Source organism: Malus domestica, chromosome 08 (assembly GCF_042453785.1).
Source record: "Malus domestica chromosome 08, GDT2T_hap1".
Classification (NCBI taxonomy): Eukaryota; Viridiplantae; Streptophyta; class Magnoliopsida; order Rosales; family Rosaceae; genus Malus; species Malus domestica.
In genome coordinates this window covers 19,530,858-19,602,946 of record NC_091668.1, presented here as the reverse complement: position 1 = coordinate 19,602,946, position 72,089 = coordinate 19,530,858, and the positions used below count along the sequence as shown (strand labels likewise).

At 37.6% G+C, this 72,089-nt stretch overlaps 5 protein-coding genes across 6 annotated transcripts in view; 3 read left to right on the top strand and 2 right to left on the bottom strand.

Moving 5' to 3' along the window:
• Window positions 1-13,241: 13,241 nt before the first annotated feature.
• Window positions 13,242-15,508, top strand: LOC103450656 (uncharacterized). Its single transcript, XM_008390022.4, has 3 exons — window positions 13,242-14,444; window positions 14,819-15,047; window positions 15,160-15,508. Exons 1-3 carry the CDS (start codon window positions 13,519-13,521, stop codon window positions 15,322-15,324), a joined length of 1,320 nt encoding a protein of 439 aa, XP_008388244.3. The 5' UTR covers window positions 13,242-13,518; the 3' UTR covers window positions 15,325-15,508.
• An 11,270-nt stretch (window positions 15,509-26,778) lies between these two features.
• LOC103451187 (probable E3 ubiquitin-protein ligase RHC1A) lies at window positions 26,779-29,304 on the top strand. The gene is made up of 2 exons (XM_008390625.3): window positions 26,779-27,186; window positions 28,517-29,304. The coding sequence occupies exons 1-2, from the start codon at window positions 26,811-26,813 to the stop codon at window positions 29,146-29,148; spliced, it is 1,008 nt and encodes a 335-aa protein (XP_008388847.3). The 5' UTR covers window positions 26,779-26,810; the 3' UTR covers window positions 29,149-29,304.
• Window positions 29,305-32,666: 3,362 nt separating this feature from the next.
• On the bottom strand, window positions 32,667-37,783 carry LOC103451186 (uncharacterized). Its single transcript, XM_070827160.1, is given in 12 exon segments — window positions 32,667-33,114; window positions 33,190-33,208; window positions 33,210-33,258; window positions 34,700-34,782; window positions 35,206-35,255; window positions 35,487-35,566; window positions 35,715-35,775; window positions 35,900-35,977; window positions 36,050-36,109; window positions 36,523-37,266; window positions 37,482-37,570; window positions 37,679-37,783. Coding segments are annotated over 10 exon segments (690 nt in total). The 5' UTR covers window positions 36,562-37,266; window positions 37,482-37,570; window positions 37,679-37,783; the 3' UTR covers window positions 32,667-32,943.
• A 12,372-nt stretch (window positions 37,784-50,155) lies between these two features.
• LOC114826574 (ethylene-responsive transcription factor ERF014-like) lies at window positions 50,156-51,320 on the bottom strand. The gene has a single exon (XM_070827243.1). It carries the CDS (start codon window positions 51,169-51,171, stop codon window positions 50,452-50,454), a length of 720 nt encoding a protein of 239 aa, XP_070683344.1. The 5' UTR covers window positions 51,172-51,320; the 3' UTR covers window positions 50,156-50,451.
• A 20,603-nt stretch (window positions 51,321-71,923) lies between these two features.
• The window catches only part of LOC103450654 (uncharacterized), a 3,033-nt gene continuing 2,867 nt past the window's right edge, over window positions 71,924-72,089 (top strand). Inside the window, exon 1 of one of the 2 annotated variants that reach the window (XM_008390020.4) lies at window positions 71,924-72,089. This exon is cut by the window's right edge and continues 229 nt beyond it. In XM_008390020.4, the coding sequence (XP_008388242.1) occupies window positions 72,055-72,089 (35 nt within the window). In that variant the 5' untranslated portion in view covers window positions 71,924-72,054. The other variant, XM_070827157.1, reaches the window with a different exon arrangement.

Here is a 72,089-nt window from a genome sequence, read left to right as displayed (position 1 = left end):
AGAAAATGTTGAAAATGCTGGTGGGTAGTGAATGCCCACAGTGCCTTTGGTAAAGCCTTTCAATGCCCTCACAGGTTAGTTGTCAACTTTGGCATTGTTATACACACACATTTTCAATGCCCATGAAAATTGGAATATACTTTGGAAACAAAAAGGAACGTATTTTCAAAGTTGAGGGTTTGTAAATTTCAAAATGTAGTAATACGAGTTGCTCTATAAATAGAGCACTCGACTGCAATCAAAACATACAGAAAGAAAGAAAGATCAATAACATCATCTCTTCCTCCATCTTTTATTTGTTATCCTCTTGTGCTATCGTTTCAGTGTGACATTTTACACCTGTTTCGCTCCATTCACTAAAAAGTGTGACATTTTACACCTACTTCGCTCCATTCACAAAAAAGGTTATCCCTCTAACTTTTACATATTTTTAATACGTTATCAGCACGAGTCTCTAAATATAACTATTCTCTCATTTCTCTTCGCCAAACGAAAAAAAATGTTTCCTCTAAGGTTTTTACTGTTCATCTTCTTCTTCTGCCTCAACTGCGCGATATACCCTCACGATGAACTGTTTGCTCCATGTCTGCTTCTAGTTCTCAACCTAACAGTTACATACCTCTTTGATTTCTTGTTTGGTGTAGATATTGTAACCCAGTATTTATTTATGTTAATTTTACTGCAATCCAAGATGGTGCGGTACAATCGCCCATCTTGAACTGCAAATTTAATTTTACTGCGATCCAAGATGGTGCGATATCATCGCCTATCTTGGACTGCATATCTAATTTTACTGCAATTTTAGATGGAGTGGTATTATCGCTCATCCTAACCTGCATATTTAAATTTGTCTGCTGTTTAATTTCATTGCAATTTTAGGTGGAGCGGTATAATCGCCTGCCCTGCTCTGCGTATTTAAATTTTTCCTGCTACTGGAGTGGTGCGGAATAATCGACCATCCTATGTTATATTATTTCAATGAGAATGGTGCAGTACAATCGTCCTCCTCATTCACCCTAAAAATCTCGAGCAAAAAGTTTCTAGTGCTTATCATTTTGGCTTGAAGATCAAAATGAAAAATTTGTAAGAATCAGAAGTTATAACACTATATTCCTCCAGGAATACATATTGTTGCAAGTTCTTACACATCTCATTTTTCTTTTAGAAAAGAAAATGGCGAACTTGGCGAAGCTTGAATATGCTGCCCTGGACATTATTGGGAAAAATTACCTTACCTAGGTACTAGATACCAAGATCCATCTTGAAGCAGGAAATCTTGGAGATACCATCAGGGAAGAAAACAGCTCATCCTCTCAAGATCGGGCAAAGGCCATGATCTTTATTCATCGTCATCTTGATGAGGGACTAAAGAGCGAGTACTTAACGGTTGAAGATCCGTTAGCTCTCTGGCAGGCCTTGAGAAGTAGATACAATCACCAGACAATGGTGATTCTTCCAAGAGCTCGCTATGAGTGGACTCACTTAAGGATCTAGGATTTCAAGTCAGTGGTAGAGTACAATTCTGCGTTGTTCAGAATTACCTCTCAGATGAAGCTCTGTGGGGATACTATTACTAAGGAAAATTTGCTGGAAAAGACTTTCAGCACATTTCATGCCTCTAACGTGCTCCTACAGCAGCAGTATAGAGCACAAGGCTTTACTGAATACAACCAGCTGATATCTGTGCTCCTGGTAGCTGAACAGAACAATGAGCTCCTGATGAAAAACCATCATTCCCGACCTACTAGATCTGCACCATTCCTAGAAGTGAATGATGCTTCCCTCGAAGTGAACGCCATATCCTCTGGTGGCGATAATCATAAACGAGGACGTGGCCACAAGCGAGTTCGGTGGAACAGGAAATGTAAGAACCATGGTGGTCAGTTTCACAACCAGGTTCCAAGGCATAATTCAGACCCGAGCTTTAAAAATGTGAATCGCCACAAAGGCAAAGTTCACATGAACAATGCTCCTAAAAACTCTGAAGGATCTGTATCAAGCCTCCCTCAAGGAGAAGGGTGTCGAGACCAATTTTCTCGACCAGGCTAAACCAATAAATATACTTGAACCATGTGTGACTTATCAGGACAGTTGAACACAACCCACCTAGATGTTTCAGACTTCATTGTGGAAAGGGGGAATGAAGTATACCGGTCCGACTAAATCGTTTATGTTTGATGTACTTTTATTATGCTGAACTTGTAGTTTAAAACTAGCATTTCAGATTCAATAAAAGTGGCATGTAAATTTCTTGTTATAACATGCCTTTAACTTTGATTCCCTTACTCAGAAAACATGGATAAAAACTATGGTCATTCTCAAAGCATGAGAAATGGCGAAGACATTTATCTTGCAGACTGCGCAACTACGCATATAATACTTCGAGATCGAAAGTATTTCTCAAGATTGATGCTTATAAAAGTAAAGGTAACAACAATATCAGGACCTTCAGATGTAATTAAGGCTCAGGGAAGGCCCAGATTATGTTACCAAATGGAACAATATTGTCCATACAGAAAGCATTGTACGCTACTCGATCTACTCGAAATTTGTTAAGTTTCAAAGACATACATTTAAATGGATACCACATTGAAACGAAAAATGCAGAAAATGTGGAGTATCTATGCATTACCTCCAATGATACCCAAAAACGTATATTGGAGAAGTTGCGTAGTTTGTCGAGTGGATTGTATTATACATATATAAAAACAGTTGAATCACATACTGTCATGAACCAGAAGTTCATTGATTCAAAAGTTTACATGCTTTGGCATGACCGTCTGGGTCACCCAGGATCTACCATGATGCATAAGATCATTACCAACTCTAATGGACATCCATTATTGAGCAGACACATTGCTATCTCAAATGATAACCCTTGCAAGGCTTGTTCTCAAGGGAAGTTGGTAATTAGACCATCACAACTAAAGGTTGATGCTGAATCCCCATCATTTCTACAAAGAATTCAATGGGATATTTGTGGACCTATTCAACCATCATGTGGACCATTTCGATATTTTATGGTTTTGGTTGATGCATCTACCCGATGGTCACATGTTTGTCTCTTGTCTACTCAAAATGTAGTTTTTGCGAGACTTCTTGCTCAAATAACTAAGTTATGAGCACAGTTCCCAGATTATCCCATTAAGTCAATCCGACTTGATAACGCTAGTGAATTTACGTCTCAAACCTTTGATGATTACTGCATGACATTGGGCATTGATGTTAAACACCTCGTTCCTTTTGTCCATACTCAGAATGGTTTAGCAGAAGCATTGATCGAGCGGCTTCAGTTAATAGCCCGCACTCTGCTTATGAAAACAAAATTGTCAGTTTCTGCATGGGGACATGCTGTCTTACATGTTGGATCATTGGTTCGATTGAGACCTATAACAAACCACCAATACTCTTCAGTACAACTCGTGTTTGGGCATCAGCCAAACATTTCACATTTACGAGTTTTTGGTTGTGCTGTTTATGTGCCTATTGCACCCCCGCAACGCATTAAAATGAGACCTCAGCGTAGACTGGGAATTTATGTGGGTTTTGATTCACCATCTATCATTAGATATTTGGAACCATTGACAGGTGATATGTTTACAACTCGTTTTGCTGATTATCACTTTGATGAGATAGTCTTCCCGTCATTAGGGGGAGAAAATACCATTCCAGAAGAAGGGAAGAAGCTGACATGGATTGTTCCCACATTGTCTTATTTTGATCCACGTAGCACTCAATGTGAAAATGAAATGAAAAGAATCGTTTATCTTCAAAGCATTGCCAATCAAATGCCAGATGCATTTAATGATGCTATGAAAGTGACAAAATCATATATACCAGCTGCAAATGCACCTGCAAGGATTGATGTCCTTGTTGGACAAAATAAAGTGTCTACGAATGATTCATCTAGTGCACGCTTGAAACGTGGTAGACCCTAGGTTCAAAATATTTAGCCCCTCGAAAAAGAAAGACAAGGGTACAGCTAAATCCAAATGAAATCATTCAAGAAGAGAGAATGAATGACAAATTTACAATTCATGATTCTGGACTTCCAGAAGAAGAAAATGTCCTTGATGAGACACATGTCCCTGAAGAGACAGCAGTACATGAGAGCAAAGAAATCTCCATAAATTATGCATGTACTAATGAATTGTGAGATCGGAATGAAATAATCATCGACGATATGTTCACATTCGCAATGGCCACTGAAATCATATTAAGTGATGATATTGAGCCCCGCTCTGTTGATGAATGTAAACAGAGACAAGATTGGCCTAAGTGGAAAAATGCAATCCAGGCATAATTAAATTCCTTAGAAAGGTGAAATGTTTGTGGACCAGTAGTCCAAACCCCGCCTGGTGTAAACCTCGTGGGTTACAAATGGGTATTCACACAATGAGAAAAATGAGATTGCAAGATATAAAGCACGACTCGTTGCACAAGGTTTTTCACAAAGACCTGGAATTGATTATGATGAGACATAATCTCCTATAATAGACGCAATTACGTTTTGTTACTTAATAAGTTTAGTGGTTTCAAAAAAACTTGACATGCAACTTATGGATGTCATCATCGCATATCTATATGGAGAATTAGATACTGACATATATATGAAAGTCCCAGAAAGACTCAAGTTGCCTGAAACAAGTAACAAACCACGAGGTATGCTCTCGATCAAATTAAGGCGATCATTGTATGGGCTAAAACAATCTGGACGAATGTGGTATAATCATCTCAATGAGTATTTAATCAAAGAAGGATACATCAACAATGTCATTTGCTCTTGTGTGTTTATTAAGAAATCCAACTCTGGATTTGTTATAGTGGCAGTATATGTCGATGATATGAACCTAGTTGGAACTCCTGAAGAGTTAAATAAAACTGTTGAATATCTGAAAAGTGAATTTGAAATGAAAGACCTTGGAAAAATGAAATTTTGTCTCGGCTTGCAGATCAAGCATTGTGCTAGTGGAATTTTGGTCCACCAATAAGCTTATATTGAAAAAATCCTGAAGCGATTTGGCATGGACAAAGCTTATCCACTCAGCACGCCAATGGTCGTTCGTTCTTTGGACATTAAGAAAGATCCATTACGTCCAAAAGAAGATGATGAAATGGTCTTTGGTCCAGAAGTACCATATCTGAGTGCAATAGGTGCTTTGTTGTATTTAGCACAATGTACTACACCAGATATAGCTTTTTCAGTCAACTTGTTAGCCAGATATAGCTCTGCTCCAACAATCCGTCATTGGAAGGGTGTCAAAAATGTATTGCGATATCTTCGTGGGACAACAGACATGGGTATCTTCTACTCAAAGAACTCCACAAATGACCAGGTCCTTATTGGATATGCAAATGTTAGTTTCCTCTCTAATCCGCATAAAGCCCGCTCACAAACTGGATATGTGTTTAAGAATGGAGATACAGTAATCTCATGGCACTCAACAAAGCAAACATTAGTTGCTACATTTTCAAATCATTCAGAAATACTTGCTTTACATGAAGCAAGTCGTGAATGTTCTTGGTTAAGATCAATGATCCATCATATCTGGAATTCATGTGGTCTAACTTCAAAGACAGACACTCCAACTTTCATTCATGAAGATAATGCAGCATGTGTTACCCAAATGAAGGAATGATTCATCAAGGGCGATAAGACTAAACACATATCTCCCAAGTTTTTCAGTGCACATGAGCTTCAGAAGGCTAAAGTTATTGAAGTCAAACAAATCTATTCTAATGAAAATCTGGCAGATTTGTTCACCAAATCTCTGCCAAAATGCATGTTTTAGAAGTTAGTGCAAAGTATCAGATTACGTCGACTTACCAAACAGCTAAATTTGGAGAATGTGAAATCAGGGGGAGATGTATATCAGGGGGAGCATCCATGATACATGCATGTTGTACTCTTTTTCCTTCGATTAGGATTTTTCCTGCTGGGTTTTTCCTATCAAGGTTTTAACGAGGCAACATAAGCATACTTAACATTATATCAACAATCCAGGTAAAGTTGTACTATTTTTCCTTCGCTATGGTTTTTTCCCACTAGGTTTTTCCAAGCAAGGTTTTAATGAGGCAACTGATGTTGATATGTGGGCATCCAAGGGGGAGTGTTCAAAAATACTGGGGTAGTGAATGCCCACGGTGCCTTTGGTAAAGTTTTTCAATGCCCCTCACAGATTAGTTGTCAACATTGGCATTGTTATACACACACACACACTTTCAATGCCCATGAAAATTGGAATAGACTTTGGAAACAAAAAGGAACATATTTTCAAAGCTGAGGGTTGTAAATTTCAAAATGTAGTAATACGAGTTACTCTGCAATCAAAACATATAGAAATAAAGAATGATCAATAACATCATCTCTTCCTCCATCTTTTATTTGTTATCCTCTTGTGCTATCGTTTCAGTGTGACATTTTACACTTGCTTCGCTTCATTCACTAAAAAGTGTGACATTTTACACCTGCTTCGCTTCATTCACTAAAAAGGCTATCCATCTAACTTTTACATATTTATAATAGAAAATAATATTTCACATTTCTTTTTTTAGCATTATATATATATATATATATATATATGTATATGGTTGCGAACTTAGAGAGTTAGAGAGCTTCAGAACATGCACATGTAATAGTACTGTATATAGGAAACCAATCTTGATTATGTTGTGTGTGTGTGTGTGTGTGTGTATTTTGGAATACAATATATGGTAGTTTGGACCATCCTCTACAAAGTAATGCTAGCTAGAAAATAATGATAATAGCCAACTAATGAGCTTCAGCCTCAGGTATGTGTTCAGAAGAATGTAAAGAATTATCACATGGAGGTGTATAATTGCTAAATGTGTGTCAAATTGGATGCAGAGGTGAATTCCTTTTTGAGATGGTGATATATATAAGAGCCGAGGCCAGCCCAAACCCATTTATCAGTCATCCCAATCACTAATTTTTTTTTATATACTTCAATGATCCAAATTATGTACTTTTACATTCATTATTCAAAGATGTTTACTGGGCACGTTCAGAATCACTTCTCTTATAAAGCACATGAGAAAGTGTTTTTCATAAAATTACTTAAAAAATCTATAAAGAAGCACATGAGAAGTATTTGTCTATAAAATTACTTTAAAAATTCATAGAGAAGTGTTGGAGCTTAATTCGTGTGCCACCATGAATTGAAGAGGCACGAACTCAAGTAACCTACAAGAAACAACTGTGAGCAAGCTGATTGTGTCCATATCCCAATCAGATCACATGCCTTGCTAAACAAGTATGGTCATTATGGCAGAGTTGGTCAAACTTCTCTTATTGCCTCGGACCAGGGTGACGGTGGAACCACTGCTCCGTTTGATACAACTCTGCTCGGAGTTGCCGAGTCCATGACTGGACTTCTGAGGTAACGTTATTCCAATCAGCCTTTCCCCAGCCCTAGAAATTCATGGTCCCACAATTGCCCCTAATTATGCATAAACCCTTTCAAAGCAAGCTGAAATATGTATTGATTGGTTTTTTATTGTTTTGCAGTAGTCCGACTACTGGAAGAGTTGGAGGCGTTTCAGCCCTCAAACGTGTAGCTTCGAGTTTCGTGTCATAAAATGAGCAATGATGGAATTCCATATCTTGTTTTGGGAAATGAGAAATCACTTTCGACATACCTTTTTATCTCTAATCAAATATAATCCCAAAAACGGGTAATTCCGTATTCAACGACTAGATTATTTGAAATGCTCCATTTTAAATCCTGATCGTACCTTAATCTTTATTTCCACACAAAGTTATCCATCACCCTATGTCCCCAATCTACATCAACTTCTCCAGAATTCTGCACCTCATGGCTAATCTTCCATCAACGCACTCAACCTCTCTTGGCAGTAATGATTCTTCTCCAGATCTTCCAATGGTAAGGGTCCGTAATAGAGAAGAAGAAGCAGTTTTTTTGGCTGGTCGCCCCCATATTATTAATGTATTGCAAAGTTTGCTGGGAAGATAATTATGAGGTTACTGAAAAACTTCCACCTCCCTCAGACCTTAAACATCCTTGTACCAGGATTCATCCCTAGTACCTTAATTTAGGTTTGAGGTTTCCCCTATCACCCATTCTAAAGGCAATTCTCGTCTTCTTTCAAATAAGCATTTGTAACCTCACCCCTTCTTCCTTTCAGATAATCACCTACTTTGAATGTTTGAATGAATGGTACGGGTTGAGTTGGGACTCCTTGATTCCTTGTCCTTTATGCACTACGGAGGAACACGAACACTCGATACTACCTTCAAACTCGAGTTAGTCTTAGATGAAAGCCTTACAACACTGGTTTCCCTGGTCAAGACAATGATTGGTACATTGACATCCTTCTCGTTGATAGGAGCTAGGAATGAGACATAAATCAAGCTAGGGTTCCCAACAAACCGGTTAAGCAAGTTCGGAAAATCAAGGTCAAGTCTTTGGGCCTTTATCACCTAAACTTATTGATAGGGCTTTCAAAATCATTCATTCCGCCCACCAGAGTTGGAAATGGCTCATAGCTCATGAACAGGAGAGAGCACATGGGAGGAATGTCATTACAGACATTTGCTCAAATCATCCCATCTTTAACCCAGAATGGGTTGGTGCGAAAATGGCTAGACTGCCCCCAGATCCTAAAGATGCCAAAAACGCTTCTAAACCCGAGAAAGAGAAGAGGAAGAAGTCTGAAGAAACAATTCCCAATGAGGTTCGTCTGAATATTTCGAAAAAGAAGTCTAAGCTGCTTGGTAGCCATAGTGGCAATCGGGACAAGGCTCCAGTCACCATCGATCTCACTTTTTCAATAGAGGAAGGTGTCCATCATCCATCGTCAGCAGGTGGTGAAGAAGGGGAGACACCACTTTTGGGAGGCTAAAAAGTCTTGTTGAAGATTTGACGAGCCAAGTTCTTCTAATAGTTGTAACAGACCAAGATGAACGATCCCAGCGTCCAGATTCCTAGACCTTGGCTATCGATTCATGGATCAGAAGTCATTCATTCGAATTCTTTTGCGCTTCATCTCCACTTGAAAGAAATGTTGAAGGCCTTTCTACTCCGCCAGCCATTTCTGAAGGGTTTTTAATAAAGCTTTGAGCCTAACAATCACGCCTCTCTTCAACTTAAGCCACTTCCCTAAGACGCGAGCAGCTTGCACAATGCCCAACATACTCAAGCCTTGGTCCTCTCATCTATCTCCCCTACTGATCTCAGAGAGGTCGCAATTTATGAGGCCATTAAGGAGAAGCGTTATCAAAGCCAATATTTGGTTTTCTTTCCTCTAACTTTTGGTATTGCTTTCTTCTTTTCTTTTCTTCTGTCTTTTAACCTTTGCTTTTTCCAAGCCAATACTTAGACAAAGGCCTTGATCTGTGCTCAGGAAAATGACATATCGAGACTTGAGGCAGCTTATGAAGCTATGCTTGGGAGCCAAATCAAACTTGAGAAGGAACTGCAAGAGAAAAGCAAGAACACTTAACATTATCCTTTTTTTTTGTTCTCCAAAAAATAAAAGACACATTATCGTTTTTAAGTTACAAAGTATTTATTAAATTCAGTAATTGTCCAAAACTATATACAAGTGAAGTGATAGGTACGCATGACTTCTTAAGTATCCACTTGTTGTTCTACTATTACTACACCTTACTAAAAGTAATTTGACAATATGTCTCACATAATTATATTATTTATGCGAGATTACATCAAAACCATACATGTAATTAGCATGACACCAGTTACAGTAACATTTATAGTTGATTACATGAGATTTTTTTTTTTTTTTGACAAACAATAGCATTAGTGATTTAAATAATTAGTTGTACGAGAGAAAAAGAATCAATGAAAATTGAATTTGCACTGTTATAGATAGACATAATTATTTTTTGCTATCCCGGTAAAGCGCTATCAACTTAGATGATATTTTTCGATGTTAACTTTCGGGTGTTGTTTGTGGTGCAGGTAGCCTACAAATTTTGAAAACGAAGATCTGCTTAAATGATTATACATGGACTAAGGAAAAGCAAATATACCAAGGGATGACGTTTGGTTTCGTAAAATAACGATATTTTCTATTTCATTTGGTCAACAAAGCTATAATTTATGGATAATACTTGGGTCCTCACCGGGGAGAACCCAATTTCACTAACTTCTTGTATCGACCAACCATTTTAAAACACTTGTCCTTTCAAGTTTCACCCCGCACTCTGCTATTCTTATAACCAAACACGCCACTGTTCTTTTAAACACGTGACCAAACACACCCGGTCTTCATTATTCTCCAACTCCAACAAGTCTCTCTTCTCTGGGAGACCTGACCCTGAATCCCTCTCTTCTCCGGAGACCCGCTTCCAGTCCTCTCTTCTCTGGAGACGCACCTTCAGTCCCTCTCTTTCCTCTGTATTTATTCAAAATCATTCTGTAAATATTATTAATCAAAAAGGCCAAAGATCGATTTTTGAGATCAAAAAATTTAATATTCATAATCTCTGTATTCATTGTCTTGGAGAGCTGCTACAGTGGATGGAGCAACGGGTTGGAGGAGGGGATTGGGATGAGGTTGATGGAGAAAAGAGGGATTCGGGGTGAGGTCACCCTAAGAAGATAGGGATTAGGATGAGGTAGACGGAGGAGAGAGATTGATGAAAAAATTTGTTGGAAAACTAATGAAAATGGCTTGAAAACTTTGAGTTTTAATGATAAGGACAAAATAAAGGGTAAAGTGAATAGTACCATGATTGACTTTTTAGTGTAAAAATGTGGTTTTTCGTTAAAGTGAACAGTACCGGGTGCTTTTCGTTAAAGTTCCCAAAATTTGGTTGGAGATTGACAGAGCAAAGTTCGACGGAAGTGAGAGGGACGGGATGAGATCTGGGACTGGGTAGACCTGTAAACAGGTCGGGTGTATTGGGTTTGTGTCGGTTGAACCTGACCCGTTAAGTTAACGGGTCATCCGAATCCGATTTGTTACGCTAACGAGTTATCCGTTTCACCCGTTAACAATTTTTATTATTTTTTTTGCATAAAGTTTATTTTTTGTTATTAAGATTTTACTAAAATTACTAAAATATCATCTATTAACGGGTCTAACAGGTTGATCTAAAGTGACCCGTTATTTAACAGGTTGTTAACGAATTCATCCGTTAACGACCCGACTCGTTAAGCATCCATTCAAATACAAATATTAATAGGTCGGGTCGGGTTAATGGGTTGGGTTCAAAATGCCAGACCTAAGACTTGTTTTGGGGGGGGGGGGTGCATGGGCTTGAAGGAGAAACTGGCTGTGTTGGTTATAGATGCAAGGTTATTGTTGGTTGTTTGGTTATAGTTTTGGGGGGGGGTGCATGGGCTTGAAGGAGAAACTGGCTGTGTTGCTTTTATAAATTACACGTGGCTATATTTAACTGGATCAGTATGTTAGGTCCTCCCCGGTGAGGACCCAAGTATTAAACATAATTTATTACTTTGTCACTTGGTAAAGAACACGAAAAGGTTCGGCTGTGCATGCAACTATAAAATTTGAAATTGTGCTTGAACATAGAATTTAGGTCAAATTTTTAACGCCATGTTTTTATTTTTTTATATATCTATGCAATATGTGACAACTCATTTTTGTGTTTGTCTAGTTCGTTACGTCGGTTATGTATATAATCAAAATTTATCGTACAGTAAGTTTAACGTAAGGCGCGAGAATACAACATAGTAAACATGACAATTTTTGCGGGAAGATTTATGTCTCTCTTTTTTTTTCAATTGGATCATTTGGACTTTATTTTTATTTTATTTCCTTACTGGATTGGTTCCTATCCTTAACCCTTATGCCTTATTGTGATTTATGGTTTATTTGTTGATTGATGCGAGGTACTTATCTGCCATTTCCATAAGGGACACTCCGGAAATTGGTAGGGCAGATAAGTGCCTTGCCTCACACTTATCTGCCATAAGGGACACTCCGCGGCTTAGCCACGGATTTGAAATGTAAACATTTCTGTGAAATCTCTAATTAACTTTGATTTGTAATCTCTTGGTTGTTTTACAGGTTGTAGGTCTTAATTAGTATCCCATTGTTATTTCTCTCTATATAAAGAATGGTAGGAGAACAGGTACGAAATCAAAGAAAAGTTGTTGTTTTTATACATTTTCAAGAAAGAAAGTCTTCAAGCACCACGCTTCATCGAGAACACGTCTTAAAATGATCGTTGAATACATACAATTCATCTGGAATCACCCATGTCAGGTAAATTTAATTGCTCGCATACGTAAACATTCGAATTCCAAATATTCAAATTTATGACTCACTAATTGTACGTGTGTCTGTTCTTTGTCAACATTTATTTGTCGATACTACGTACCATCTTAAAAAAAAAAAAAAAAGTGAAAACGAATGTTTGAAAAGTAGCTAGCAAATTTCACATTAATGTGTAATATTATTGGTGTTGTTTTTGGCATATGGTAGGTGCAAAATGGTGCTCAATTCTCACATGCAGAAGCCTGTTCAGTATACAAATTACAACACGAAGCATCATAATGCATGAGAAATTGACAAATTATTAGACATGGTTTTGGGAAATTTTCCAAAAAATATGGGAGGGTGGCCCCCACTTGCACTGCATATTTGCATGCTTAAATATAAATAAATATAAATATTTTACTATTTTTCCCGGTGAGTTGTGGCAGATCTCACCATTAATTTACTTTATTTTCTATGCAAAGTGATACCCCAAGAAACTCTCACTTGGCACACTTGAACCAGTACTTTGCATCTCCAAGAATTAATATCAATCAATCAATTAAGTTAATTAAAAATATCGAAAGGTCACTTTATAGTTTAATTTTAATTTTTTTTTACTTGTCAATAAGATATTTTAGATTTAATTCTAGATAATTCAGTATCAATTTATCATTGCTGACTTATTGTTTGATTTAACTTAAAGTTTCTAACACTATATTTTGATGAGAAATTGCGTAACAGGTGAACCCAGCTCCGAAGGATGGTGACGTGGAGGTGGCACGTGCCGGCCTGCACAGTGTAATGAAAAGGAGCGGAAGCCGAATCTAAGATCCGACGACCACATCTGTCCCGTCAAGATCGGGACTATCCCAAAACCAGTCTAATCCAACGGCCCATACCTCATCATCGACCTCGACCGTCTGATGAGAATCTGACGGCTCATATTAAATATCATTCCCTCTCTCTCCAAAATGCAGCATCAATAAAATCAAAAGGCTCGAAGCCGGTCCGGTTCTGCAGGCAAAACTCCAGACTCACCCTCTCTCTCTCCTCCTTCTCTCTCTCTCTCTCTTTCTCTCTCTCTCTCGTCTCGGTTTTGAATCTTCAGAACAGTTGGTTGTTTTTCAGTTGGTGCTAAATTGCGCCGGCGGTGGATCCAGTGGTAAGTTAATGTGCGCCGTGAGTGTTTTGCGCGCGAGATGCCGCCGGTGTGCTCGATAATACCAGCCACGTTAGTTATAAGAATCTGACGTTGGTGTCGAACCAGTCTATCAGTCGGTTTTCTAAATGGACGGTCAGAAAAGCCAGGCGAACCTCACGAGGACCCAGTCGTCGCTGCTGCGGTCGTCGCCGACGATTCGATCCTCCATTCACAGCCTCAACTCCGTCACGGAGGAGGACGTCGCCGCCGCCAACGAAAACCACCACCACCTCGACGATGAAGAAGAGCTGAGGCCCAAGAATTACAATCCCGCGCTGACCCACCATAAATCCGGGTCTACCCGGATCAGCCACCAGCACCTACCGATGGCCGCCATCACACTCTTCATCCTCTTCAGCTTCTCCGGCTTCTTCTTCTTCTTCTACCTCCGCCGCGAAGAAATACCCACCTCCGAAAACCTCCTTCTGGCGCTGGCCTTCTTCGCGGTCACGCTTTTCTTGGCGAACAAGAACAAGGGTCTGATCAACCACAGCGTCTCCGTCCTCAAGCACTCCTGGGACGAGAATGCGAAGTGGTGCCGCTTCCACCGGTTCTATAAGACCAACAGCAGCACGAAGCCGGTCCAGTGGTTCATCGGGTCGGACTCGAACCCGAACAAGACCCGGATGGAGAAGGAGATCTTAAGGGAAGGGGTCGAATTCTACAGCAATGGGGATTTCTACGAGGGTGAATTTCACAATGGGCAGTGCAATGGCAGTGGGGTCTATAATTACTTCGTCAACGGCAGATACGAGGGGGATTGGATCGACGGCCGATACGACGGCTACGGGATTGAGGGCTGGGCGAGAGGGAGCAGATACAAGGGGCAATACAGGCAAGGATTGAGGCATGGTTATGGGGTTTATAGATTCTCGGCGGGGGATTCGTATGCAGGGGAGTGGTGCAATGGGCAGAGCCACGGCGTCGGAGTGCAGACTTGCTCCGATGGCAGCTGCTATGTTGGTGAATTCAAGTATGGCGCCAAGCACGGCCTCGGTTGCTACCATTTCAGGTCAGTTCTTCGGTTCCGGATTTCGAAGATTTTCGGGGTTTGGCCATTGATTTTGATTTGCGTTGGGTTTTGGGTTACCAATTTTGGGTTGTTTTCTTTTTTACTTTACTTGAACTGTTCATGGTGGATGAAACAGGGAAATCTGGTTGTTGTTGTGTGGTTGGTTGTTTGTGGGTATCATTTAATACATCTGAGCAAGTCTCTGTTTTGCTCTTACATTTTATGGTCAAGAATTTGATTTTGTTAACCAACTTTTTGAGATTTGTTTTCTTAATTGTGCATTTATGAGTAAATTCGTATTTGAACTCACTTGAGCAAAATTGAAGTTTCTTGCTGCAATGCAATTTAATTGATGAATTCGGTTCTGTTTGCAGAAATGGAGATAGATACGCCGGAGAATACTTCGGAGACAAAATGCATGGATTCGGCATCTACCACTTTGCCAACGGTCATTGTTACGAGGGGTCATGGCACGAAGGTCGTAATCTAGGCTATGGCGTTTACACTTTCCGAAATGGCAATGCAAGATGCGGTATATGGGACGGTGGCACCCTTAAGCACCCTCTTCTGCCGCTAACCGATGCAGTTGTTCGAGCTGTTCAGGTATTTTTATTGTCTCATTCAAACTGGTACTTAAAACACATCACAGTTCCATGGTTAACACTTACTTAATTCATTCATTGCTCATTCTTTATCTTTTATTGGAATTTTGCAGGCTGCTGGGAAAGCTGCAGAGAATGCTGTCAACCTCCCGCGGGTGGATGAACAAGTGAACAAGGCAGTCATGGCCGCGAACAGAGCTGCCACTGCCGCCAGAGTTGCTGCTGTTAAAGCCGTTCAAAACGGAATGGACGGAAAATTTTGTGATACGAATGTCTAGAAGACATTTTTCTTTCAGTAGTGTAAATTTTTCACTAATTTGAAGTGTGCTTTCGAGAATGTCAACCCGGCGAGCAAACGCTCATCGGAGGTTGAGAGAGAGCCTGTGTTAGAGGGCTTGGATCATCACACCGTAACTTGTACATACACCATGTATATCAAATGGAAGAAGAGATTTCAGACAAGTATTTGCACCTTTCCCCTTTGTGATGCATTTTTCTTCCGCATCAAGTTACATTATTGTGTTGTTGCAATCATGAGACCAAGTGTTCGATCCCAGTTTGTCTCTTATTCTATAGCATCATCATCCTCATCAGCTTATCGTCAATGCCAGGGCCTTTTAAAAGCGTACCAATTGGTACCACAAAACCATATCTTCAATTTGGGGGGTACTTTACAAGAATGGGAATGTCAAGTGTACTAGCTCACTGCCCTACCCCTCGACGATGTATTTTGGGGCTCGAGAAATTATTCGTCTTTGGAATTTTTATCGAGTGAACATAAATTGGCAAAGACAATTAGCTCTTGATCTAGCAATACTTTTTCTCCTCGGTTAGTAAAAGAAAACATGAATTGGAAGGTCAATACCGAAGCTAAGGTTCGTTATTGGACCTCTTTCACTTCTCATCAAACTATTTAAAAACCTAGTTCAACATACCAATTATTGTGCCGAATCATTTGGCTTATTTGTCGTAATTTTTAACGATTCAGATTGACAATCTAATCTCGAAATAAGGAATTCACAAAGCAATCTACTTCTTCAATGATCTAGATTGACAGTCCAATTGCCGAAGACAATTGGGTAAGAAACTTCCCCATATGCTATATTCACATTGTTTTTTCAAATTATAGACAAGTTTTGTCCTTGCTCAACCTTTTCCGTACAAGGACCTTCCGACCAATTCATGGCCATGCCCATGACAGAAACTGTCAAAGATGAGTAGTAACGTGAGAAGTAGGGGAGTATTCCACTATGCATAATGCCACTATTCCACCACAACACTCCCGTCCACATGTGCCCAAAAGTGATATTACTCAACACACCCATATGAAAGTTATCGTTACCTTTAAAACGAAATTACTTTGTTCATTACTTCAAACAAGTCATTTTTAATAGCAGGTAAATTAAAGTTTTACACTCTGTATTTTAATTTTGTTTGTGTTAATTACAATGATTAGAAACCCCTTGTTACATCTAACGAGCCAAACAATATTCCATATACAAAATTAGGAGAGTGTTTCCGTACTCCCCTTTTCATATTCAGCACTCTCGTCTTTAATTACGTTCGTTAATTTTCTTTATTTATTCAATTTAATGAAAATTGGAGACAAAGCAATAGCTCTCAAACAATATGTAACAAGTAAGTGAGGTTTTGAATTTTGCGTGTAGAGCAAAAACATAATTTAGCAGAACACCGATAGGTTCAACTCCAAAAGCCATGTGCAGTCCTCGTCCGGTAGGATAATGTTTAGGGGGGACTGGCTATCATTTATACAAAATTAGGGCATCATGTGAGGGTGGTGGGTGGGGGAGGAGGCTTCTTGTCTTTGCGCTAATATCTTTCAACTTTCATGCTTGCGGGATCCACAATCTCTGTTGCATCCCAATTTAAAATACTAGATGTACCCAACTTTCTTTTTCTTATTATTCATTTCATCTTTTCTTCTTTTAGAATGTATGAGCTAAGAAAATTGTAATTACCTGTCGTTTAATATTAATTAAATGGTAGATGGAAATGTAAAATAACAAAAGATGAAAGAACACTTGCTTTTCTCCTTTGTTAGATTAAGATGAAGTAGTAAAGGGTTTAAAATATGGGCATCCGTAGAAATATTGGTATACAAATTTGTATAAATATTGATGTCGATATCGGTTAGAATGATGAAAATTTAAAATGAAACTTTAGAGAATGTCAAACATTGGTTTGGACGAAATATAAAAGTTTTCTTGATATTTAACTAATATGTTGGAAATATCAACAAAATCTATTAATTTTAGCTTAAACTTAACAGTTTCTCCGATATAAGATAAAGTTTAAACTTCACCCTCATTTTCATATCTTTTTCATATCTTTTTCTAATTTTTCAAGTATATCTACAAAAATATCAAAACTATCGAAAAAATTTCGAACACTAGTAAGTGATTACCCTTTTTTTGAATCATAAGGATCAGGTGAACGGGACTGTTTAAAATGTATAGTATGTGAGATTCCTTTTTTCTTTACTTTCGTTATCTTAGGTCACAAGGGTAATAATACCCCTCCCCAGATTCAAATATCTTTCTAGGTTAATTTTGCTAACAACTCCCACATGCACGTCGAGAAAGAGAGTCCAACAAGCAAAAAAGCACTGGTTGTGTTTGGTAACATTTTTAGGTCGCCATTTGGTGGGCTAGATAGGATAGATTATGATCAACTAAAATGAATTTGAGTCCAGTCTGTTGTTTGTTATGTCAAAATATAAAATAGACATGATTGGACATGATGAGTCATGAATCCACAATAGAGTGGATTATCTAACATATATTCGTATATGAGTTACCAGTCATTGCCAATTCAATCATCTCATCCAGTCTACCAAACGGGCCCTTAGGGTTTTAAAATTTTATAATCTTTGACCGATCTTTTTAGGTTGTTTTGGTTGAATCCGAATCCTCACCGGATCCTCTTTGTGAGGATCCTTGGAATAATCGTGTCCGTTCATCATATATTGTGCTGTCATAAATCATTTTAAATATTTTTATTTAAAATTAAATGCAAGCAATACTTGACAAATACTAATCGTACGATGTACGATGAACAAACACGATTCACAGATTTCCAAAATCCTCATCAAAAGATCCGGAGAGATCATGTTGGGTTTTGGTTAAGAAAATGAAAGGAGATCCCAGAGGATAGGGATAGGGATGGATGTAGTCAACCCTGACCAAACAATATTAATATTAGCAATTTGGTCCACATATGGATATTAATTATAATTAATTTGTTGTTTATATATGTCTTGGAGTGTGTTATGTCCCTACCATTACAACTTTAATATTAGCAATTTGGTCCACATATGGATATTAAATTTGCTAATTTCTCGTTTCCTTGGGTTGGAAGAGATTGAAATATTATATGCGTGTCTCTCTAGGTTTTCGTTCTTCCTTCATTTTGAACCACTAAAATCTAGACTAGTAGTTTCCAGTCAAATTTTCTATGGATGAATCCCAATAAAAATGTTTTTGTTCAAGACAAAGTAGTAATTAAAACTGAGTAACAATGGGCAAATTTGGATGTAAATAAGTTTGGTTAAAGTTGATACTTAACAATGCACTGTTTTTTTTTTTTTTGCCTTCAAGTTCGATTCAAATCTCACTTTTTGTTGTTTAGAATAGATTAGAATATCCTTTTGTCAAAAAAAAAAAATAAGCATTTTAATTTAGTGAAGTTATCAAAATTAATCTTGAATTTTTTCCGTAATCTTTTCTCTAGCTCACTTATTGATCTTAAAAGTTTTAGTAAAGATGCATGTGGATCCATTGTTAATCTCTATTATATTAACTGTTAATCTATATTACCATAAAATCTAATATTTTAAATCTAATAAGACACAGGTCAATAATCTTAAATTGTGTTTTAACAAAGCTTTATATATGCTCAGATCTACAGTATAACATCATATTTGATATGTCCTTGTACAATAATTGGCTTTGAAATGCTAGATTAATTGAAAAGGTTATAAAGGAAGGGAGAAAGAATTGGAGAAAAGTATAAGAAATTAGCTAGAAAGGAGAGGGACCCTCTAAGGATGGAGTAGTACTAATGTTCATGCCATTGGCGGATAAGGATCCTTTTCGGATCTTCCTTGTGAGAATTTTATGAATCAATTCATCTTAGACGTTTATTGTACATCGTACATAATATGGTCAGCTTTCGTTATATACTGTTTGTGTTCAATTATAAATACAAAATTCAAAATAATTTATAACCGTATAATGAACTGATGAATGGATATAATGAACATATCCCTAAGATCCTCATAAAGAGGATCAGGATAGGATCGTATTCCGGCATTGGCAACACTACCTCTACAAATATGTGTGTATATAAAATTTGAAGCGTTCAGTGATTTTCCAGAAGATTTTGTGTTTAAAAAAATGGATAGGATATGAGAGGCATGTCTGGTTCATGCATCGATTATCCATTATCACACCGAGCATTCCTCAATGTCCATGTTCCCCTCAAGGATATGATTTCTTTATTTGATCATGTTCTTTTTAAATGTTAGAATAATGTTCATGAAAATAAAAAAAAAAACATCTCATAAATATGATTACCTTTCTTTGGGAAATTGTATCAATCATCTTTTATTGGATCAATCAGTTATATTTTAGGTTATTCACAGTAGGTCGGCAAAAATGAATGTGATACAAATATATTGATTTCATTTTAGATCATTCAAACCGACCCTCTAACTCGAATCACACTTTTGAACCCGAGCTTTTTTCCATGAGCTGATTGTGGCGGGTTATAGAGCTACCTACATACCTGCCATATGGACCATGACCGTTGTATATCATATGATTTAAGATAGTATTTATGATATAAAATTCGAAATATAAATAAGATTTGTAAACATAAATTGTACAGCGAGCACTATTCTTATACGATCAACATGGATAGCAATTTATCTTAGGAAACCCAAAGAACCCTAGCTCTCAAGTCCTCAACAGCACTTTCCAAAACACACGCGCACACACATATATGAGATTCTCCATTGTTGTTTGGCTCCAAATCCATCAAACCATGATGCAACTTCGGATCTTCTTTTTGTAAAAGTGCTTTTTGGTTACACTATTGGCTTAAGTTGCTCTCAGTCTCAACTCCCAAATTTTCACAAAAATGAATGCAAATGCTTTCTTGAAATACAAAAGTATACAATGTCTACAAGGAATTGAATTTTGGATTTGCACAAAAGATGGAAGTGATCACTTTATGAATCTGCGTCGTAATGGCTCATGAGCTTTGTTCCATTAAGCACTTCGATTTTAAGCACCGCTGAAACCATCTCCAACTCTTAGATTAAAACCTAAAATTTTTAGCCCAGAAAATATAGGTTTTAACCTACAAACAATTTTTTTCCTCCAACCCTTCTAGGTTAAATATTTAGCCTGAGATTATTAAAGAATGAATTTAAGATAACTTCTTTCTTAAAGTAACTTTAAAAAAAAAAATTATATAGATTATCCTAATTTAATTTTATGAACGTTTTAACTTAAAAATATTTAGATTCCGATAAATATTGAAAAATCACTAAACTGATACCATGAAACTCATGGAACACTACGAAAGAATATGAAACACATAAAATATATTTTTTAATTACTTTAGCCGTTAGATTTAAATTTGGATCGTTATATATATTTTTTTACCGTTGGATTTAATCAAATTAGATATTAATTGTTGGATTCAATTAATTTATAAATATAAAATTAAAAAAAAAATACATATATGGTAGGCCAGCCCCACAGGGGAGAACCCTGGGCTAAATTTGCCCCATAAATGAGTTTTGAGGTTTAACTCATATTTGGCCCAAGGGTTGGAGTAAGTTGGGATAAGTTTAAAACCTAAAATTTGAGTTTTACTTTAAGAGTTAGAGTTGGTAAAGTCTTTTTTTTTTTTTTCTGTTTTTGAAAAACTAGTGGTGCTCACTGTTCTTTCATCTTTTTCGTGAGACTTCCTAATATGCTTCGAGTATCTTATAAACCAAGATCTTTAGTTGTTAAATTCTTAACTAAGGATAATGTCCTAACGGTTTAAAATCATAATTATAGGATGCATCGGAGTATAATACAGTCTCGTGTGTTTTTCTCTCTCTCCCTTGACCAAACATTTGGTTGAATATAATTTCTAGCTTTATATGTACCAATAACACTAATATATATACAGGTTGAAAAAAATTAAAGTTTCACCGTAAAATCAATTGTTAATATAGAAAATAGTCCAACTACTTATAAGTACATGTAAAATCCATACCTCATTAATGTGGAATTCATTCTTAACGTGCTCACTCAAGTGTGGCGAATTTTCAATCCAAACACGTGGATAACACAATTCAGATGACGTAAAACACGTGTGATCGTTGGGCTTCACACGTGGAATTACATGGCTCTGATACCAAAAAAAAAAATTAAGGTTCTACCATAAAATTAATTAGCAATATGAGAAAAAGCCTAATTATTTATAAACATATGTTAAGTCTCTCCTTTCATTAACGTGGAATTCATTTTCAACGCAAGTGTCCTCGGTTTTTGGCAAGAACTTTCTTCTTGATCAAACAAAAGTACACTTGTCCTTACACACCAAAATAGACGAAAATAAAATAATAAAGTTACAGAAAATATCAAAGAAGGATGTGATGAATTAATCAAAGCATGACCTAGTTCGTGATCATATATCAGCCAAGAGCATCCTCGCTGGATCCTCTAATCACATTCGTTCATTTTATATTATGAAGTAAAAATTCATTATAAAATTTTTTATTTAAAATTGAATATAAAAAATATCTAACAAAAATTGACTGCACAATGTACGATAAACGGATGTGATGAGGATCTCTAGGATCCTCACAAAGAGGATTCAGCGAGAATCCTCTCTTATGTATCAGACCCAGAAAAAAAAAAGAGCAAAGATCGTGGAATCTCCTGACCGTTGATTTCAAAACTTGCCAAGCGGTCCAAAGCAAACAGCTCAAGAAAATTTGACTTTAAATCTCGCTTATAATTTAATTTAAAAAAGGGTAGTCACCAAATGTGTGTGACGCGATAAACTGTACTTGTTCCTTGGCAATTAGGGAACTAGTTGGGAGGTTTTTAGTCACCTAATCCCTATCCTCTTTATTGACTTAGTGCCTATGTTGTTGTTTTTAAGTCCCTTTTGACTTGGGTCATTATCATTTATCAATAACAAAATGTCCACGTCAAAATTCACAAGTTTGAACTACAAAACGTGGTTCAGTAGTAAGAACGCGAATTACGGTTCTCCAAAGAATGCGAATTGCGGTTCTTCAAGCATAGGGACAATGGTGAGGAGATTCTCCAGGAGTTTGCTTTTGGCGCCTCTGAAGACTATGGAAAAATAGAAATGAAATGGTATACAATGGTATACACAGACAACACCTGAAAGTCATGACGTTATGGAGGAAGAATATTTCTGAATACCATGAGGCTCTGTCCCAAGGTCTTGTGGGAGAGTGTCAAAAGAGCTTAAAACCCACCAAGCTGGCAAATTGTTCGCAGTCTCATTGGAAGAAACCGAAATTTGGTTCTATTAAGATGAATACCGATGCGGCTTGGTGTAAGTCTTCTCTGCGCGCTGGCGTGTGATGGGTGGGCCGTGACTTCGTGGGTCTGCTTCAAGCTACTAGAGGATCAGGAACTGGCTTTTGTCACAGTGCGGCAGCTGCTGAGGCGTGTGCTATACTGGGCGCTCTAATGGCCTGCATTGACAACGGCCTTGACAATGTGATAATTGAATTGGATGCTTTGGTTATCAAACATATGCTAAAGAAGGAATCTACACCTGACTACAATATTGAATGCATCCTTGGTGACATCGAGCTTCTAGTACAGAGGTTAACGTCTGTGACGTTTTCGTTTGTGCCTAGGGAGAGTAACCGTGCGGCTCACTCAGTGGAGAAGTTTGCTTTTCAGAAATGTGGTGATTTTGTTTGGGATTGTATTGGGCCAGAGTTTTTATTTAATGTTCTAGCCCACGATGTAAACATTCTTATTCGTCTATAATATATCCTATCTTCGGTTTTAATAAAAAAAATGAAAAAAAAATTGTAGGAGGTTCCGAGTTCAATGCTTTGAGCTGGTGAGTCTACTTGACTATGGTCACGGGTATGGTAAAATTCCTCATAGCCTCTTTAGACCTGAAAATGATAGATAACTGTAATTTGCCACTAGTTGTACCCCTTGTTAAAAAAAAAATCACAAATTTGAGTGGATTTTGAATGTACACGTTAGTAAGACACGACACAGAAAAATTCATATATAGAATGCGATAATAAGTTTTATAAAATACGGTGAAATGTTGCGAAGAAATTAGGATGATGGCAAAGTTATATTTGTTTTTCATTCCCGACGAAGTTTTTAAATTGAATTATTATTGAGAATAATAATCAGAACCGATGAAGTTAGTAATTTACTATGAAACTAACCACATGTCGAGGTTTACTTTAAAATTATCGTGTCTTACATAGAATAGAATATAGTGTTGTCGATAAATGTGCACGAATAATTAAAGGGCTAAACAGTTTTTCAATTTAAATGAAATAAGATGACTTATGTACGATAATTTAAATAAAAAATCAACAATTCAAATCATAAGATAATTCAAATTAACGTATCTAAAAGAAAGTAGCATCATGTTAAATTAGTACTAATTAACGCTTGAAATCTCCTATTATAATTTATAATTAAAAAATTAATATAGTTATATAATATACATACCTTTGGTTAATTACATATTGAAATCATCATACATGGGTACTACCATACTAGGAAGTTTGCAATACGTGACGCACGCCATTACATCACTTTAGTATATATCAACATGTTTTTATTTAATATTTGAATTTTGCAGCATCAGGGTTCATGTTCAAATTAATTTCTTCGGCTACATGATTGACTGAAAGGGTGTCCTGTTAGCTACTTCTTGGTGATGGTCCTGCCGTCACACTTTTATAAAATAGAAGTTTAAAGAAAAGTTCACAATACTGTTTACTTTAACGAAAAATTATATTTTTACATTAAAAAATCAATCCTTGTACTATTTACTTTAGCCTTTATTTTGTTCTTATCATTAAAACTCAAAGTTTTCAAGTCATTTTCATTAGTTTTCATTTTATAAAATGATGGTGGTAAATTCTATGCTTAAATTTAAAATATACATAAAGTTGTCACTTAGCATTACGGTGTAGTTGTATTCATTTTCATTTGTAAGTGAGATGTCCTATGTTCGATTTTCGTTAAAAGCGAATTTAAACCACATTTTTTGCTAGCCCATTATGAGGCTAAGCACATTTCCTCCCCCATTATTGCTAGTGTAAGTCTAAACCTGCCCTCCTCTCATTTAATATAGATAATACCATATTGAATTTCAATGTTCGAACAATCTATTTTTCAAGTTGCACCTCATAGATCGTCCTTACAAAATATTAATCAAATTGAAAATATTTGAGACATCTAATTGAGTTTAAAGAAATAGACGAACACTTTGTAAGAAACAATAAAACTTCATCGTGATAATTATATAGGCAAAATGATTTTGGATTGAATTAAATTTTGGCAAGGATAATCTAATCAAGACTTAAAAAATAACTGATTCGGATTGTTAAAATTCGATATAGTATTAGTCCACATCACCTTTTTTTTTTGTTTAAAATAATGAGGATCCCTTGCCTTACACACACACACTGATAAGTTTATCATATTTGAAAATAAAAGTGCTTGATGACCATGAACTTTTGGCAAAGAGTAGGTTTGCATTATTCAACTGCATTTTTTAAGGAAATGGATCCTCTCCGGATCTCTTCTTCCTAATTCATCAAATCAGAGAATCCGTACTATTGAAATTTAATCCAACGGCAGAAGTTATTATAACTTTTAAAGTGAGTCCATGTTTGTAGCTATTGGATCAAATTTCAATAATACGGATTTCCTGATTTGATGGATTAGGAGGAAGAAATTCGAAGAGGATCTCTTTCCATTTTTTAATATGTTTCTTTGGTATTTCCTTAGGAAACAAGAGACAGAGCCAGACGTTGCACATATTAAATGGTCATGCACAAACATGCAAGATGAATATAACTTCTTTTTTTTTTGGATGAGTAGAATAATAGGTATATCTAAATTATTGTCGACCATTCCTCAACATTTTCATTAAAACAACAAAACAAGTGGAGGAAAGAAATCTTAGTAGAGTAAATTGGTATACTATCTCCATTTCATAAGCATTGAAGATTGATAGGTTGGACTTCAATGAATGACAATTTCAATATCAAATTATTGTAGCTTAGTCTATTATGTGATTTAGCTATAATTTTTCGCTCCTTAATATAAATTCACTGTTGTGTAACCACAAAAAGGGGTTTTTTTTTTTTTTGAACAAATGATAGCATCTATTCTATAGGATGAGTGATGGACTAAGCCTCACAATGAGCTATCAATAATGTGGTTCAAATTTACCTTTGGAGATAATCGAATCTAAAACCTTTCACTTATAAGTAAAGATGAATACATTAGACAGTAGTACTAAGTGGCTGATCATGTGTTAATTAGTAGTTTTAAAGAAAGTTAAGGTTTGAAGAGTTAATAATGACAGTGCAATTTTATAATCTGAGCTCAAACACTAATTATAACATTGTTTTGTTCAATTGAATCTTCGTTAGTTTCATAATTAGTCACTTTTATCTCGTGGATGTGACCATGACTTGCAATTGGATAGGCTTTTCAGTGTACTCGAAACACGAGACATAAAATCACATGTTATTATGCAATTTGAGAAATTTTTTTTTTCTTTTCAAGTGTCCCTCCAATTGTACTACGACATGTGGTGTGTCGTTCTGTATTTCCAATACATTGAAAAATCTCTCATTGTAATTGTAAATTCTTTTCCACTGAATAATGTGTCCTTAAACAAAATTTGGTCGACCGATCATAGGGCCGAGTTATCATTTCATATCTCATTTTTGGGCTAGTGAATTAAACAATTGCCCAAGTCTGCAGGCATCGCTCATTTTCAAGTCCAGTCCACAAACATAAAACAATAGGCCCAAACAATAAAATCCATGCTCACCCGTTATGACGTATTTTAACCATATAAATGTTATAATCAGCAGAAATGTTCATTTTCATAGTCGTAATCTTTTTAAAACTTTCTGAAAAAAATCAATCAAATTGAAAATCGTTTAAACATGTATATGTATCAAACAAATCGAAAATTTTAATATCAACTAGTAACTTTATAATAAATTGTCTATTTATTTATTATGTACGAATGACCAAACAATATCCAATTTAATTGATTTCTTGCATAAGTGATGCTTAAACAATGATTAAGAAAATGTACAAAAAAAAATACATTAATCACAAACGACGGACAAGGTATCGCAGCCATAGGTGGATGCAATGTTTCTCCATCAAGAATATACTCTCCGACTACGAAACGTCGACATATGCATCGTTGCATGCATGCATGATACTCATCCCTTTCTTTGTGAAAACGAAATGGTGTGAAGCCCCTATAAACCCTACAAACCCACAAAGCAAACTTTAGATACATTTCAGAATGCAGAAATAGAAGGAAAGAGGATTGCTTTGTGTACCCCAAAAGCCATTCTTTGTTTCATTTCCATCATTTCTCCTTCATATTCTTTCCAAATAAAACCCTAAACTTCCATCAGAATCGTCAATATTTTTCAAAGCTCCCAAAACTAAACATGTCTCTGAGTCCACCTCGTTCGAGGGACATTAACAATGACGATGGCACAACACCACTATACGGACTCTACTGGTGCTACCATTGCAATCGGACGGTGAGGACTGCCTCCAACAACCCATCAGAGACAGTCTGCCCTCGTTGTTTCGGGCAGTTTCTGTCGGAGTTTGACATGTCGATTAGACCTAGACTTCTCGTAGACTACACCAGTTTCGATCCATCCCCGGAAGCTCGTCTGCTCGAAGCACTTTCCCTCATGTTCGATCCGCTCATGAGGCCTTTCAACCGTGAATTATATGACCCGGAAGCCGATTCCAGAGGACGTCCATGGTATTGGCGACGCCACCTTGGCCATGAGGGCAGAGGTGCAGGTGTAGGTACGTGGTCTTGAATTTTGATAGTTGCAGTAATTTACAGTTGTTCGTACATTATTCATAGTTGATCAAATATATGTGCATTGATGTTATGGTTATCGACCAAATATATCCAACATGAACAAATTTAATAGTAATGCACACCAACTATGAAAATATAGGTCCATCAATAAGTTTTTTTAACGGTTTAAAGCCGTTTAATTACGAAAATGTTTGGCTTAAGGAGGTTATTCTTTTTTTGGAGACAAATTAGATTTCGATATATGTGCATAAACTTTTCGTTTTGTAGTTTAAAAGAAATATTTTGGTATGCGCCAAATTATGATTAGAAGTTAATATTATGACGAAGGACTCTATATTTAAATCCAAACAGTCCATACACTAGCGGAGGCAGTTAAGACCTACATCGGTCCTAGGCCTACCCTGACTAAAAAAAAAAGAAAAGAACAAAGATAGTATTACACCTATTTCAATTGCTTTGCAACCATTCTCAACAACTAAAACAAATCCAATCATTATTTCTTATTCATCCAACAGATCCTTTCCCAAAATTAACTATATATTTTAAATGATCATTTATCATAAAGTGTGGTGCTATACACATACATTTTTTTTACCTTTCACACACTCCTTGTTAACTTATGTCATTTGATATTCTTCAATGCATTTGATCCAATGGCCGAAAATTGAGAGAGGTGTATGCAAGGTAAAAAGAGGTGTGTGGACAACACCACCATTTCAAAAATCAATAACATTAAATTAAAACCCATAATTCACTTTTAATTTAAAAAAAAAAAAAAAAACCGTCTTTCACTTATGCACTGGTAGAGTTATTCCTTATTCTTCTTGAATTTTATATATTTAGTCATTCCAACTCCCAAATTTATTCAATAAAGAACAAAAAGGTTTGTAATACTCTATTATTCTTTCTTTTTTTTGTCGAAACTCTATTATTCACTATAAAACATTTGTTTCTATTCTATCTCACCTCTTACTTGAATTTTAGGGTTTGCAAAAATTTTAGTAATTCTCTCTATTGAGATTAATAATTCTTTCAATAGTATAGATGACATGATGCTACTATTTCAATGGAATTTGCCAAGAATAATTTTGATTACTCTATAAAATTATCTATGCATATGTTAATTTTGACTACTTAATTATTTGGATATATATTATAATGTTTTGCATTGTAATTTTATAACCACAATTCGTTTTTTTTTTCTTCTATACTTGTGTGAGGCCACTTCTCACAAGAAATCCTGGCTTCGCCACTGAGTTCATATGAATTAGCAATACTTTTCTCGACATTTGACACGTTGCTTTGAAACAGAACCTGAAGTTCAAGATTTGAGGACAAATAGGAGACGGAGGCGGCGCAACCCTAGCTTTGATGGTAGAGAAAACTGGGAGGTTGAATCTGACCCCCGCACTCGAAGCCGTCCCAGGAATTTGATTATAGTCCGACCCGTGGAAGACCCTTCTAATCCAGTGGGACCCACTCATAGACCACAAGAAAATCCAGTACTACCCGCTCCACGTGGAGTCGATCTAGGAAACTACTTTTTTGGGCCGGGCCTTCACGGACTGATCGAAGAACTAACCCAAAACGACAGGCCCGGCCCGCCTCCGGTACCCGAAATGGCAATCAACGCAATACCAACTGTGAAAATCAGCGAGGTCCATTTGAGCAATGAGTCTTGTTGCCCAATTTGCATGGAGGAGTTTAAGATTGGTGGAGAGGTGAGGGAGTTGTCATGCAATCACATATACCACAGCGATTGTATTGTTCCGTGGCTGAGGCTCCACAACTCTTGCCCGGTTTGCCGGGTCGAGATTCAGGTATGCGGTGGCGGATTGGTAGAGTTGGGGGGCTCGAATAGTGGCGGAGAGGGGCGGACAAGACGGCGCGTGAGGTGGAGTAGGTTGGGATCTTTGTGGCCATTTCGATCAAGGCATCGTTGAAACGAGCCACAAGGTGATAATGCTACTTCTACTTCTAGAGTTGGTTAATGTTAATGTTAAATTATTATTTCTATTATTTGATTATGAAAAAAATTTCAAGTTATGAATGTTATACATAATTGTGATAACAATGGGAATGGTTGCGACTTCAATTTCTATTATTTGTATTCATTTTTTGCTTAAAGCATTGTACCTCTTCCAGTCACAAAAATTAATTAAACTATTGCAACTTCAATTTCTTTTATGTTAATTTAGTGACATATCATCTCGTACCATGTCAAAGTTTTGAATTTAAATTTCCCGAAACAACAGTTGATTTGCTTTTCATCTTGTTTTCATTTATTTGTGTTTTTTTAGTGGGACTAAAATGCTATAATTAAAAAAATACTCGACTTTTAAGCGCGGCTAGCATCTTTTACACATTAGTACGGAACAAAAGATTTGTCCATACCGTCATGTTTGTAAAAACAACTGATTCTAAAATGAAATAAATGAAAAAAGCTACACGTCGTGTCACTGGATAATTCTGAGAATATTCTTGTTGGGGCCCAAAAATGTCACACACAAATCCAAGCAAGTCTCAAGGCCCAATTGTCATGCAAAGCCTACATTTAAGCCCAAGCACACGCCAAGGCACAGGATCGACGAGGAATATATTTACAAACATGCCATGCCGCGCCATGCTCATGCCTATTCATCACGCCATGCTTCCTTAGCCACAAATCATGCTAATCCCAAGTCACATATTCGGGGCTTGCCAAGTGGATTGTGGTGTGGATGGTTACACAAGGTTATCGGGCCTATGTGGAATTGGGGTCATGAAAGACTTTGGGCTGCTTGGGAGCCCAAAGATCCAAGCCCATACCCTTTGTATTTCACGCAAACATCATTGAGAGAGAACTAGCCTAGTTTATCCCTTTCCCTAGGAAGCTAACCCCCCTTGGTTAGGATTAAACTAGATTCTTGTATTAAATGCATGTTAAGCCCAGACATTTAATGCTGACTTTCCCTTCCCAGCCTGCACAGACAGCCAAAGCGCAAAAGCCATGAAGCGCGCTACCAGATGTAGCACTTGCAAAAAGGTCACCCTGGGAAATTCGTGCCTCAGGAAGTAACAATCTGCAAGTCTCAACAGTGTAGCTAGTTTACACCAAAATGGGAATAATATGATAGTTAGGGAGAAAGGAGGGGAAGACCAAGACACAAAGGGATATTCTCTTGAAACCTAGAGAAGAAGCCTTCACTTACATAAGGAGGGAGAGAAGCCATCAGAAGGAGATTCAGAAAAACAGGGAGGAGGAGATAGAGAAAACGTAGTGAAAGAGAACCACCTAGGAAAAAGCCCAGAAAGTTCCACTTAGCCCAGAAGCCTACTCCAAGCCCCAAGCATCACCATCCATGCAACCTTAATAATTTCCATAGCTTTGCATCAAACATCCCAGTCATTAAAAACCTTACTATCACCCTAGGAAAGCCCATATTATCTAGCAAAGAATGCCATGCAACCATGCAAATCCCTTATCTCTCATGTAAACTAATAATCTTTTAGCTTCCACATCACGCTTCACTTGAGCAAGTCATTATCTAGATCATTCATGCTATCATCGAGCCAATGATGTTACCATCATATAGCGTATTTCCTAAGACAAGCTAACTCTTTCGAGATATCTTGGGACTTGTTACGAATCCGTACCAAGGGAGAAAATGATGTTCTCAAAGCTCAAGTCTGCTTCGATCTAAATGTCCCCCAACAATTCCATTCTTACTAAATAGGTCCAAAACCTTATTTAAATTGTTTGAATTCTTGTTGTGCAATAAAATTAAAAAAAAAAAGAATTCGGTCTAGTGAATAAATGGACAGAGCCCTGCTACGGTTCCAATTTTAGGAAAACAAAAAGTCCTAACGAGAAATTGTATTTTGATGCAGCTGATCCATGGTGAAGTTCTTGCCTTATTTTTAGTCCTCAAAAGTGGCTGTTAATTACGCCGGACGCCATAACATTGGCTATTATTTCATGTTTCAATAATTTTGGGTTGTAATCCTCTGCGTCCCGAAGATCATAGGCTCATCTCTATCTCTTAAGGTCAGCATAAATAAATCTGTAACACAAAAAAAAAAAAAAAAAAAAAAAAAAAAGGCTTGATCGAAATTGCTTAAAATCAAACTGGTCCGTGTTTTAACCGTAATGACACATCTTCAACCAAACGGAACTCAACGCTGCAGCAGAAACCGTAAACCTTCAACCAAAATACTATCTATCGCTCCGACATTATTTGTCTGATACTGTTGTGAATGTCTTACATAAACGATATAAACACTTCTGCATAGGTTCATGTTATAATCCTACAAATAAGCTGTTCTGTCATCGGAAGACAACGTACCGATGAGCTGAAGTAATAAGTCAAATGCACTAGCCAGATTTTGTTATCAGCATCATAAATCGTAAACGCGAAACACACTCGCAAAAACATTATTTTTAGAAAGGAAGCATCTCATAAAGTTTTAAATGGTCACATAACTATTCTATCAAATGTAGAAAAGAGCATTCGAAATATAGCAGAGCATAAAAATGATTCAAACATGGAGCAGATTGATTCTGCACTCTCTTGCGACGGAGAATGGGAGAAAGAACTCAAACAATCGTCAATATGTACGGTGTGTATAATGGCGCTTGCCAGCAGAAAACCCTTCAGTATATGCGGTGGATTTAAAGATCATCTGCTATAAGAATGATCTCGTGATTACGGATATGAACAATTGTTTCAAAATCTTCCGAGAACTGGATGTACACTAATGAGTAATGACAGTAAAGAGCATCTGTTACGGTCTTTGTCACATTTACACCATTGACCTGTTCGTCCTTGTTGGGTTTTTACGGCTCAAAATTAGGATGATGCAAAGAATTAGGTTTATGTTACCTATTTAGTTTTGGTGTCCTATTTGGGTTTGGATTTTGACTTCTTAGTTGGTTTCCTTGCTAGAGAGATTTTGTTAATTACCTATTTGATTAGGATTTGGATTTACTTCCTATTAGGATTCTTATTGTAACCTAATTCCCATGCACTATAAATAAGACGTTAGGGTTAGTGTATTTTGTCGCTTTTCTCTATTTTGGTTTTGGGTGGAGGTCACCGTTTGGAGTCACGAGTATGTAGCAAATTCATGGCTCATTCGTTTGGCAAATTTGGTGAGAGTCAATTTGTGAGTTTGTGAGTTAGAGAGCAATTTAGGAGAATCTTCTCCGTTTGTTTGGGTTCTCTACTCGCTTGGTTTAGGGTTTGTAATTTGTGGGATTTGGGTTGTGAGATTTTAAACACTCTTTTGTAATATCCGTTTGTTTAGTGAAATTCCTTACCGTGCTTTGCCCGTGGAGTAGGCTTTACGCCGAACCACGTAAATCTCTTATGTTAGTTTGTTTTAGCTTTCACCTACGACATTGATATTGGTACTTTGTTAGAATTCGCTTCCATTTGTACATAAAAGTACAACAGTCCTTAGTTCTTTTTGCACTAGTGGATAGCTTAAAGAGTTCACTGCATCATGAAAGAATATTTTACTGGTTAACATGAATAAAAAACAGGAAGCCCAATTTTAACATCTCCAAAATCCCCAAACAAGAAAAATGCTAATATCTCTCTAAAAAAATGATCGGAAACGAGCTACTTAAATGTAGAAAGTACCATAACAGCATGGCAACTTATGAGGACGAAAATTAATTATCATAGAACTATATTAGGAGAATTTATCGTGGAATCAACTCTCTTTGTATTTCTATATTTCTGCAGAGTGCAGTTTCACAGGACAGTACCTATACTTGCTGTTGATTTGTTATCCACAGAAACTTGAATTTCTACACGACCTTCCGAGGAAGTTGCTGGTTGCGGAGGGTCTGGCAACACTGTGGAACCGGACGGAACAAAGCAGGCAAGATCAGGCGGTTGATCCTTCCCAACCGATGGGTTAGCCTGCATGGGACAAATAATTTTGATAAAATGATTCGGTGTTCTTTAAACTATGGAGACAAACATAAGTCTCATTACCTCCAAGTCAACATATGAGGTCTCTCCCAATTGATTTTAGAAACTTGTCAAGATCATGGGTACTAAGTGCTGGAAACAGAAATTTCGTCACGGATCAGGGGTAAACTTATTGAGAAGGATAACATACACAACTTTTTTGAGTAAGAAACTAAAATTTTGTTGAACATATATCAATGTTTTAAAAGGCTCACCTCAGGGCGCGCCTAGGCGTCCTCTGAGGCTGGGCGTGAGGGTTGCCGCCTCTGTTTTGAGAGAGTGGGGAGAAGGCTTCGCCGGAGCTGCCTAGACGCGCCTCAGGGCTTTTTTTTTTTTTTTTCATACTCCCAAACCCAAATTTTGGGTAGGGTTTTAATTGTCTCATACCTCTTCCTTACACTATCAACTCTCTGCCTTTTTTTTTATTTTTATTTTTTTTATATAATGGATGTGTGTGCTGTTTACATGCATTGTTATATGTGTGCTCATTGTGCTTTTCACCCTCTATTTTATATATATAAATATATATAATATAATATAATATATGTATATATATAATATAATATATGTGTGTACTCAGGGTGAATATTGATTAATAATTTTTTTTTAATATAATGTGTACGCTCAATGTATATATTAAAAAATTTAGGTCCCATGAGGCTTCGCCTCACTCCTCACGCCTAGGCCAGGCTATCCCTTAGACGTCCCGCCCACGCCTCACGCTTTTAATACATTGACATATTGATAGCAATGGAAATTCTTTTCCGGAATAAAAACCATAACTCAAGTATGAATTTGTTGAGTTGCAGAATAGTTAAGATAAAACAAACAAAATAAAATCCATTACAGAGAATCCAAAGGCTCATATCAGGCACACATATAACTCTTTAAGACATCCAATTATTTAGTAACAAGATGTCCGGTCTTATTACTCCAGGAGCTCTCAACAATTAATGCCTGATTAAACACACTAATGCACAGAAACACAAGTGTGCACGGACACAATACAGATGTACACATGTAAAGTCTTCGTTGACTACACATCATTAAACTTATTAAGTAACACTGCTTCTGCATATACCTTGTTAACAAAGTTCTATAGATCTAGAATTATTGCCATACCCATGCTTCTTAAGACATTATTGTGTAAGCCACCAAAAAATGAATTGTTGCTCCAATGCTCATATGAATTCAACCAAGTAAAATAATACGATAAGACCAGCAGAAACCTTACAATTGAAAGTAGTGGTTCTTTGCCTAGACTATTCCAAATCTATCCCAAATGACAACAAAATTCCTCAAGGTAATTGCGAGCAATTAACTTGTAACACTATGCTCACGCTATAGCCACAAAAACAGACATTCTGGGTAAGACTACTCATGTAACAGTAGTGTATGAGGTTTATAAAAATGAAGAATCCACAAGTAAATTATAAAGCAACATAAAACTTCAGGAGAATTATAAGTACGCACAGAATTTTCAAAACAGATGAGACAAAAATATCATTTCCTCTCATCAACCCTTATCACTTACAGATTGACATGTCATTCGATAAAGGGTGGAAGAAGCACCACTCCTGACTTTTAAATTTGTGATCCAACAACAGAGAGACATGGCTTCACGAAAAGAAAAGAAAAAAAAAAGGCAGAAAAAGCATAAGAGAATTCACTCAAGATAATAATATATGAAAGAAAAATGATTACAGTATCAACATGCACAGGCTAAATAACATGACTTCGGGTGAAAAGATAATTATTTCCACAACCTAAATGATAAGAATGGTCACGTTTTAATTTTCCAGAAAACCAAAATGGTAAGAATTACGACTATATTCAGTTGGTCATTAATCAAATGTAAAAAGCATAGGCTATACAATATAAACCACATGGTAAGGAGTAACTGATTTAAATCATTTCAAAAGATAATTAAACTACTTGCGTTCAAGGGCAAGAGTAACAAATTATAATGCCTGAATAGAAAATATAGAAGGAAACCTATTGTTTATTTGGATATCAATCAAATGAAAGAGTAATGCATACCGTCCAGATTCATTCACCAGGGAAAAAGGCATAACGCAACCCAGAGGGACCTTGCAACAAGAAACAGAATCAGAACAAATATTAAAAACAGAATCAGAAAGGCAATTACATACATGACACTTTATGATATAGCATAATTTCTTCTAATGAACACATGAAAAATAGTCCGCTAAATTCGAAAGTATCAGGTGAGATGCCAAAGAATTCTCAGAAATCAAAGAATTAGCATTGTTTCTAATTAGATTGAATTGACAGCTAAAATAATATTTGCACATGCCAACCTGAAGTATTTCTCCAAGTGCTTCTTCAGGAGCCATTCTCAAGCCCCCTCTTCCCAAACCAAGCCCCACAGATAGAACCGCTCAGCTTTCAAGTTGTAGATAAAGCTCATAAGTATTCAGACAAACTCCAACATTTCAAATGATGCATAAAGCAAGAAAGATTTATGTGACGACAGATCAAAATGCTTACACATAACAGAATGAACATAATTAGGAATACATGCATACCTTTCAAATCTAATTTAGCATCTGCCGAAGCGGAAACAATATAAAACCTTCTTTTCTTGTCCTGCAGTTATAAAAGAAAAAACTATAGATGCTCAGCCGCATAATGAAAAGTAGAAGAAAAACCAAGCTGCAGAATTTATATTACGCGATGTGAATGCTGTTTCCAAACTGTCAGAATACGATACCTTCAAGAATAAATTTTCACTCAGTCCACCTCCCAGATTTCCAACATATTTGGCCCGATGAAAACAAATCATATCTTGCTACAGAACATGTAATTAATCGGCGCAAAAAGACTACATAAGTTATTCCCATATTCATTTATCTTCTTTTACCTGAGCTTCAACGGTCAGAACAACAGGATGTTCATGTTGGGGAAAATCGACTTGTAGCTCCTAATAAAACCAACGGAATAGGTTAGTTCCAGGAAATTAAAGAGATGCGCAGCAGTAAAATTCTGAATTGATTCTTAGTTTGAAATTCCTTTTCTGGGTTTGAAGTGTTTTTTGCTAAAGTGTAATGTTATCGAGGGTTTATATGCGAAAGACGCGATATAAGAGCTTTTTGGTTCACAAGCTAAAGCAAATTCAAAATCAATATATAATCCCCAAATTATAGATGGTACACTAAGAATTACAGAAGACCTTCAAACAACAAAAGGCAATTAGGTACCACTACAAGCTATGGAGAATTGGAATAATTTTCAACATTCTTCGCAAACAAAGAATATCCAGATCAAATTTAATAGCACAGTCCAATACATATAAACATTATATATACATAGAGAGAGAGAGAGAGAGAGAGTAACCTTTAAACGGGCAAGCAGCTGTTCTTTGGAGAGACCCATGAGTGCTTCAGTACAGGTTTTGCAGAGGCAGAGGCAATACTGAAAGAGTGGGGAAAGAGCACAGAAGACGGCGATGAGACGCAGAACCGGGTTGTCAACTTAAATTTGGACGCTTTCTTCCCTCTCTCGGAACCCGAGAAAGTAATTTGGTGCTCTTCGACTCGGAGTCGGGTTGTCGAGATCTTTTAATCAAATGGGTTTTATCTGTTGGATCAGATTTTAGACAAAAGAAAACAAAGCCCATAAGGTGTGTAGGATGAGCCCATTGGTGAATGGGAGTGAATATGATGGATTTCGATTAGCAGGCGCTGGCCGCAGACGATGCTGGTGGTGGTCGCTCGCAAGTCACTAGAGAGAGGGAGATGAAGACGGAGTAGAGTGACGGTGAATTGGACAGATCGCTCACGAGAGACTCAGAGATGAGTAAGTCTATTCGTTTGACAGAAAATGGTAGAAAAGCTTGGGGTCGGCCGCCCGTTTCTCCTAATTTTTGGACTCGCCCTGCCCGCCCCGTCCCTTTTCTTCTTTGAAATATTTGGGCCCGTCCCGATCCGCTTGGACCAGCACCGACCAGCAGGTCCACGATCCGTTTGCCTACCCCTACTTCCGCGCTTGGAGCAGCACCGACCAGCAGCTCCACGATCCGTTTGCCTACCCCTACTTCTCGTAGCTCGGAAGGATGGATTGTTGTGCCGAAATCATCAGCTGGTTTTTTTTTAAGGAAAAAAAAAACTGTTAATCAATGAAAGCAAAAAATGTATCATAAATTTTGATGTCAAAATGTATGATTACATTTTGATGTCAAAATTTATGTGGTTGATATCTAAATTGCTCTTATATATGTCCACAGGAAACTCATGTCATGGTACAGCTGTGGTTTATGAATTCTTTCCTTTTAGTCCTTCCAAGTTTCTACTAACCTGTACATTGATCTCTTTGTGATTGGAGCCATTTTACTTTTAGCGGGAGACGAATGGTTTAGGGCAATTGGAATCGATGCTTATACAACCTAAAAAAATATAAAAAAAAATGAAAAAACTTTCGCACCATTTGCTTATCAACTTGTACAAATTCAAGACATTAGTTTCAGAAATAAAATCTTGCTAGCTTAGATCACCTACTCCACCTTTGATGACGAGACCTTCTTCACCAACTCTGTCACATCAACAAACTCAAGGGACTGCCTATCCTCGAATTTTAAGCAATAATTTCCACAAATTTAGGATAAGAAATGGAGCCGTGGGTGTCTTCTTTGGGGCTGTGTATATGGTTTCAATTCTCGAACCCTCAAAGCATCGTCTTCTACATCGGACAACATCCTCTAAAGTCACTCCGAGGCTGCCACTATTTCTAGCAGCAAAATAAGCGGTGCATCATTTATTTGGCCGTCCTCTTCAAATAAGTTTCAACTGATTTGAGATTTCACCACTATTTAGTGTAGAACGCAGTTTATATTCGATATTTTTCTTAAGGCATGATAAAAGTGTTCGATATATAAAATGTCTCAAGGCAACTAAAGTAGGCAGTCGGCTATATTATACGCTCCCACGAAGAAAAATTCATGAATATGCCATTAAGTTAATTAAGCTCGAAAGCTCTACTTACTCAACTTTAGTTCACGAATAGGCATATGTACACAGCATTAATATAAATTTGTTAGAATGCTAATAATGCCTCTCAATATTTTAACGCATATTTCTAATGATTAATTTTCTGTTGTCCATTCTAACAGTGTGTAACACAATTCAAATGGTAAGCATAGCCTAAACTTACATTGAGGGGGTAGGGGAGTAGGCTAAGCCTCACAATGGATTAACAATAATGTGGTTCAAATTTATCTTTGGTGAGAATCGAACCTAAGACCTCTCACTTATAAGTAAAGATGAATACTACTAGACCGTAGTACTAAATAGCCAAACTTAAGTTTAAACACTATTCAAATCAAGACATAAACAAAACCCTCGATATTGATTCTCAAAATCTAAATAATAGACACATTAAATAAAGTAGAAAGACAGACAAACCCCCCGGAATTAATCAATTACCAACCATGATTTTGTCCTAATGAGGCCAAGCCTAAAAGGCTAAAACATTGAAGTTATGCCCATGTTGGATCTGACCCATGAGGCCACACATTGAGCATCATAATCCTTTTAATTAAGAAAAAAACATGGCATAATCATTTTAATTACGAAAAACAAATTGCATAAGCATTTTAATTAAGAAAAACAAAGGATATTTTGTTCTCTCAATCGAGAAAACTTTCGGTAAGACCTAGTTTGTCATTGAATCGTGCTGTTCAGCTTTGATTATGCTGAAATTTTTCAGAGCCGATTGAACAAACGACCAAAAACATGTCAAACAAAGAAAAATGGGATTTAAAACAAGTTGAGCCAAATATAAACAAACACAACAATCTCTCATGCAATGTTCATAGAATCATATGCCATCTTTATACTCAATGATAGTACCAATTTTATTTTTATTTGGTAAAAAAGAAAGAAGACGACTTTCTTTGGATCATAATGTAATTTCAGCCCTGAAATATTAATTCAAAGTACATCTTTTAATTTTTATATGATGAACCAATTGTTCGTCTTGAGGAATATCCAGTGGAGACGTTTCTTGGCCAACGAGCACATAGCTCTCCGAGAGGTTGGCGCTGGCTGATATCGTCTGTCGGGCTTCTGCTTATTGGCGGGCTGTAAGAGAAGGATATAGTTAATTCTGAAAGGTGCCTTTGTAGGGCCTTAGGTGTAGGCCTTGAGGCTCGCAATCAAAATTAACTTTAAGTACCCAGGCGTGCCACTGCCATCTTTAGCATGATAGATGTAAAACCGATGTTAAGTTTTATTATATATATATGTCCGAGAGACCAAGTTAGTTATGAAAGGTGCCTTTGTGGGGCCTTAGGTGTAGGCCTTGAGGCTTCCCGTCAAAACTAACCAAATACTTGAACATATATTGGTTGTTTCATTGTTGCAGAAGTATCACAACCGTTATACTTTAATCACCCGAGCCCGCAGAGCAGAACGAATTCAGATAGGTGCCTTTGTCGGGCCTTACATATAGACCTTGAGACTTTCTATCAAAATTAATTCTATATTCAAGCGTTCTGTAGCAATCATGATATAACAGAAGTAAAACTAGAAAATAGGCTAATTACTTGCGCCCCAAGTAACTTCGGACTTCTTGTTATCAAGGATTGTCGTGGATGAGTTAAGTCCACATAGGGTTCTTTTTTATGCCTTGAGACCAAGGACTTTTAATTGATCAATCTTGTCTGCCCGAATGGTTAGAACTTAGAAGTCTTCTAATCATAAACTGGCTAGAAATAACTTGGATGCAAATGGAAATATACATCATATTACTAGATTTATGAATGAAAGACAAAAACAAAGGAGGTCGGGCAAGGCTGATCGTCTTGCAACTTCCTCTCTTTGTGATTTACAAAGGGTTTAAGTGCTAGAAGGGGAGATTGGAGGATGAGTTTACATGAGGGAATCGATACTACAGCAAGATTTAGACAGGGTAGCAGAGCTTTTACAAAAGCTTTCTGGTGAAGGTTGATCCCGAAATGGATGAAGGCTTGGTGCTGACTACAGCTTCGTATGCAAATCTGGCTTGAGCAGAGTTTGTGTATTTGTTTGTTTGATTGAGTGTCCTTCTCTTTGATTTTTCTTCCTCCTTTTATAGACAATTTGGCTTGGCTGCCTGCAGTATTGATTTTGCCCGAATGCATCTGAAGGGCAGTGACTCATCAACTTTTTACTTGTACTGCCATTGTAAAGTACTTTTGGGCTGATCAGCTGGCTGGTCTACACCACTTGACCTCTAGGTAGGTGAGCAGGTGGTTTGAATGATCTGCACTTGGTCGGGAAAAAGGCTCATTCTTTCTTCTAAGCTTTGGTTGGCTTTGGACTTTTCCTCCTTCTGGACCTTCTTTTGGGCTAACCCCTTTTTAACCCAAAGTTCAAGTTTTATCCCAAACAGTGCCCCCTTCAATTAATATTCAGGCTGGAATTCCAGGTGCCAATATTGATTGAATAGCTGCCCTTCATACCCATGTCTTTACTTAGGACTTGTACCCTTCTAAAAAAACAACTGTCACTTACCTGCAATCTTTTCATTAACCCATAAATCATCAGCTATCCCTAATATGAAATCCCCCTTTTCTGAATTTCTTACCTTCCCAGATACTCTATTTCTTCCAAATTTCAGACTCCCTTTTGCTATTTGTTCCATATCTTCTGCCCTCGTCACCTTCTTATCACGCATCTTCCAAACTTATCAAATGGCTTCAGGAGGTTTGTGCTCTGAACTTTTCTTTGAAGCCTATGGGGTACAATCGTTGGGTTCTGCATGGATTTCTCGCGTCCCTGCTGTGATAGAAAATAATATGCTCAGGGGTAACTGGTTTGCCCCTAATCCTTTCTTAGCCAAGTCGGGCATCTCTTCAGCTAAGTGGTCATCATACCGTCGTGGCTTTCCCCTAATGAACGGCCCAGCTTGGACTCAGTGGATTGATGAACTAGAGCCAATCTTCAAGAAGAAGTGGATGAACAATGGTATTTACGAACTAATAATGCTTTGCAAAACTACCATTGTTCCCAAGCCCGAACTGCTTGCTACTTATCTTCTTTTCTGGAATTCGGGCACGAATACTTTTGATTTTTGCATGGGTCCCATGTCTCTGACTGTTCTAGATATGGCCCAAGTCTTCGGGCTAAGACCATCGGGCAGGATTGTAGATGTTACCCAAGACTGGGTTCCATTTTCCTCTTCAATCGCTGAAAGCTCCGGTTCCTCCACTTCTTTTCTTCAATTGGAATACAACTCTGCAACCTTTAAGAGTTACAGGACTTCTTTCAAGGGATTCATCCCCTTTATCAAGGAGAATTTTGGTGCAGATTCTTCTCATGCAAACAAAGATCAGGAACACATGTATTTCCTGTTATACTGGCTCAACAAGCATGTTTTCCCAAATAAATCTAAAGGGGTGAAGGTTGAATAGATCCCCTTAGTGGAAGCCCTTCACAACTTTGATGATGTAGCCACAGGTCTATTTCTTCTTTCTCATCTTTATCATCTCCTCTTTGAAATGACTCAAGGTGAGCCATTTGAAACCAATCTGAATGGACCCATATGGATGATCCACATATGGCTCCAATGGTATTTCTCAGAATTTCGGGCCAGTAACTTAGAATTCCCAAAAGGTGTAGCCCATGCCCGAATCCTAGCTGAAGCTACTCCCATAGATCACTCTACTTTTGCCTGTTTTTATTTCTTCAAGGTTTGTAGAACCCGATCATACCTGGAGTGGGGTGCCTCAGTTTTGAGGAGATATCCTTGGTTCTCTGATCAAGCATTCCAAGACGCTCTCGGAGAAGATGCCACCTCATTTTGCAGGGAGAAATTCATCAGTTGTATTCAACAAAAAGACATAGCCTGGGGAGTTCGTGGCAACCGTTATGATCGTGGGTTAGAAGTGTATCACCCTAATTTTTGTAGCAGGCAATTAGGCTTTAGGCAAGCCATCCTTATCCCCTCTTTTGACTCTGTCCATTGTGGCACTTCCTTCCGGTTACCATCCCCTTCAGAGGTGACCTTTCAAGCTGCCCGACGAAGTCTTGAAGTTATGAATCAGGCTGCCTGAAAGTCTATAGTTCTGAACTTTGAATGTACTTCACTCTTCTCCACCTGGTGGGAAGCCAAATGGACCAAGAACTATGGAGGAGATTTGCGAGAAACTCACAAGTTTGGGCGAACTTGAAAACTGGAAGGAAATGATTTAGCAGAAGAACCGGTTACTTTTGATAGGTATTTCTCTCCCCGCCTTGACCTTGCCTTCCTTTGAAGTTAAAGTTATTTAGTCTTATTTTCCTTGATCCTGCAGCTTAAGTAGATGTCGAAACGGCATACATTGAATCAGAAGATGATTCAGCTGATGCAGCAGTTCTTCATGGAGCCGCAGTAGAAGCTCAAAGGCGAGAAGCCGGAGTAGGCAGAGATGTTTCAGAATCTTTTGGAGATTCAGATGTTGAAGAAGTACCCGAAGCAAACATCAAGGCGCTTAAGCGGAGAAAAGTAGTTGTGGTCGAGACCTCAAAATCTGAACCTGCATCACCACCCAAACCTAAACGGCCAACTCCCACCAAAAGGAGTAAGAGAGCGAGGACTATCCAAGCTTCCAAGTCTTCACCTCTTCCGCTCCAGTTTCTAAGGCAGGCATAACGAAGCAAAAGTCTTCAAGTAAGTTTCTTGCTTTCCTTTAATCAGACTGCCACCTTTCTTCCTTATCTGATTATCCCTGCTTTCTTTGAAATCAGGGCCTCATACTTCTAAGAAGTCAACTATCGCACCTAGGGAGGGTCTACTGGGAACTGAAATGCATCAAAGAGCTGAAGATCTGCAGAAGGCCATCCTCAGGGAGCGTGAGGTTTTAGCTTGTATTTTCATCTGCATGATCTCTCTTGCTTTTCTTTAAACTTTGAACATGATTACCTGATTAGGTTGTAAGTGAAGAAAAGATTCTTTTGCCCGAGGTCTCTGGAACAGATGACCGAACTTTTTTCTTCCTTTCTTTTTATCCAGGTTGGGGTATCTGCCCCCTTGCCTAGCCAAGGTTCCCTTCCAAAGTCTTCTATTTCTCCTTCTGCTCTGGATGTAACTCCATCTTCTCAATTTAATCCAGCAACAGGAGTTATGTTGCATTTTGTAAATGAAGACAACAGTTTGGTGAGCAGTTGTTTTGATATTGAACTTCTATACACTGTGCCCGTATTAACTTTCCATTTACATTTCCTCCAGCCATCTCCAATACATGAATCACGAAAACCATCAGTTGTAACACTTGAAGAACCCGTAGCCCCTGAAATTCCTGTGACCCCAATGACAGCTATTTTGCAAGTGTTTCCTTGCCCAATAGCTACTACCGATGAACCTTCTTTTTCTCCCCTCACTTAGGTATGGATATATTTTTCTTTCTGTTCTCTTCTCATAACCTGTTTACTAACAATTGTTGTAATCCCTGGATGCTCTTAGGGCATTGGTGAAGGTTCGGGCACAACTTTTTCTTCCCCTGTTGGTGGTAGTGATTCTCCTCCTCAAACAGGAGCTGATACTATTTCTTTTAAAACCCTAGGGTGTATTCAGGCATATTTCTTCTTCCCAAAGTTTCTTTCTACTTTAAACTGTTTAACTGTTTTTTTTTTTTGCCTTAATCTAGCCTTCTTTGGTTCTTGCAGCAGGCCATAGGAGAGGCTTCGGGCAAGTCTCCCCCATGTGTGGTGTATAAAACGGAGTTCCCTTGGCCTTCTTCAACTTCTGGAGATACAAGGATTTCCCTCCTTGGAATTGAGAGGACCGGGATTGAAGTCGCCTCATCAGCGGTTACTACTCCATTAGAAGAAACTAGAGTAAGAACCCCTCCCTCTTCTTTTTCATTTTCAACAACTGCTGATTTGCCTGAACTTTTTGAAGAATTCGGGCAACTTGAAACAAGGCTGAAATCTTCAAAGCGTTCTTTTGAACCTTCTGGCTTTCAAGAGCAACGTCGAGCTTTCCAAGATTAGGTGAAGAAAGACTTCTCATCTTCGTTCAGCCTTAAGGCTCTTCATGACATAGAGAAGGTTACGATAGAGCTCTTCAAGGCCGACCAGTTATCCAAAACCCAACATGATTCATTTTTCTCTTTCTTTGAGAACTTGAGGGTTCTCAGGGATCAACATCAGAGAGCTGAAAGACAAGCCAATCATGTAAAATGCTTCAGGGAGAAGGAATCGAGTACTTCTGCTCAGGTCGAACAGTTAATGGATGAGGGCTTGCTGACAAAAGAAAGGATCAGAGTGGTAACTTCTGATATCCAAAAGTTGGAAGAACAACTTATTGTTCTTAAGGCTGAGCAAACAACCCTTCTTGGTATCCTTAAACATCAAATTGAAGAAGTGAAGAAGTCAAACTTAGAGCTAGAACACATTAGATCTCAACTTGCTAATAGCAACACTATTCTGGCCGAACCTGGTATAATTTTTACAATCATGTAGACTTATCATTCCCGAATAATTACTTTGAGTGAAGATGTAAATTTGTTAGACTAGAATCTCTTGTAACCCTTCTTTTATCAAAATGAACATGTGTTTTGCCTCTGCTTGTCTTGCTCATGGCCCCATTTGCATTGTAAATCCTATGTTATATCTTCGGGCAACTCTCTGCCCCTCTTTTTATTTTCTTTTCTGCTTCCCTTACCAATACCAATTTCAGGACCTAATTATGATCAATTGGTCCCCCTTCTGATACTATTATTGATGTGGAGGTGTTGGGGCAACATGGGATCTATTTCCCTCTTCTTTCGTAACAAATGATGACCTCAACTTTTCTACCCAAACCAGGTTGATTGTATTGATAGGGGCCTTCGGGAACGGGTTTGTATCAACCATCATACTGGTTTGGGGCTTGTCAAGCAACAACTTGCCCTTCACTATAAGGTCTTGTATCCAATCTCTGAACTGGACACAATTGGCTATAGAATGGTTGAAGGTATAGTGCAGCTTGCAATACTTCTTCCCCCTTAGCTCTTCTAGCTTAGACATCTTCTTATTACTGTCGGGCAAAATTATTGTTGCCCGCACTAGTTCTTCATAGATCTCAGGAGCTTTGGCCAAGTCAAATGAATAACTCTGGTACTTGGGAGGTTTCATAAAGATGAACCCTCCATCATTCATTACGATTTTCTGGTCTTTGATGGGTTGAACCAACCCTTTCACCATCAATGGTTTGAAAGGCGTGGTCATCTCAGCAGCACAAACATCAATTTCCTCTCTATCATGGCCATCTTCATGCTCTGGCCCTGCTTTTTCCACCTTCACATGATGAATTACAGCTTTGTTTTTGTAAAAGGGATGAGTCTTGAAAGTATGCTTCACTTATTGTTTTTCTAGCAGCAACCTTTCATACTTTGTGGCAATGATTACCAACTCCTGTAACTCGTTAAATTGTGTATCATAGAACCTTTTCCTCAGAGGTAATCTCAAAGCCCTCTGAGCAATTAATATAAGTTGAGCTTGGTTAACAGGGAATTGGCATCTCATTCTTGTCTTTCTGAACCTCATCATGAAATCTTCTGTGGTCTCATGGTCGTATTGTTTGACTTCAACCAGGTCAATGATAGTCATTTCTGGTTCTATTCTGTAAAACTATTCATGGAAGGCCATCTCCATCTGCCCTCAGTTGGAAATAGAGTTAGGGGGCAATAGAGAGTACCACTGAGATGCTAGCCCCGCCAATGAATTTCCAAACAACCTCAACTTGTAGTTCGGGTTGTTTTCATATGCCACACAATGATTGGAGAATTTGAAAATATGATCTCTAGAGGACACACTTCCATCTTCTCCCGTGAATGTTGGGAATGCAGGCATTTTGAAGTTGATAGGAAATGGGTTCTACTCATCAATATATTCAGGATAAGGTTTTTGATAGGCACTGTTCTAAAAATCCCCGCCTAGGCCCCAGCCCACCGCCCCGATTAATGCCTAGGCCCCAGCCCACCGTCTAGACCACCTAGGCACCCGCCTAAACCTGCCTAGGTTGCAACTCACTTAGACTAGAAAATACATAACTTTCATTTTGCATTTTGTTTTTTCCAATAAATTGTAAGAGACTTGTTGCATACTTGAATGAACAAACATTATATCCTTATTTCACATATTTTCATTATGTTCCAATACTTCATGATATATATGTATTCTATTTTGTAGTTTATGATGAAATTATATATATTTCAAGTAGAAGCAGACATTTATTTACATGAAATATGATAGATTTACTTAAATCCGCCTAGTCCGCCTATGTGCCTAGGCGCTAGGCCCCAGCCTGCCGCCCGATTAGCGCCTAGCGACTTTTAGAACCTTGTTGATAGGTAACCCTGAATACTGGATGAGCTTATGGTTGAGCATTATGAGCCACCGTCCTCCTTAATTCAGCCAGCTTCTCTTTCAGTTGTTGAGTAGTTGTATTATTATTATGGAAGATAAGAGCAGCTTCATTCTTTGGGCTTCGGTCATTGCCCGTACCTGCTTCCTTTTTTGACTCGGGCTTTCTCTAGTTGGCTCCTCCTCCCTTATTAGCCAACGAAGGTGGCCTATAAGGAGGAGGCTTATTTGAGGTGACAAAGCCTTCTTTTCCGCTGGGTTCTCCGGTTATTATGGGCATCCCATACCTCGTCCTTTCTTGATCGCTCTGTTTCCTATTATTAAATGATAATAATGGGAAGCTAGGGAATTATTTTTCTAGAACCGGTTCAATTATGGGATGATTTCCTTCAAGAACTTCCTTTTCCTTTCCCTTATCCTTTTTTTCTTCCAATAATGGAAATAGGGGAATAACTGGTTCACTTCTGGCGGTAGCCTGGCTCATCACACTTCTTTGAGCACCTTTTGGAGTAGAGAACTCCAGATCTAGTCTCCTCTGTAGATTCCCTATTAAGGTACAAAGTCTAGTTACTTCTCCCTTAGTTTCCAAAGAGATTCTTTCCATGCTCTTCAACACTTGTATCATAGTAGCCTGCAGTTCTTCATTAGTTCCTTTTCCTTCAGACCTTCCAGATGAAGTTGGGCTTTCCAGGACCACCTGTCCTGATGGAGAAGAAGGATTTCCTGATTGCTCTGTCATTTGTAGCAAAGGTTGAGATGATTCGTACTTTGTACTCTTTTTGCGAGATTGAAAAAGTGAATCCCACCGGGCGTGCCAAAACTATGTTCATCTTGAGAAATATCAAGTGGAGACGTTTCCTGGCCAACGAGCACACAGCTCCCCGAGAGGTTGGCGCCGGTTGATATCGTCTATCAGGCTTCTGCTTATTGGTGGGCTGTAAGGGAAAGACAAAGTTAATTCGAAATGTGCCTTTGTAGGGCCTTACGTGTAGGCCTTGAGGCTCGTAATCAAAATTAACTTTAAGTACCCAGGCGTGCCACTACCATATTTAGCATGATAGATGTAAAACCGATGTTAAGTTTTATTATATATATATATATATATGTCCGAGAGACCAAGTTAGTTATGAAATGTGCCTTTATGGGGCCTTAGGTGTAGGCCTTAAGATATAGACCGTTATACTTTAATATATATTGGTTGTTTGATTGTTGCAGAAGTATCACAACCGGTATACTTTAATCGCCCGAACCCGCAGAGCAGAACAAACTCAGATAGGTGCCTTTGTCGGGATTTAGATATAGACCTTGAGACTTCCTATCAGAATTAATTCTATATTCAAGCGTTCTGTAGCAATCATGATATAACAGAAGTAAAACTAGAAAATAGGCTAATTACTTGCGCCCCAAGTAACTTCGGACTTCTTGTTATCAAGGATTGTCGTGGATGGGTTAAGTCCAAATAGGGTTCTTTTTTATGCCTTGAGACCAAGGACTTTTAATTGATCAATCTTGTCTGCCCGAATGGTTAGAACTTAGAAGTCTTCTAATCATAAACTGGCTAGAAATAACTTGGATGCAGATGGAAATATACATCATATTACTAGATTTATGAATGAAAGACAAAAACAAAGGAGGTCGGGAAAGGCTGATCGTCTTGCAACTTCCTCTCTTTGTGATTTACAAAGGGTTTGAGTGCTAGAAGGGGAGATTGGAAGATGAGTTTACATGAGGGAATTGATACTACAGCAAGATTTAGACAGGGTAGCAGAGCTTTTACAAAGGCTTTCTGGTGAAGGTTGATCCCGAAAGGGATGAAGGCTTGGTGCTGACTACAGCTTCGTATGAAAATCTGGCTTGAGCAGAGTTTGTGTATTTGTTTGTTTGATTGAGTGTCATTGTCTCTGATTTTTCTTCCTCATTTTATAGACGATTTGGCTTGGCTGCTTGCAGTATTGATTTTGTCCGAATGCATCTGAAGGGCAGTGACTTATCAACTTTTTACTTGTACTGCCATTGTAAAGTACTTTTGGGCTGATTAGCTGGCTGGTCTACACCACTTGACCTCTAGGTAGGTGAGCAGGTGTCGGGAAAAAGGCTCATTCTTTCTTCTGGGCTTCGGCTGGGCCTTGGACTTTTCCTCCTTCTGGACCTTCTTTTGGGCTAACCCCTTTTTAACCCAAAGTTCAAGTTTTATCCCAAACACCAATATAGCATATATACTTCCAAAGAGTAGAATCCTGCAGAAAATACAACATAAAATTTGCTGCATTATGCCAAACAACGAACCTTTTAATATCAACAAAATTAGGGCAACAATAATATAGTAGGACCATGGAAATTTGGGATTAATATTTGAAGCTTTGTAATGAGAAATCACATGCTATCTCGTGGAATGTAGTTTTAGAAACTTGTCATTTAGGGCTATCATGTGGCTCAATAGTTTTATAAAATGCAGTAATCCAATGTACTCGCTTAATTCTGAGGGCCCAAAAATGGCCATATTCTAATATCCAAAGGCAGAAGGGGTCCTCATGAAGTGATGAGTCACTCCTCTTAACTTATGAGAAATTCACATATTTCCAAATTTGTATGGCCCAGAGAGAAAATTGCGAAGAGTCCAAATACAGTGTGAAGGGAGCAAATGAGTATGGGATCCCATGCTCTCAAGCACTGCCCTTTGAGGGCAGATCATGTGCAATCTTGGCTCAAACCACTACTGCTTCAAAACACTTGACCAGATTCAAAAGTTGATCACAAAGTATCAAATTTGTCGATTCAATATGTAAAGAAGTTGATTACACACATACTTTCGAAGGCATGTCATTCTTTTAGGATGAAAAAATTGACTTGTTCATGGGATTGTTTTTGTCACGATACGGTGACAAAACAGTTCAGTTAAATTTGTGTTATCTTTTAGCTAGACTATTCCACACTCAGAATAATCACATACTTACAAAGTTTGTATTGTCCTATTGTTAATCCAACTATAGTTTCTAAGAAAAGTTCACTTGATTAATATAGTACTTTGATAATATTAGCATACTTAGACTATCTGACATCCAATAAGTTTTTGATCTTTTGAATACTCATTAATAAGAATCTAGTAGTATATTTGATGTGTTTATTTGCTTAAGTTCCAAATTAAGTAATCCAAATGCACGCTCGTCACTGTTTATCATATGACTAGATGCAATTAAATCCATGGGAATTGGGTCTAATACAAGTCTTTGTTTCTCTAATCACAATGATTTCCCTTAGGTAGAATTTTTCTTTTTCTTTTTTTGGAATTATTACTGGCACTCTAAAATCTTATTTTGTACTTCAAACTTTTTATAATTAGTAAAACAATTACATTTGTGAGAAGTTGTATAATAAAATTTTTGAAGTGTTAATAGCAGTTTTTTTTTTTTTTTTTTTTTTTTTAAAGAGTACAAAATTGTTCCTTGAGATGAAAACAAATTCAGATGGTTTCAAGTCTCCACAACCCTCTCCTGCTCTTGTTCTTTAATTTGTTCCAACTGAGATAGGCATATCTGACATCTCCATAACACAATAAGTGAGTCTCCCACATGAGACAAGAGGCATAACATGTGACATAGCTGAAACTGGAAGAAATTAAAATTAAAATTTCCACTCCTTATTCAATTAAAATGTACATAAGACCATTGACAAGATTTTCTTTAATAATAATAACAAACAATAGTATTACACACGTAATTTTCATTAACAAATACATAAATACAAATATAATATATTAGAAACCCATGTGAGATAGAGTCCAAAAAGATGTCTCACATCTCTCCATTTGGAATTTCTAATTCACCTATCTCATTCACTCATATAGAATGTAAATAATTTGTGTTACTGTCAGTAAAATCTTCAAACAATGGCTTCGAAGATCATGAATGAATATATGAATAATTGTGATTAAAAAGAATATAATAATTTTCATCGTCGTCGATCAGCAGAAGCTCCACAAGCGAATGTCACTTTCCTCATAAAAGTCGTACATCATAGGTGGCTGTGGATCCAACAATGCGCCATCGAACATTTGGTCAAAGTTGTTCCACGAATCCATGCTAGACATTGGTAATTGATCATTTGCTTGATCATAGTAAGTGGGAGTGTAGGACCCCCCAAATGACCCCATTAGCGATGACATGTCATCATCGATGAGGTTAATGGACGGCGAGGACGACATTGATGGCGACGAGACGAGAGACGGAGACGAGACCAAAGACGAAGAAGAAGATTGAGGAGGGGGTGATGGTGGACAGGCAATGTTTGCGGTGGTGGTAGCGGCATTATTATTGGCAGCGGCTGCAGCCACTCTCTGGATGGACTTGGGGGACATGACGGTCATTTCCTGGGGGATAAAATGTGAGGAGGCAGTGGTGGGGAAGTTGAGGTTGGCTGAAGAGCCCTTGAGGCACAGTAGGGCAGCATCGTAGGCTCTTGCTGCAGCCTCAGCTGTCGAATATGAACCTAACCATATTCTTGTTTTTTGGTTTGGGGCTCTAATCTCTGTAACCCAAGAGCCCCAGCTCCTCATCCTCACTCCCTTAAACTTCTTCTTCTTGCATGCTGAGGTAGAAGAAGAAGAAGGTGGAGACTTCGATGTCGTTTTCGATGATGTCATCTCTGAAGGCAGCTGAATAATCCTCTGATCTGTCTTCACCATTGTTGCAATGGAACACAATGCTTGATTTGTTGATGGAAGATGAAGTTGAAGGTGATTGGCTGCCTTTGTGTTTCTCTTCTCTCAAAGTTTGTTAGCTTCTTCGTTAGTTTCTTGTGCAAAGTGAATGAATGAATGAACTCAATGTGATGGAGAAAAGGTTGCTGCTATTTATAGATGTTGATCTTTAGTCGAAAAAGGAAAATAGTATGGCTCTATAGTTAGTTAATTAATATATTATTGAAAATGGTGGGTGACAGATAATTTCAAGTTTGTATAATTAAAATAGAAATTAAATATCTTGTATCCTTGAAGTTACTTTCCCGTCGTATTACAGTCAAAGTAGGGTTTATAGCTTCACATGGCCCAAAATTCACAAATTCAATGAAAAAAAAAAGTACTAGTCTTCTAACTTTCCATGAAGATTGTTTGCAAGTTTGTGAGGGTTTTTACATTAGGAAATTAATTACTTCTACACTTTTTTTTTCTTCTCACGCACACTTATGCTTATTATTGACATTTTAATCAATTCAAGTATAATAAATCAACATAACACATAAATAAGGATTTGTGAAAAAAGAAAAAATGTGTGTCGAAATCATTTTTTTAGACCAGTCGATGTAGATTTTATAATGATATATTGTTGGTTAAATTTGGAAAAAGAAAGAAAAAGATACTTAAATTTAAGTTTTTTAAGATGCTGGCAGTTGCATAAAAATAAGGGGTGTGCTATCCACACATCTCATTTTACTTCTTACACACCCTTTGTTAATTTATATTTGTTGATTTTCTTCAATTCATCCGATCTGACGGCGGAAAATTAAAAAGGTGTGAAAAGTAAAATGGGATATGTGAATATCACACCCCAAAAATAAAAGCAAGAGCAATCTACTTAAAAGTGTAAAAGTTTTCATTGTCAACGAATATTGCAAACCTGGGATCCATATGCCCAAATCAGTAACCAGCATGGAAAGTTCTATTAAATATTAAAGTAAAATGACTTTGTCTAGAGAGTTTATGACTTACACAAGAAGTCACTCCTTCCCTAGTTGACACCCACATAATACTTAATTAACAAAAAAAGTTACTCAGAAAATGAAACGAAGGGCAAAAGGGTTATTTTGATATATATCCATGTAAATTATCTTATATATTATCTTAATCTTTAATGTCTAAATTATATATCTATATATATATATATTATCTACATAATCAGGGCAGCATCATATCTTTATAAGAGAAACATAGGATTCTCTCTCTAGAGGCAGCTTCCACGACAGTTTATAAAAGAGTGATATCCACACACATGTATAATTTTTTTAATGTTCTAACTAATGAAAAAGGAAAGAATAAAAAATGTTATATATATAGTTTAAAATATAAGTTAACACAACACTCAAAAACGTACGCGCAGTCTGCTGTAAGCCTTTGCATTTGCATAGGTAATACACACAGCTGTGTATTGCTGTCCCGCAGAGCCCTAGCTAAAACCGCGTCTCATGGTCCTTTTCTTCTCATGCAAAAATATGAAATTCTACTCTCTCTCTCTCTCTTTCTCTCTCTCTCTCTCTCTCTCTCACTAGAAATAAGTTCAAAGTGGATTTTTTTATATTAATTTAAGGACTCAACTGTTTGATGGCAAATTTGGTTGCTTACGCCTGCATGTCTTGACTTTGCTTTGTTTTGTTCGATACTCCGATGCCTAAAATTTTGAGTTATCGGTCGATGTGGGAGGGGAGAGATGGATTCTCTAGGTGTACGGCCACAGACCAAAACATATATAAATTCAACTGCTACTTTTCTTACTTTGGGGAATTAAAAGATGCCAGCATGCAAACAGATGCATGGAGTCGTGGGGGATGTGGCAAAAACATACGCTATTGTGAAGACACAGTTGGAGTTGGATTGGATGAACTCAGTTTTCACATAGCTGCATGTTTTGAATGGACCAAGACCAAGAAGGAACGGGGCATTTGCCCCTTTGCCAATTCAGTACATGCTGCATGCAGTGACTATTTTATTTAACTTTCCGTCAAAGTTGTCGCCATTATAAGGTCATGATCACCAATGCCTTCTGAATTTGTGAGAATTGTAAGCTTACCCAAATTATTTTCAAGTTTCATTAAACTACAACTAAGTATATGTCAATAGAGAGTAATGATGAGATACCTTACTTGGGTAATGTTGTTATGATGAGGTATCGATATGTAGTGTGTTGTTACAACTTTTTGAGAAATTTTTGGTGTGACACTGAAGATATGTGGCATGTCAATGTGGTGGGATGGAAATTTTAGTACTGAATAATAAAGTTATCAAATTTTAGTACACATATGGTATAGTTTGTGATGACTTATAACATCATGTGGCATAACTAAAACTACCCTTTCAATACACATGTTATAGTTTGTTTGGACTTGTAACATCACGTGACATATTGACATTGCATGACTGAAATTTTAAATTTGAATGGTAAGTCTTTCAATACCCGTGTTATATTTATGTGGATTTGTAATATCACATGGCACGTGTCGACTTGGCATGCCTGAAACTTTAAACTTGATAGTACACATGTTATAGTTTTTATGGACTTATTATAACATCATGTGACATGTTGACATGGCATGATTGAAACCCTAAATATGAATGGTAAGTCTTTCAGTACACATTTGTGTGGACTTTGCATGGTCAAACGACTCTATCTGAATGGCAAATCTTTCAATACATGTGTTATAATTTGTCTAGTCTCATAATATCACCAAGCAGAGTCACGCAAAATAATGTTTTCCAACTGTGATCACACACTGAAATAAGAATGGTCGACATATTCTAGAACATTTCCGCCATATACAAAATGATGAAGGTCAAAACGTAGTATTGTAATGGGAAAATCTGCGGTCAATATCAACTAGCCATGTAACCCTTAACCTTGTGTACAGTTTGGTTAGGAGACCATTGTGAATAGGGTTTTCGACCTTTTCAAACCACCACCCTGGCCATGTGGTCTGCTTGAACTACTTATATATACACATCTCATCTTCTCATTTGCAGAAAGCAGAAAGTTATTGAATGCCAATTTATTCTTCTGAAACTATTTTAAGCCGGATTTCTTTCTTATTTGTTATAAAAAAACAACATTTTTTCAGCTATGTCGATACATTCCATGTACATATGCCATATTTAAATACGAAAATTTTCGTATGAATAATAAACTATGAACAAAGAGAGATGAGAGAGATAAAGAGCTAGGGCTTTTATTAAATGTCGAGAAGGAAATTGGTTTCTCCAATGATAATACATGTGTGTGAAAAGAATAGTGTCGTCAATCCGTACGAGGGTCATCTCCCTCCTCCCTCCTTCCTTCCCTTCCCGTTTTGATTCTTTCACACACTTAACATAATCATGTTAGCATTAAAGGCATCTCCTTTTCTTAAAACGCAGCTGCAGCATTCTATCCATAATTGTATATTAATTCATTGAATTTAAAAAATAAATAAATATGGTATTTCGATCATATACTATCAGGTGCAGCTGACAGTATGATTCTCCATGAATAATGTGAAATTTTTAAATGACCACTCTCACATGCCAATCCCACATTAGCTCTCTCATTTTTTTAAAAATTTTCGATTTGTCAGAAATCCTGGAAAACGAAACTAGACTTGTCCTTTCTTGGCAATTAGAAGGCAATTTCGTTATTATTATTATTATTATAATAGTTTAATTAGGATGAATTATATTCCACATTGTTCAACTAATACTTAAGTAAATGTCAAACAGAAAGGTCATAGTAATTTTATTTGACATGCATTGCGAGTGCTGAGCTGGCGAGAAGATAATAGTAGAAGGGAGCTTCTTAATATTATTATTTTAGTTACATGGAGTCTATTTCTACTTATCACCCTGCCGACTAAACTAACCCTTCTGTTATTGATTACTTGAAATAAAGAGTATTTTTTATGGTGTTTTACTTTTGGAACAACCGTACAAGTAACAAGAGCCACAAGGGTTTCTTACTAAGAAGCTGCCTATATAGATGGGAAAGCAGGACTAATATCAATTTTGTTGGTCTGGATGTGAGTTGTATTCAATATTCATCATCATGGGACGATGTGATGTCTTCAAAATAAGCATGCAGATAATGAAATACATGATGTCATATGCTTATATTGTTTATTTTGTTTTTCATTCTGGGAGCCACTATAGTCTAGTGTGATCTATCGTCACTTATAAATAGGATGTTTTAGACTTAACTCTTATCATTGTATATATTCCAAAAAAAAAAAAATAATTTCTACTTTTGGAAATTTACAACTTTAATTGCCAAAGAACAAGCATCCTTTTCAGTCAATATGGTCTATAAACTACATCTATAGGAGAATAACCACATCTGTCGACTTCTTAGACTCAAGTAGCTGATCCTTTGGCAAAAGTGGATCCACATTGAGACGAGGTGGGTCAGCTGATCCCCCAAACTCAAAAGTTCTCCATTGAAGAACTAGGTGTTGCCCTTTGGAAATTTGAGATGCCTTTCAAAGCTGATCTCCAACTGTTCTACGAATTACCTCTCTGGCATTGGGCAAGGTAGCTGATAGCCTCATGCCTTTGTATGCTTTGAGATGGGCATCTTTCGATAGGCTCACTCAGCATATGTTTGTCTGTCAGTATGCTTGCACAAAAGCTATTGACATCAGTCGACATGCTTGTTTGGAAGTTGTTGGCATTTGTCGATAGAAGTGCAATATGACCTCAGGTCTACCAAGACTCGATGAAATGCCAATTTTTATGCTATACCATCCAAAAAAATTGTGAGCTACGTTCACTTATTCTTATTGACCCTTCCAATGATATTTCTCAAATCCGCCACTATCCTTTGGTTAATAATATTTGACTTTTTACGCATAAGAGGTCAATTCATACTTATTTATAAATCACATGTACACTTACAGTAATTGCAGAAAAGGATAAATGGATCCTTCCAAGTAAGGAAACACGTATGTAGTTTCTTTTTGTTATGCAAATGATTCAACTACCAACCACAATATATGAATGAAGATTCATTGCTCCTTCTTCTCTTCTCTCTCTCTATAAACTATATATATTTTAATAATTATTAAGTAGTATCTGAAGAACTCAAATCCTCACCATCTCTTAACTGGCATGCACCGTACCAATTGGGTCTCTCTTCCCGTACCTTGCATATCAGTGAAAGGAACACATCTAATAAAGAAGTCCCATATTAAAAGGAGTAGGGACCAATTTGGTTGAGGCCAAAGTGTCATTGACCCAAATAGTTAGAGATCCCAAATTGTTGGTTTAATATATAAACGATACCACGTTTTTATTGGCCGACTGTTTGACAACATAAGATATTTTTATTGAAAGAGATCGATTGATTAATATGAACCTCAAGGGTGGTTGATTGTTTGTCATTCCCTTGTCTTGGAGGTTCTTCAGCCGTGGAGGAACTTGGAGTTCTAACCCTTTCTTCCAGTGTATGTGAAGAGATTGACAAAATCATATTTTCGGCCATAGGTTGGTCCAAAGAACGAGAGTCGCTAACTAGACCACTGATTACATGTTGACTGTTTTTTAGCCGTTTGAACATAAACATTTGTCTGACAATATAAGTCCGAGAAAATAATGTAAAAGTATAATAACATAGAGAAGGGAAACAGATTGGGTTAGGAGGGATGGGCATGGGGCATATACGAAAGTGCAGTGAAGGTTTTCAAAGGTGGGAGTGTGTTGGATAATGAAGGGGCAAGATCCATGTGGGTTCGTAAGGTCTAAATATATGAGAATCAAATCCCCTGTTTTTGGTATCAACGAGAAAGTTCGAGGAAAAGGTCCATGGCATCAAAATTCAATCAAAATCCATACTATCCACTCTATAATATATAATTAATTATATAAACAAAAATTTGGATCACGTAATTGTAACAAATGTTTGGTGGCTGTGTTTTGTGGGAACTAAATTATAATCATATTCCAGCTAGCAGCTATATAAGTTTCTAACCTTGATGAGGTATGCATAATGCATGCACAGCTTCAAGATAGTGACTTTTAGCATGTCATATACTCCTCTGTCTATCCATCCATCCCACTTTCTATCCCAATTTCTGTAGATGTAGACAGGAGAGGCATTTTGAACCTAAAATATTACATGTACCTGGCATTCCAGTTTCTACCCCTATGGAATATAACGCGTCATTCACATTTGGATCCCACACTAATCAATGGTTCATATAGCGTCATGCGGTCAGACGCGACTAAGGAATCATGTAGTCCTAAGCCTCTTATGCTTGAAACTCCCTTATTTTCTTCAGTCCTTATACCTTTTCTTAAGTTCTACTCTCAAATCCTAGTCGGCCAAGTGAGTAGTGATTTTAACTCTCCTTATCTTAGACTATCGATTAATCTATGAGCGTTGGATGACTTAGATTGTTTGGATTATTACTTTTATTGTGGTCCTGTGAATTCAAACTAACAAATGCTGCATAGCATGAAAGTAAATCAATCTATATAATGCTTTGGTGTGTATTAGAAGTTAAGAAAACGAAGGTTTATATTCCGTAAAACGCAACCGTACGTGATGTGAAATCCTGACTCCACAACTCTGCTGATCAGTGATACTTGATAGCATCATGACCCGCATGCAACTGAACTCAGGCTTGCAATTAAAGCTCTCTACCTTATTACATAATGTGAACTTGGCTGGAGGTTTTGCAGCGTTGGATGAAGTTATAAATGACCACGGACAACCGTCGATCTTGCCAAACCTCTACTACCCCTAATATTTAGCTAGAGTGGTGAAGGGCGTTTATTTATACACCCGAAGCAATCTTATAAATTCAATTCTTCTCAGCTCTCTCAAAATTATTTGTATAAAAAAAAAAAAAACCACTGAATTACGGAAACACAAGTTAAAAAAAAAGAAAAAAAAGAAAAAAAAGAAGAAGTTAAAGACTGACTATAGTAAGCACCAAGAAACCACTGCCAGGCACGCATGCTTGACAAAAACGACCTTGCTCCCTGATTTTAATTTTGTTTATCATTTTCTTCCAATCGTTGTAAAATCTCATGAGTGAAAGTGATGATCCAGTCAAAGGTCTAATGCTTAATTTTCCTTAAATTAATGACATAACAAGTGACTATAATTAACGGTTAAGACAGATGTTGAACAATTCAATTCACTGTTTTAGGACATAGGCATAACATGCGCATAGCTTAATCAAGGATAATTATGTTTATGTTATGTTAGAACCTAGCTCCACATCTTCTACAATTGCACAGAGAGATAGTAACAGAACAACAATATCATTTCATTCACCCCCTTCCTTCTCTTACAATGTACTATTTATACTCGTGCTCAACTCTAACTGTCACCACAAGATGATGCCATTTTCAAGAATAGGCCGAAAAGAAGACAATTCATCTTTCCTCTCCCACAATTCTGAAATAGTGAGCCCAGAAACCAAGTCCTTAGCAATGCTTGTCTTGCAAACATAATCAAGAAATGGAGGACTTTTCACAGAATCTTCAACTTGCTTCTTGAGTAAATCGAAAACCTTTTCATTCTTCCTTAGCCAATTCACTTCGAAAGAACCCAGAACTTTCTTGAAATTTGGAACTGGAACGAAACATGGCAGAACCATCTTCGTGGTATTTGGCATAGGCGCGAACCCTCTTGAATTTCTTCAATGTTGGTCATAAATTGGGCTTGTATTTTGGACGGTACTGAGACAAGAATTCATCTACTTTCTCACGGGCTTGAATCTTTTCGTTGTGGAAGGATTGAAGCTTGAGAACAATTTCATCTGATTTCAAAACAGAGATATGAGATGCCATTTTGATGAATGGTTGCCTTGAATTCGATATTGAATCGTGACACTTAGCCATGAGGGACTGCAATTGAAGAAGAATCAAGTCGTGAGACTTCTTGAATTCGTCGAACTTGGCTTCCAAATTGGAAACCCTCGATTCCATGGTTTTTGCAAAAAGTTTGCGGCGTTATACAACGGAGAAGGATTGAGAGGATCAACGCTGGCTGATACCAATGTTAGAACCTAGCTCCACATCTTCTACAATTGCACAGAGAGATAGTGACAGAACAACAATATCATTTCATTCACCCCCTTCCTTCTCTTACAATGTACTATTTATACTCGTGCTCAACTCTAACTGTCACCACAAGATGATGCCATCTGGCATCCTAACATGTTAACCAACGTCATCTGCTATCCATTTGCATATATAATCCAACTTCTAGTTAAATTACTACATGCACCACTGTAACATCATCAGTAATGGAATGTTTACTTACTTCAAATTAACAAGTCATGAATCATACAAATCAGAATATGTGAACGAAGCAATGGGTATGAGATCAACTACCTTCCATTATTTAATTTCTAATTCTTCGTGTATTAGATTACAGTAAGTAAATATGTCATTACAGCAATTACGAGGAATTTTCCATAGAACACTATCATTAATAGATTGCTATTAACTACATTGCAATGTTTGGGAATTGGAGGGAAAATAAGGAGAAAGGATGAACACATAGATATTAGAGAGAGAGAGAGAGAGAGAGAAATAGAATTTGTATTAACCGACGAAATGAATATTACACACTCTGTTTTTATAAGAGAAATCCTAACTACTTTAACCAAATACTAACAAACTTACTAATTGTATTACACTTGTACCCTTAATACTCCCCCTCGATCTTAACTAGGTATCCCAGTTTGAGATTGGAAGAACAATGACCATTAACAAATGGTGACTTGATTGGAAGTTGCTGAGATTACTGCAAGTTGATCCTGTGAAGCAGAGAATCCTCGATTACTTTCGCATCATCTCTCATCCCATGGATTTGGGCACGATAAAATCAAAGCTGCAAAAAACCTTTTCATCATATGGCAGAAAACCCAAAATCCCATGTATCAAAGCCGCAGAAAACCTTTACATCCCATGTCCATGCTGCACACAACCAAAAGTCCAATATTCCTCTGCCTCTCATAGGAGCTTCAATCAAAGAACAACCTTTTATAAAGTTGTAACACACCCTCATGCCGTTTATAACAATTTCTTGCGGGATTACCCTTCGTGAGATTTACCATCAACAACTTCATTTAACAATGCCTTCAAAACAGAAAATTAACAAACTATAGTGTGGCATCGGCCTTAACTATAGTACCACGGGATCACCTGACACATCCCGGCCTGGGCTCCACCACATCCCGGGCTCGACTCCACCGTAGCACGATATTGTCCGTTTTGGGCCCCGACCACTCCCTCACGGTTTTGTTTCTGGGAACTCACATGAGAACTTCCCAGTAGGTCACACATCCTGGGATTGCTCTCGCGCGAACTCACTTAACTGCAGAGTTACGATGGAACTTGAAGCCAGTGAGCTCCCAAAAGGCCTCGTGCTATATGGAGGTGGGAATGTACATATAAAGCTTAGAGGATCCACTCCTCTAGGCGATGTGGGATCTTACAATCCACCCCCCTTAAGGGCCCGACGTCCTTGTTGGCACACTTCCACCCAGAGATTGACTCTGATACTAATCTGATACATCCCGACCTAGGCTTCACCACATCCTGGACTCGACTCCACTGTAGCACGATATTGTCCGCTTTGGGCCCCGACCACGCCCTTATGGTTTTGTTTCTGGGAACTCATACGAGAACTTCCCGATAGGTCACCCATCCTGGGATTACTCTCGCACGAACTCGCTTAACTTTGGAGTTTCAATGGAACTCGAAGCCAGTGAGCTCCCAAAAGGCCTCGTGCTATATGGAGGTGGGAATGTACATATAAGGCTTAGAGGATCAACTCCCCTGGGCGATGTGGGATCTTACATCGCCCTTTGTGGATTTGATCAAAAAACAACTTCTTTGAACAATGGCATCGACCTTCAGAATTTCAACAACAGAAAATCAACATCTATGTAGGATTACCCTTCGTGGCATTTACCTACTCACATCACGGAATTACCCTTCGTGGGATTTACCGCTAAAAAACTTCTTCTACCCTTCGTGGGTTTTACCTATTCACATCACAGAATTACCCTTCATGGTACATAATTACCCTTCATGGGATTTACCGCTAAAAAACTTCTTCTACCCTTTATGGGTTTTACTTATTCATATCACAAAATTACCCTTCGTGGGATTTACCGTTAACAACTTCTTCAAACTTCATTGTATAACTACACTTACTGTAGATTCATGCTAACAACTGAGTTGGTTAGACTCAACATTATAGGTTGTAATAAGGAAAATACTGCACCACTCCTCAATTAAACAAACACATTGAGCCCTGCACGAAGCTAACAAGAATACTATAAAACTAGTTAGGAGGCAATGCCAGGACAATCGTCATTTGCACACTGAGCCCTGTACGAAGTCATGTTAAGCAATCGAAAACCACACTCTTCTTTGCAAGTTGTGCAAAAGAGGTGACTACTAATGCAAAGGTCAATGCAGTAAGATTAGATAAAGCGTTGGTAAAGCAACTTCATAAAGAATTATGAATAAAGGCAAAATCAATATTGGGGATCTTGGAGTTGCGAATAAAATCTAATCCAGTCAACTGTCCCCATCTCCCCATTTCAGAGTTGGGGGTTCAATTTTCAGTATCAGCAACGATTACAACAGCAAGCAAAGCAGGTGTAGTCATAGCACCAAGCCAAATACCCTAAATATCACAAACGCTGATCTTGAAATGAAGAATCTTGAAAGCAAATATCACAACCAACTAGAAGAACCCAAAAAATGAATGACTCCATATCAACTGAATAACTCCATATATCAACAATTTTCATAGGCAAGAAACATATATGGCTTTGTGCCACAATAATTTTCCAAACAATTCAACACTTTTCAACAACTACAGAGATTGGAAATGGCTTTGTGCCCAAATTTTAACCTCAAGAACTAATCAATTTTACTGAGAATCGAAAAGAAATAACCTGATTTCACGATTGTCTGCAACTTCCAAACGCATAGCCATTGCTTCAAGAAAGAACATCTTAGGGGCAATTTGTCAAACACCTAGATTGTAGCGAACAAGAAGCATAAGAAATTCATTTATCGAAGTCGAAATCGTGACCAAGAAATGGGAAGCAACAAGAAGACTGGTCTGCACTGATTTACATCACCAACGATTCTCTGATAGTTGGATTTGCAATAGGATGCTTGGAGACTCCATCGGAGACCATACTCAAACAGAGAAGCTGCAGAGCCACGAACACAGCTGGGTCTGGATAGGCCTTGCTGAGAGGTCAAGTCAAGACCCTTTTGCACCAAGTTGAAAATGAGGCTGAGCTCTCAAAGATATCGCTCGAAAGCCGCCCTATTTGCCTTATTCAAGGCCTTATCGCCAACTCTTCGATGGGACTCCTGGCACCAACTCCATCTGATAGTAATCCAACAAACAAACAATACAAAATCATGACGATAGTTTTCTGATCTGCCTTCAAGAACTGAAGCTCTCCGCCGCCATACATCTTCTGGGTACCCATTCGATTTGAACCCAACGCTAAGAAAAAGAAGCTCTCAGTGGTGAAATCTCCAAACCAGAACAATCAACCCAACAATCGCAATAATCGTAGAAAAACAACCCAAGCTCGCAGAAGCACCGAAAATCTAATGGAAATTTGGAAAGAAACTAAGCTAGAAACAGATGAAAAATAATGAGAAATGGAACCACCATAATCAATGGCGTGAGCCTGATGGCTCTGATACCTTGTTAACTACATCGCAATGTTTGGGAATTGGAGGGAAAATAAGGAGAAATGATGAACAGAATGATGAACAAAGAGATATTGGAGAGAGAGAGAGTTTTAGAGAGAGAAATAGAATTTGTATTAACCGACCAAATGAAAATTACACACTCTATTTTTATAAGAGAAATCATAACTACTTTAACCAAATACTAACAACCTTACTAACTGTATTACACTTGTACCCTTAATAATTGCACAGTCGATTAACAAATTTTACAAACACGATCATACATTTACATTGACCAACAGTCTACATAATAATTTTAAATAAATAAATAAATCAACCGATATCTAGATTCGTTCGTAGAACTAAGTAAATGTGTCTTGTTTTAAGGTGATACATGCCATAATTGACTTCGTGATCTCTCTAATTCAATCATATAAAACATTTGATGGATGGACATGCAATTAAGATAGATGAGGTTTTGGGGTCCAAAAATCTTACGTATAAGCCTAATCGCATCTCGAGCCCGATTGTCGTAAAAATACTCCAAACTAAGTTTAAATAAATGAAAAGGTGCGAAATAGAGAAAGAAGCACATTTACAATCATGTCATGCCAATAAAATAATAATCTATGAGTTGGGCATTCATATGATCACACCAAGCCCATGCAAATCCATACATATTTATTGTGCCAAGCTTTGTCACAATGTTGTCATCGTATACAAGTCATGCTAACTACGTTACACGCTATAGTGAGCCCAAGCCACGTATCGAGGCTTGCCAAGTGAATTGTGGTATGGATGGTTACATAAGCTTATCAAGCCTATGCGAAACCAAAAGTGTGGAAGACTTTGGGCTGCTTGAGGGTACCAAAAGTCCAAGCCCATAATTCTTGAGCTCCACATACGTAGGTCTGGGAGAGAACAAACCAATATTCTTTTTCCCTATGCAAGCCAACCAGCCCACTTAGGAAGAAACTAGAACTCAGAACTTTAAAATCACATGTAGGTCTAGTGCAAAACATCTATTAAGGAGAAGAGAAGAGATCTTTCCCTTACAACTCACACAGAAAAATGAGGAAGGAAAACAAGGAGGAGCATTGCCAAAAGTAACACTTGTGGAAATTGACTAGGGAAGAATGCGGTCTAGGCAGAGTATGCGACTTAATCTTCACGAGAGCAACGATATTCATTCAATATTACGCTAAAAAGGAAGGTCATAATAGTATTGCGAGAAAGAGAGAAGAAAACTTAACCATATTGAGAAGAAACATGGAAATCAAGGGATTCCCTAAGGAAAGCTAGAAAGTTACCCTACACCTATAAATAAGAAGGATTAATTCAATGTAAGGGGAGAGACAAACATAACCTAGAGAAGCAACGTAAATGGAGAGAGGATTCATGATTATATTGCACCAGGTAGGGAAAATCTTTTCCAAGTGTAGAAAGCTTTTCTTAGAGTTTTAAAGGTTTCTTTTGAGTTTCCTTAACCGATACAAGCATCATCTAACCCTTAAGAAATCCGGATTATTCATCCTTTAAAACCATGCAACCATGCACAAGTTCTCTCTCACGCTAAACTGAAAAGCTTTTAGCCTCCACACCACGTGCCTCGTTTAGACAGGCCATAATTTGCCTTAACAATGCATTTTTGAGCCTTTAATTCGACCAAGATACTTCTTAGACACGCTAATTCTTTCAAGGTATCTCGGGACTTGGTGTTGGAACAAACCACGACAAGTAAAAACTGTTTCTACCGAGGCCCAAATCTAATTTGATCAAAAGGTCCCCAACATAAATTGACGACTTCACGGGGGACCAGGTCGAAACTTTGATTCAATGGTTCCAAGATCCAAAAGAAATGCCACCATGAGTGGCAAAGCCTCAGAAGAGGTAGGCGAGATTGCTTTCCTGTTGAATGAGTCTCAGAGCGAGGAACAACGCTATGAAAGTCAATAAAACTTGGAAAAGTATGTCATGCTAGATATCAACTCTGACCTTCGTGCCTTTCTTGATCTTCATGGCATTGTTCATCAAAACACATGCCCATATACTCCACAACAAAATGGGGTTGCAGAACGCAAGAACCGTCAGCTTTTGGAGGTTGTTCGTGCTTCTTTACTCGAGGCTCATCTCCTGTTATCCTATTAGGGATACGCCCTCACCTCAGCTGCGTATCTTATTAATCATGTTCCATCCCGATCCGTTGATTTTCAAACACCACTTTAGGCTCTCTCCTCACATGTTGATGCTTTTGCAGTCCCCAATCTTCCACCTCATGTGCTTGGCTGTGTGGCCTTCGTTCATCTTCATAAACAGCAGATGAGTAAGCTTGAACATCGGACCATACGGTGTGTGTTTGAGGGGTATGCCTCAAATCAGAAGGGATATCGTTGTTATCACCCTCCGATGAAAAAGTTGTTTGTCACTATGGATGTTGCCTTTCATGAGAATGATATGTACTTTGCCAGTCCTGAGTCTTCACTTCAGGGGGGAGAATCAAACAGAAGTTCAAACTCTTAACTATACTATTCCGGAGACATATAGTATAAATGATTTGGATTTAAGTGGTGATGTCCTGGAAATAAGTGGTGATCATTCACAAGAAAATAATAATGTGAATGAATTTGAGGTAAGTGGTAATGTCTTGGAGACAAGTGGTGATCATTCACATGGAAACAATGTTGAAAACTTTGAAAGTAACGAGTTGACTGCACCAGATAACTCACAGCCTTTATCTCCGCCTAACAGCTCACTGCTAGTTTCCTCACCAACGGACAACCCTGTGTCGCCAACTACCTCACAATCGATCTCACCGCCCTTGAGCCCCAATAACCATAATCAATCGTCTTCGATCCTAGATGCACCACCGCCACGTCGCCTCCTTGACTGTGTAAACCGAGGTATTCCTAAACCTACTTATGAAGCTGACCCTAAATGCAAAACTAGGTATCTAATGAATAAGCCTAACCCTGAATCCAATGTGCTATACCCATTAACTAATTATGTGTCGACCAGTCACCTGTCAGAATCAAATAAGTTATTTGTGTATCAATTATCTACTGTATCTATTCCTAACAATGTGCAGGAGGCTTTAGCTGATCCATGTTGGCAAACAGCAATGAATGAAGAGTTAAAGTCTTTGAAGAAGAATGTTACCTGGGTGATCACAGACTTGCCAGCTGATAAGAAACTTGTGGGATGTAAATAGGTTTATACTGTGAAGTATAAAGATGATGAGACTGTGGATCACTTCAAGGCAAAACTGGTAGCAAAAGGATACACTCAAAAATATGGAATTGACTATACAGATACATTTGCTTCTGTGGCCAAGATCAACACTGTTCGTGTTTTGTTGTCCTTGGCTACAAATCTTGATTGGCCTTTATAGCAGTTTGATGTGAAGAATGCCTTCTTGCATGGAGATTTGACATAAGAGATTTATATGGATATTCCACCTGGATGTAATGCTCCAGATAAATACAAAAGAAAGGTGTGCAGGTTGAAGAAATCCTTGTCTGGCTTGAAGCAGTCTCCTCGAGCATGGTTTGGAAGATTCACAAAATATATGAAAGCATTTGGTTACAGACAAAGTAACTCCGATCATACTTTGTTCCTGAAAAGACAGAATGGGAAGCTTACTGCACTTATTGTGTATGTAGACGATATGGTGGTAACATGTAATGATCCGGAAGAACGTGCGGCCTTGCAAAGATACCTGTCTACAGAATTTGAAATGAAAGACCTTGGATCCCTAAAATATTTTTTAGGGATTGAGGTGTCGAGAAGCAGTTCTGGAATTTTCTTGTCTCAGAGGAAGTATATTATTGATTTGTTGCACGAAACTGGCATGTCAGCTTGTCAGCCAGTAGCTACACCATTAGAAGAAGGATTGAAACTTAGTGTTAATTCTAATCAAGTACCAGTTGACAAAGGAAGATACCAAAGGTTAGTAGGCCGTTTGATGTATTTGGCACACACAATACCGGACCTTGCTTATGCCTTGAGTGTAGTGAGTCAATACATGCATGATCCTGGAGAACAACATATGAATGTTGTGATGAGAATATTGTGATATTTGAAGGGAAGTCCGGGTAAAGGAATTTTGTTTAAAAGGAATAATCACTTTAGCGTTGAAGGTTATACTGATGCAGACTGGGCAGGTTCAATAAATGATAGACGCTCAACATCAAGTTGCTTTACGTTTGTTGGGGGTAACTTGGTTACATGGAGAAGTAAGAAACAGAACGTGGTTGCCCGTTCCAGTGTAGAAGCCGAATATAGAGGTATGGCTTTGGGAATTTGTGAAATTTTGTGGCTTAAGCTTCTGTTAAGCGATTTGGGTATACAACATGATCAGCCCATGAAATTATTTTGTGATAATAAAGTTGCCCATGACATCGTGATAGGAGCATATTTATGCGACTTAGTTAACATGTTTTCTTGCATTTACTTAGTTAGTTATTGCTTATAAGAGTGTTTTAAGCTATTTTCGTGTGTTTGTAGGTCCTAATAACAAAGTTGGAAAGAAAGTGCATTTTGGTGCAATTTGGAGCAATTTTGGGCCAAAATGGATTGCATGCATATGGAGCAAGTGGGATAGACATTTTTGGTGTTTTAAAAAGGGTTTCAACACATGCAAAAATCTGAATAATGAAGTTGAAGTGTGGAAGTGTGCAGATACATACACCTAAGGAACAATTTGAAAGGAAAAGAAGTGAAAATGCCATTTGTTGGATTGCTTTACAAGATGTATTCACATTTTCAGCAACTACAAACATAATTGCAAGCTGAAATGATGCATAGCATGTGTGTAGAGGTGTAAAGTGGTCAAAAGTTGATGTTTGCAAGATGAAATGATGCAAAACATGTGTGTGAAAGTTGTCTAACAGCTAGTACATGTGGAAAAGGGATGGAATACAAGGCAAATGCATCAGAAATTGAAGAATGAAGGCACATGGACAGCTACAAAGGAGTTGAATTAGCAAAAAAGGAATGATTGCCTTTTGTTAAAGGCAAGACACAATGATAAAAGAGCATGTAAACTAGCTGTTTTTGCATCATTTTGGTCTTTGTTTGTATTGCTTATTGAAGCCACTTGAGTGATTCTTTGCTTTGGAGCTTCTATAAATAGGGAGTGAAGGGAAGAACACTACACATTTACACTACATCAAAAACACATCAACCACCCCTCCATATTCAGAATTTGCGCCAGAAATCATTCCCTCTCTTTGACACAGCCTTCCTTCACCATTCTTCCATATTTTTATGATTCTTTTTACCCTAGCCGTACCCCCCATCAATCCTAAACCCTTCCATACCATTCCCTACCCATTCTCCCATACAAATACCACCCTAGAACCTGACTTTAGACCAAGTGCCGCAGCAAGGAGGAAAGAAGACTTGTGGATGCACCTGCTGTCCAAGTTGGATCATCTAGGTGTTTTCTTTCTTTGGATTTTAATGTCTAAATTTATGTATCTTTGCTTTGTGAGTATGAGGAACTAAACCCCCCTTGGCTAGGGGGGATTCGAAACCATGTTTATGCTTGCTATATGATTTGATTACTTTCAATTGCGTTTCATAAGTTGTGAATTCAATTTACTTATCTACATGAATTAAAACTGATTTGTGTGTGTTGGTTGAGAGTGCACGCTTAATTTTCATGCATAAGTTTGATGCTAGGATATAAGGGAATTTCACCTAATCGTTATGAACTTATATTCAAAAGTAGTAAAGGTTGTTGATCACAATCGTGTTAAGTAAATTCTTGGCATAAGTTTCATGCAATTCATAGTAACAAGTGCTTCGCCAATGCTTATGATTTTCATAGAACTTAATGATTCTTGCTTGTATCTCTATTATGCAATTCATGTAGGGAACTTGTGGGGAATGCTTTGGGTTGTCGTATGCAATTCATCCAATCCAATAACTTAAGGAAAATCTGAGGGTTAATTAGTGCAATTCACGGTTAATCTGGGGTGTTGGGAATTCATGGTTTATCGAAAAGCAATTGGAAATCGTTTTGTATGCAAGTGTGACATGTGTGGAGAAGAACCCCTTAGCTAGCTTTCCATCCATTCATTTTTCTCAAATTCGTTTTAGAATCTGTTCAATTTACAAGTTTTGTTTTTGTTTTCAATTTTCGTCAAAACCAATTCCCCATTTATTTTAAAGTGTTAGATTAAGTAGAAATTAATTTAGTTTGTGTTTTTAAGGGTCTTGAGTCAAGTTATAACCCAATTTCGTCCAATTTAGTGTTAGGTGTCAAAACTGCCCAGAAAGTGTTTTTAAGGCAGTTTTGAGTGTTTGTTTGCTGTTTTGAGTCTTTTGGTTTGTTTTGGTGTTTTAAAGTTTAGTTTTGCATTCTTTGAGTCTAGTTTAGTGTTTTAAACTTGTTTTTACGTATTTGAGTCAGTTTTCAAGTGATTTGGCAATCCCTCCTAATCCCCGGTCTAGAACGATCCCTACTTACATACTTTGCTACAATTGATAAAAAAATGGTTTAATTTGTGTGCTTATATATTTCGCATCACATCACACATAATCCGGTACAACATGATAGAACAAAGCATGTTGAAGTTGACAGGTTCTTCATCAAAGAAAAATTGGAAGGGAAAATAATTGAAGTACTGGCGATAAGAACAGAAGATCAGTAGACAATTATCCTCACAAATGCTATTTCAAGTCACAAGTTTTCAAGTTTCTTATACAAGTTAGGTATGAGCGACATATATGCACCAACTTGAGGAGGAGTGTTGACTTTTGTATTTTAGGTAGGATCCCTAATTGATTGTAATTCCGTGTATTCTCATGTAATCACTTGTAATTAGTTCTTTTTCCATTTATGTTAGGGTTGTAAACCTATAAGTACCTCTTATTGAGAAGAATATAATACAATTCAAAACATTCTCTTCTCTACGTACCTTCGAGACAGGCGAGAGAGAAAGTTCATGTTCATATCCGGGAATAGCTGTAAGAAGTAATTCGAAAATCAACAAGTTACTAGGATCACAGATAAAATCAAAATAATTACAATAAACCAATCAAACAATTAAAGGGAAACTTATCTTCCGAAGTTGAGGAAGAAGAAGAAGAAGCCATGATTGCTAGGGTTTCATAAGGAGTCTTCTACACTCAAGCAGCCGAGAGTCCTTGCTATCAAATAGGGTTTTAGCACGAGATATGATAATACTGTGAGTGCAGGGACCTCCTAATATATATACACGCTCATCCCTTTAATCCAGCCTATTAACTGATTAAAGGGATATTCCAAATCAATTAGGATTTCATTAGAGTCCTAGATGGTAAAAAATTCTTTGTCAACTAATTAAGGTTTTCATGATTAATTGCACTAAATAAGGACTTCTAAACCTAACCAAACAATACTCCATAATTTTCTCAACTATTAATTCGGATTGACCAAGTTACCTGTATGTCAAGAAACAGTGAGCACATGTTCTTTGACACTCACAACTTACAATAGCCACTCAGCAACAACTACCCCTCCTCCTAAAAAAGTGAGAGAGAATGCTGGAATTTGAGAACATAGAGAAGATATTCATGTTCAACCCAGGAACAGCCACTCCAATAACGACTATCCATGCCTCCGAGGTAAGCAAGGCATAATCATAGTGAAAGATTAACGTGGAATTTGGCCTACCAGATGGAAATTCAGAAGACTGGGAACAGTCAGCCACTCTAACAACTTCTATTGACAAGAGAATATGCGACTCCTCCACTAGATGATGGTGCAAAACCTCCACAACCCTAAAAGCTGACTTCGTAAGGGACCTTTGGTGTTGCATAACTAACCACTAGGGTTGCAGCTTGGCCTTGGGATATGTGCAACAATAATACTCGAGTTGGTGGTGGTCGGGTTCTGGTTCTCATTCTTCTAACAATATCATTTCTAAAAGTTTGAAACAAAAGCACAGTTGTGCATTCAATGAAATTTAAAACCTTTTCATACAATTTGAATTCCGTTATATGTTACCTATGTGGTTCGATGGTAAAATACGAAATGCTTAATAAATTGCTTAGGTAACATAACAGAGGTACCATAAATCATAAAAACTCTGATAGCTCTAGTTAACTGCCACTTGTTTATTTAAAGAGGTTATCAATTAATACCACTATCCTCCTTATTGTCCTCGTTTTCAACCTCATTTTCTTCATCGTCATTGTCATCATCTGAATCTTCATAAGAATCACATTCAACTGGTAGATGACATTCATAAGATTTTTGCTTCTAGTGTTAATCATTACAATTCAATAACTTCTTAACCTACAATCATTGGTCATAATATGTTTGCCAATCCATTCTAATCTGAGGGATTTCGAGCGTTCAAGCAAGAGCATTTAGTAATAATGGTCCTCGATGAGTTGATTGTTTTTGAGTCATCATACTAAGTTTCTAAATGCATCAGTAACATAATACAGACATTCATTTTTTAACAAACCTAAGCAAGCAACTGAAGAACGATATTCATCCGCAAAATGGTAAGCAAACAGAGTATGTATCCAGTATAAATATTTGATATAAACTTTTATTTTTATTTTTTTTATGCAAACAATAGCGTTTTAGTGGGTTAAATTGCTAGTTGTTGGAGGTGGGGGTGGGGGAGGGAGGGGATCAGTAGGGTTCGAACTCGCACCAAGGTGCATAAGTATCATTGTTTTTCACCACTACGTAAAGCGTCAATTGCTGGTATAAATTGTCTCAACGAGTACTTTTATTAGTTTGAGCTGAACATATATTATTGCAAAATACTATTGAAATAGTCACATTTTTGTATGACTACTACTGAAAGCCCTATAAGGCTATTTGTATATATAACTTACATTCGCGATTGAGTTTAAAATGCTCCTAATTTATTTCGATTCCTAAATTTTATTTTTATATTTTGTTTGACCTTGCTCAGAATACAATGAGATCAAAATTAAAAATTAAAATTGAAAATCCCACTTGCAAGTTGCAATGCTGCTAATATGTCATAAAAATTAACAGACAAATAAAAAACATGGGCTAGGCCGAGTCGCTGACACTAAGCCTAAAGAAGGTCCGGCCCGAGAAAAAGTTACACAGCTTCCGGTGCAGAAGACCAGAGAATTGGGCCAGTCCCACTTTGCTAAGCATTCGGAAACATGGCTATTGCAGCAGCAGCGACGGCGACAATGGC

Coding starts and splice junctions, on each gene's coding strand:
- LOC103450656 (XM_008390022.4), top strand. CDS start 13,519: ATGGACGGTCAGAAAAGCCAGGCGAACCTCACGAGGACCCAGTCGTCG. Junction 14,445..14,818: donor CTCGGTTGCTACCATTTCAG/GTCAGTTCTTCG, acceptor TTCTGTTTGCAG/AAATGGAGATAGATACGCCG. Junction 15,048..15,159: donor CAGTTGTTCGAGCTGTTCAG/GTATTTTTATTG, acceptor GGAATTTTGCAG/GCTGCTGGGAAAGCTGCAGA.
- LOC114826574 (XM_070827243.1), bottom strand. CDS start 51,171: ATGGTGAAGACAGATCAGAGGATTATTCAGCTGCCTTCAGAGATGACA.
- LOC103451187 (XM_008390625.3), top strand. CDS start 26,811: ATGTCTCTGAGTCCACCTCGTTCGAGGGACATTAACAATGACGATGGC. Junction 27,187..28,516: donor GGGCAGAGGTGCAGGTGTAG/GTACGTGGTCTT, acceptor GCTTTGAAACAG/AACCTGAAGTTCAAGATTTG.